This window comes from Xenopus laevis, chromosome 1L (assembly GCF_017654675.1).
Source record: "Xenopus laevis strain J_2021 chromosome 1L, Xenopus_laevis_v10.1, whole genome shotgun sequence".
In the NCBI taxonomy this organism is placed as follows: Eukaryota; Metazoa; Chordata; class Amphibia; order Anura; family Pipidae; genus Xenopus; species Xenopus laevis.
In genome coordinates, this window is record NC_054371.1 from 212,215,034 (window position 1) to 212,275,932 (window position 60,899).

The following is a 60,899-nucleotide window of genomic DNA, read 5'->3' on the forward strand; positions in this document are numbered from 1 at the left end:
ATAAACCTACCCTCCTACCCTACATAGACCCCCCTCCCTCCTGCTACCCCGGGCAAATGCCCCTAACTTTTTACTTACCCCTCGGTGCAGATTAGGGACATTTGCCCGGGGTAGCAGCTAGGCTAGAGGGAGGGGGGTCTATGTAGGGTAGGGTTTTTTTTTTAATAAGGGGTTTACTTCTCCTTTAACTTGGGGGGTGGCCACACATGTTTTTTTTAACTTCTTTTAGGTGGGAGAGCCCTGACCACCAATTTTTTTTTCTTTTACTTAATAGGGGGCCGTGGCCAAAAGTTTTTTATTTTTTTTATGCTTTGTTTTATTGGGGGAACAATAGCCACCAATGTTTTGTTTTTTTCTCGTTGTATTAGGGGGCCCCTGACCACCAATGTTTTTTTTTAACTGTTGACTGAGACTCCTATAGCCTACAGCAGGCTATAATGAGATTTGCTCTCTTGCTGCTCTTGGATTAAAATAAGCAAGCCAGACATAATCTTTTGCTCACGTCACTCCTCGTTGCCTCTTCTATCCTAATGCGTGTTCAGCAGCTAAAAACATGTGGAAGTATTAAACTACCAGGTGCTCAGTTTGGGATTTTGGGCTGGGTGGTTTTTATTATTTGGATGTTATGTATAATCAAAATACTCCAATCAGTGGTGGGCAACATGGGTGCCAGGAAAAAGTACCACAGTGCTGCTTTCAGTACACCACATATAGTCTACTGGTATGAATGTGTGTTGGTGGCGGTCAGACCCAGCCACAAAGGCTGCTGTAAGATGCCACATAGACAGTAACTTTTATTTGACCTATGGGTAGGTCTATAGGGCCTATGTTGAATGCCAGTCACCAGAAATATTTCCATTCCCATTTTTTATTTTTTGACCGTTTTTCCAAAATTTAAGTCTAAGATTTAATGTGTCTCTGGTGTTTCAGTCTGGCAGCTCAGTAATTCAGGTGCAGATTCTGAACTGTTACAATTTGCTCCATTAGATAATAAATTTCATCTGTGGGAACATCAGCAACGATTGTATCAATTCAAACGGTTGCTCAGGGATTCCGCTCAGCAGGGACAAAGATAAGAAATGTATCAACTAAATGTATCGATTTAGAACAGTTACAGAATCCCCCCTCACAGAGCTACTTCAGAAAGACATATGAAGGTCGCAGAAAGAAGCACAGTGTCGCAGAAAGTAGCACAGACCTCCATGCAGAGTAGCACAGCGAAGCTCAAGCTCATGGGCGCCATATTTGGTATATTCGGATATGTTCACTATATAAAAGACTGCCGACACTAAGGGGCAGTTTTATCAAGGGTCGAAGTGAATTCGAGGGAAATTTCTAAGTAAAAAAATTCGAAGTCATTTTTTGAAAACTTCGACCATCGAATAGGATACTACGACTTTGAATTTAGTTCGACTTCGTTTCGAAGTAAAAATCATTCGACTATTCGACCATTCGATAATCGAAGTACTGTCTCTTTAAAAAAACTTCGACTTCAATACTTCGCCAACTTTAACCTGCCGAAGTGCTATGTTAGCCTATGGGGACCTGCCAGAGCATATTTCTAAGTTTTTGGGTTTTGAAGGAAAATCGTATGATGGTACGATAAAATAGTTCGAATCGTACGATTCGAAGTATGATCGGAGTACGATCGGAATACGATCGTATGATGAATAAAATCCTCCGACTTCGAATTCGAATGTCGGAGGATTCTATTCGATGGTTGAATTTCGACTCTTGATAAATCTGCCCCAACGCTTTTTTTGCGCATGCACAATTGGAGCAATTTTGTATACATGTCTACTGCACATGTGCCCGAATGCTCCGTAAATAGCTGAAGGGAAGAAAAGGATCCGAAGTTGGTGCCCCGTGAGCTACGCAGCGCTACTCTGCATGGAGTGGTCTGTGTGACTTTCTGCTGCACTTGTGGACTATGCGGGGAGGAAGCACATAGGGGGGCGAATGGGGGCTAGTGAATGGGGACACTCTCTTAGAGAGGGGGTTTAGTCCTTTAAGCTTCAATATTAGAAAAATGGTCACAAATAGAAAGTAATTGAAAAAAAATCTTTATTTCAGGTGAATTATCTGAAAATAACAGAAATCAAAAAATATGTTGGAAGGTGAACAATCCCTTTAATAATTCAAAAACCATATAGAATAAACAATGAAGACCAAATGAAAGAGAACTTGTACTAAAAGTTAATGAAAAGCTGAACTTGCCGCGTAATACAGACCGGAGGAGCAGTGTCAGAATTCCTATCACAGTGAAAGAATGTGGAAAAATGATACAAGGCTGCTGCTGGATCATGTGCTTTATTTTTTACACCAGGGAAAAATGACACCTGTGCATACTGAGGTTTAGTTTATTCATGCGTCCACTATCTGGTGCAGGCAGGCTAGAACTAGAAACTGCAATGTTTATAGTTCCACACTGTGGCTGAACAGCCCAGCTCCTGCTAATTTAGGCATGACGTTAAATCCTGCTTCCATAGCCACAACTGTCTGACCCAGCCTTTGTGTCTGCAAATTCTGCCTGGTATTGGTGTCATTAGAAAAATGTTCTTCTTTCTCCTCTATCAACATATTAAGGACATTTAGGGGCAGATTTACTAAGCTCGGTGAATTTTCAAAGTTAAAAAAGTTTGAGTTTCAAAGTAAATTTTTGGGTACTTCGACATCGAATAGGCTATATTCGACCATTCGACTTCGATACAAAGTAAAAATCGTTCGAATATTCAACCATTCGATAAAAAGTACTTTCTCTTTAAAAAAAACTTTGACTTCATACTTCGCCAAATTAAAGCTTCCGAAGTGCAATGTTAGTCTATGTTGACCTTGCAGAGAAGTTTTGTTTGGTCGAATAAAAATCATTCGATCGATCGATAAAAATTGTTCAAATCGTTCGATTCGATTTCTATTCAATCGTTCGAACGCTAAATTCGGCGAATTACGAAGTTTTTTTACCTTCGAAATTCAACCCATAGTAAATCTGCCCCTTAGACATTTTGTGCGTACAGCAGTTATCGAATGCCCTCTCCTTTAATAAAACAGGGATTGTTTATCCATATGTTGCAATATATTCAAACTGACCAACTACATCAAAGTCACTTTTGATCTGGCTGGTCCTACACTTGCTTTCATTGAGAATTCTACTACTTGTATTATACTTAACAGAGGCTAAGTTTTACCTGCCAATTGCTTTCCAAGGGTAAAGCTACCAAATGGTTACTTTTTATTGGACACCTCAAGGATCTCCTGACTGTAGTTGGGAGTTACAACATGGAGCTGATCACTTGTTAGATTAGTTATGTGTTGTGTTTTATATTTAGCAACACGGACATCACTGTGATAACCAGATGAGAAGTGTAAGGGGTAGATATAATTTAAGAAATATATTTTCTGTAAATAGTTTTTACTATTATTCCAGGGTAAGGAAGCCCATTGAGGATGTTGTAAAGCAGGTTCTCCTTGATGGCACTCAAGAGGGAATTTTACTATGGTGCTATAAAAGGGTTTACACATAGTGGGCCAGTTCCTTTTTTGTCTGATGTAAAGAAGACTAGAGTAGTTGACAGCTGAAGTTACTTAGAGGGCTACCAATGCGAGTACTTAGGTTAGCTAGTGATAGGCCAGATCTGTTGAGCCCACTGTAGGTGATAAAGGATAGGAGTAGGCCATCTAGGAGAGCAGCTGAGGCTCCAAAATGGGATAAGGAAGTATAAACACTATGGTGGTACTTCGCCAAGCAGGGACCCAATGTGTAGGGAGTTAGGATTACGTAGGCCCTGTTGTCGGATATAGGGAATCCCTAACTAAAGCCATATCCTATGTCAAAAACCTGGGAGCTGTAGAGCCACCTGATCTGAAGGAAGAGTATCAGGAAGGAAGGAGGCAGGAGAGGGCCAAGCAGTCTGGGAATCCTTATACTGTATTTGATGACATTACAATTGGAAAATATTGCAACAAAAGAGACAGGAAAAGCTGTGCTAGTGAATGTAAATAAGCTAGCACAGCTAGATTGTGTGGACATCCAGTTCAACTACAAGTCTCCTTTAACAGAACAGAGGTGTATTTCCTAAAGGGTTCATTTGGCCAGCAACTACAAAAGTTATTAGCACCAGTGGTACACCACACTACACACTGCTCCTGTTTAAACTATAGCAAAAAGGGAACATTGTGCTTACCACAAAACAATTTTTAACCATTAGCCGGGGTGCAATGAGGGTGTGTCCACAAAATTCATAGAGACAAAGACAAGAGATCTTTTGCACTCACCCATGTCAACATTTTAGGACATTAATACATTTTGTTCATAAACCCACTAAAATCAGGGATTGTTTCTCTATATATTGCAGTATAGTTGGTGAACTGCATCAAAGTCATCCCTGGTCTGGCCAGTCTTACTCTCTTAATGTCCTTAAGATATTGATAGCTCCAATGTTTCTTGGCAAAAAAGATGTATGATATAATGAGGTATATTTATCAAAGAGTGAAGTTAATAGTGAAGTTCCGCCACTCTATATTCATTTCTATGGGATTTTTATAGGCGTATTTATCAAAGGGTGAACTTTCACTTTCACCCATTGATAAATATGCCTTTCAAAATCCCATAGAAATGAATTGAGAGCTGCGGAATTTCACTCTAGTGGCGGAACTTCACTCTTTGATAAATTTACCCCATAGCCTGGGGGCTAGGAGGCACAGTTTGCTGTAATAGAAGTTGTGGAGATCAATGCTCTTGCACAGGCATAGCTGCAGCAGATACCCCAGAGTATGTTCACATTCTGTACAAGGAGATACTGTATAAATGAACAGGGGCAACCGAATTATAACCACCCAGTTGTCCCAACTCTCTGAATCACACACTAGTCTTCTGCTTTCATGGGTTACAGAGCACTGTAGTTAAACAAGAACTTTCACAGGATAGTGGAAGCCAATACTTTATCCAAAAAATACCAACAGAAAAAGTGGGTGGTGGGCAGTTACCTGGGTAATGGGGCTGATACATACTGTATATATGTACTGACTGTGTGTTTACAATAAAGAGTACTTTTCACAAACAGCACATGATGCTCCACTTTTAACCAGGCCAAGAAGTGAGTTATCTGTGACCATGTATTTCTTAATTGACCAAGTTCTCATTATGAGGCTACACTAATTAATTTTTCTATAACTTCTTTGAAGGAAACATTCATGCTCTGCAGTCCTTTTATCCTGTCAGAATGAAAATCCTTGATCCCCAGCCAGAAAAACTAGGAACACAATTCAGTTTACTTTGGCATATGCCAAAGTAAAGGGTCACAGTCCACGTGAATTTCGAAAATTGGCATTTTGTACCTTGTACAGAACATCATAATCAAATTTTACTGGATTTTTATGCAGACCGCTTAGAGCAGGGTTTCTAGACCTTTTTTTTCTGGGGAACCCAGATCAGAGAAACGTGAATGTCAAATTCACTAGGGCATGCCCAAGTACCCAACGGTGACTCTTATTGCTAACTTGGAACCCAGGGCTGGTAAAGTGATATTCTGAGGCAATTTGTAATTGGTTTTTATTTTTTATTATATGTGGTTTTTGAGTTATTTAGCTTTTTATTCAGAGCCTCTCCAGTTTACAATTTCAGCAATCTGGTTGCTAGGGTGCAATTCCCCTAGCAATCATGCATTGATTTGCATAAGAGACTGGAATATGGCCTGAATGGAATGATGAGTAATAAAAAACAGCAATAACATTGCATTTGTTTGTTTATTTATAGTGACCCTCATTTGAAAGCTGGAAAGAGAAGAAGGTAAATAACGTTTCAAAAAATTTTTCTCAGAATTAGCTATTCTAAAACATACTAAAAATTAACTTAAGGTGAACACCCCCTTTAAGATTACATTTTGCATACATAAGTGAGAGCTGACATGCTCAAGTGTTTTCCAGCAACAGAACCATCTAGATCAGCAGCTGAAAAGTGACTACTGTATCTGCTGTGCTCTCAGTTTCTATATAGTTTCATAATAAATTGATTGATAAGCTTTATAGCACAACCTATAGCTAGCCTCATAGTAAAACAGAAATTCAAAGTTCTCACAAGCAGCAGGTTAGCGCCACCGTGTGTTGAGTGTGAAACTAGCAGTCCTCTGGGTGAACAATGTTGTTCCCATAGTATGACCTTGAAAGCAAGTAGAATAATATTACAACATTATACATAACTGAAGGCCTGTGGGTCACAGCTACAAGGTATTGAAGATTCTTTGTTAATGACAGACTCATTTTAATATAATACAGACCAAAAAATATGTATTTTGTCATCTATCTGGCCCACAACTAGAAAAGAGTTGAACAGCACTCACATGGGTCACAAAAAAGACCCTCCTACGCAGAATATTATTATAACTGATAAGTGGTGACATCACAAGTACTTGACTATTAGAGGCCACTGAATAATGTCACCTCCTATTCTTAGCAACTTTTCAGTTGGCCTTGATTATCTGCCTTTTCAGTTTTCAAATGCAGGACACTGACCCGAGCAGCCAAAAAAACTATGGGTAGGAGGCTATAACTTTTCTGTTGTTGTATTTCAAAGGCCCAGGCCTAGGATGGCAAAATATGAGAGGCTCTGTGTGTAGATGATCCGCACCTCTCACCCTTCCTATGATGTTTCCTACCCTGGTGGTGCAGATCTCTCTAGACGGTCGGCACTCGTCAGTGCAATGTAGAAAATTTAAGAGAATTGCACAACGCCCATGTATGTTGCAGGTGGGGAGCTTACCCCTTTTATTTAAAGTGACCACCTGTGCATCACCTTCCCCCCATGTGCACCGTTTACTTACTTTGCCACGATCAGAGGAGGGAGGGCAGCAGGTTAGGTGGGGATCAGGTCTGCGCTGGTGGGGCCCACAAGGTTATTTTTTTACAGTGCCCCCCCAGTCTGACCCTGAACTCCATAATGGTGAGCGGCAAAACAAAAACCAAAATCCACCAAAATGCCCTCTAAGCCCTTCAACCAGTGTATCCTGCCATAAGCCAACTAGAGAGGGGAACAGCAGATCAAGGCATGCTTTTGCATTTCTTCAGGCCAATCTCCCCTATATGTAGCTGTACTCAGGCTGGTGCTGTGCCCGTTAATGCTGCTAAACATGGGAGCAACAACTTTGCAATTGGTTTTCGTTATTTCTATATTTTCTATATTTATATGTATATATTTATCTACTTGTTTTGCTCCTTTCCACTGACCCCCATCTAGAAAAACAAATGCTCTGTAAGGCTACAAATGTATTTTATTGCTCATCTTTCTATTCTGGCCCTCTCCTATTCATATTCCAGTCTCTTATTCAAATCAATATATGGTTGCTAGGGCAATTAGGACCCTAGCAACCAGATTGCTGAACTTGAGAGCTGCTGCTAAATAAAAAGCTAAATAACTCAATAGCTACAAATAATAAAAATGAAAACCAATTGCAAATTGTCTCAGAATATCATTCTCTACCTCACCCTGAAAGTTGAACAACCCCTTTATTGATTCCAGCACAAACAGAATGTAACAAAATAACTGACTTGAGCACAACTCCTGCATGTAGAAAGGCAGGGTTTCGGTTGCTTTAAAAATAAAAAAGTCAGCTCTAATACATCCAGGCAAAGGTGCCCCCCAAAGGCTATATTAGAGCTGTCAATGAAAATCCCGACTCCAGTATGAAGTGTAATAAATACTGAGAATAAAGTGTTCGCAAGTAACTGGGGAACAAAGGAGAAGCCCTGCGACGTGTGATTGCGGCAGAATGTTCTGCATCGTTGTTGCCCCAGAAACTGGGTGGAGAGACAGGAGCGTTTGGGTTAAATGGGGCGCATTTGACGGCGCTCTGTCAGTCACTTGTCTGGGACTCAACTTATCGCCTGACGCCGCCGTTAGATTCCGGCTCACAGCTTATTGTCTTCTTTCTCCCGGCAACGGTGTGGGGCTGGGGTATGTGGTGCAGCATAAACACACGACTCATGACCTCTGGGCAGGTCTTTACTGAGGGTCAAAATAGGCCCTGACATTTCAATTACACAGAGGCCCAATCAGCCCCCACCAGCCCACAAAATACTGACTTTCTATGGCACCTTATAGCAGCCCCTCTGGCATTTGCCAAAACCCTTCCTCCAGCACTGGCGAGTTTATTACCAAACATAGGATTGTTGTCCTTCAGCAGGAAGATACCATGTAGCAGGGTAAAAAGAGGGAGAGCCTGAGTCGCTGTTAATTCGCAATCAAACATGCTGGATACTTGCTTTCTGATAGAGCTGCTTGGGGTTGTTCACCTTTGAATAAACTTTTAGTATGATATATAGAGAGGGATATTCTGAGATAATTTGCAATTGCTTTTCATTTTTTTTTTTTTATTATTTTTGGTTTTTGAGTTATTTAGCTTTTCATTCAGCAGCTCTGCAGTTTGCAATTTTAGTAGTCCAACTTACCCTAGCAACCATGCTCTGGTTTGAATAAGAGACTGGAATATGAAAAGGAGAGGAATAGAATAGAAAGTTGAGTAATAAAAAGTAGCCATAACAATACATTTGTAGTCTTACAGAGCATTTGTTTTTAGATGGGGTCAGTGACCCCCATTTGAAAGCTGCAAAGAGTCAGAGGAAGAAGGCAAATCATTAAAAAACTATAAAAAATAAATAATGATGAACAATTGAAAAGTTGCTTAGGGCTCTTACTCACTGGCGTTCTGACCTGCGCTCCCCTGCGTTCCGTTTTTTGGCGTTCAGCCGCAGGGGAGCGCAGGAATAGATGCATGTCATTATTTCAAATGGGGCTGTACTCACTCAGGCGCGTGTAGGCGCCGAACGCAGGAAAAATGCAGCATGTTGCGTCTCAAACTGCGTTCGGCGCCTACACGCGCCTGAGTGAGTACAGCCCCATTTGAAATAATGACATGCGTCTATTCCTGCGCTCCCCTGCGGCTGAACGTCAAAAAACCTAACGCAGGGGAGCCCAGGTCAGAACGCCAGTGAGTAAGAGCCCTTAGAATGGGCCATTCTATAACATACTAAAAGTTTACTTAAAAGTGAACCACCCCTTTAAGTGACACGGAATTGTGAAACAGGCATATAGTCTGTATGTGTTGCTGGGCTGCTCTGTACTCGCAGTCATGTGCTTGCTGCAGCAGAGATATCCCTACAGATGCAAATACATACCTCCCAACTGTCCCTTTTTCAGAGGGACAGTCCCTCTTTTGACACCTCAATCTGAGGTCCCTCATTTGTACTGGAAAGTCCCTCTTTTCTTTGCACTGCCAGAAAAAGAAACAAAGTTTCTAACTTAATTGGCTTTTGGCAGAGAGGCCAGTACAGCTAACAGGTGCAAATAAGATACTTTGTAACAATTTTGAGATAAGAAAATAAGTAATTTTAACAGTTTAGATAAGGAGAAATATTTTTAAATTCTTATAATGAACATGGTAATTACGGGGTGTGGCCACTAAAATGGGTGTGGTCAAAAAAATTGCTGCACTACATGCAGAACACATTTTTGTCCCTCTTTTTACTTCCAAAATGTTGGGAGGTATGCAAATAAATAGTAACATTTACTCATATAAGTGAAGGGAAATGTAGGAACTGCATTGAGAAACATGGGCTGGTATGAACAGAAGGGGCTGTATACCTGGGATGGGTATAGTAAGGCAAGGTGGTTTTAGGGGAAGGGACTGTATGTTAGTGTGTATAGGCTCTTGTGTATTATAAGGATATATAAGGGGAGGGAATATAAGGATGTCCCCATGCAGCCCACACGCTTGATTTAATTGCAAATAGAGGAATGCTGCTATTAATTAGGCCACTATTTGCCTTGCCTGCTCATATGGACTCAAAGAATGTATTAATCAGTGGCGCCTCTAGCAAATATTGTAAATAAGAGATCAGATCCCTGAGCTGACAGTCTCCGGAGCTGTTAGGAAATAACTCAGTGCTGCCCAATAACAGCAGCTGCACTTCTCTCCGCTGGCTGAATAGACGACCTCCGGACTGTAGGTGGCGCTCTACGTATATCGCGGTGGTGCAGAAGGAAGACGAGCTGTGTTTACTTTCATTTCTGGCTCCTCCGGGCAGCAGGTGGCGCTGACTTATTGGGTTTCGCCAATAACTTAATGTGTGACTGTGACAGGGGGCGGGTTAGAATTGTGATCGTTCGGGGCCCTGGGGGCTATTGCCGCTGGAGCACGGAGCTTGTTACAGCGCTATGTCTGATGGGTTTGAGCGGGCCCCTGGGGCCGGGAGGAGCAGAGGACGTGGGTCGGGAGGGGGGAGAGGTCGCGGGTGGGGAGTAGAAGCGGCGGAGGGAGGGAAAATACCGGCCTTCAGCGGGGCCTTGGGTGCTGGGGATGAGCCTGGGAGAGCCAAAGCCGTGGGGAGCCAACAACAGCAGCAACAACAGCAGCAGGAGCCACTAAGGCCGCCTCGCACTGGGCCGCCTGGAGGAGGAGGAGATGCAGGAGCAGGTAATTGTCTCTCTGTATGTGACGCAGAGGATCCTGGGAGTTGTGGTCCATCAATAGCTGAAGGCTGCAGGATGGACTTCACACACATTGCAGGAGGGAGGGGGATTCACAGTAATCTGGAGGAAGAGTTTTTTTTTATTGGTTTTAAAGTAGAACTAAATCTAAAATTAATGGTTATACCAATTTATTGGGTGCCCTCAGGGACTGTAATCGCTGACCTTGTACCCTGGGCTGGCACTTCTTTTCTTTTATACACTTGCATTGGCATTGTTAGTTTCTGCAGAGTGTGTCACAGCCATCTTCCCTGTGACCCGCCAATCCCCTCTGACTCTCAATACCTGTGACCCGCCCATCCCCCTGTAACCGCCCATCCCCAGTCACCCACCAATCCCCTCTGACTCTCAATACCTGTGGCCCGCCCATCCCCTGTTACCCTCAATACCCCGTGACCCACCAATCCCCTGTAACCGCCAATCCCCTGTGCCGTTCCACTGCAGTCATTGCAATCAAGTTCTTGACGGTTCTTGTGCCACCAGTGTTTTTATGTTTAGTTCTCCTTTAAGAATCCAGAATAAAAAAAAAGTCTGGACAAATTTGTTGGAACAGTGTAGAATTGTTGGAAGTTGGCATAAGGCTTATGGAGTTAATGACCATGTTTTATGTGATCTCCTCCAGTTCATAAACATGGAGTCCAATTGGGGTACATTGCGTTGCTCCAACTTCCTGATGTTAAAATAAAACACACATTTTGCTGTCGGGTGGCCTTTACAAAAACTGACATTTAGGTGCTTAAATGATTTTCTGGCGTAAATGAACATTTGACCTCCAATTTATGCCTTAAAGGGGTGGTTCACCTTTACGTTAACTTAAAGGGATCCTGTCATCAGAAAACATGTTTTTTCAAAAAGCATCAGTTAATAGTGCTACTCCAGCAGACTTCTGCACTGAAATCCATTTCTCAAAAGAGCAAACAGATTTTTTTTATATTCAAGTTTGAAATCTGACATGGGGCTAGACATTTTGTCAATTTCCCAGCTGCCCCTGGTCATGTGACTTGTGCCTGCACTTTAGGAGAGAAATGCTTTCTGGCAGGCTGCTGCTTTTCCTTCTCAATGTAACTGAATGTGTCTCAGTGGGACATGGGTTTTTACTATTGAGTGTTGTTCTTAGATCCACCAGGCAGTTGTTATCTGGTGTTAGGGAGCTGCTATCTGGTTACCTTCCCATTGTTCTTTTGTTTGGCTGCTGGGGGGGGAGGGGTGATATCAGTCCAACTTGCAGTACAGCAGTAAAGAGTGATTGAAGTTTATCAGAGCACAAGTCACATGACTTGGGGCAGCTGGGAAATTGACAAAATGTCTAGCCCCATGTCAGATTTCAAAATTGAATATAAAAATCTGTTTGCTCTTTTGAGAAATGGATTTCAGTGCAGAATTCTGCTGGAGCAGCACTATTAACTGATTCATTTTTTTTTCTTCCCATGACAGTATCCCTTTAAGTATGTTATAGAATTGCCAACTTTTCCAGTTGGTCTTCATTATTTTTTTTTTTAAATTCTTTGCCTCGTTCTTTTGACTCTTTCCAGCTTTCAAATGGGGGTCACTGACCCCATCTAAAAAACAAATGCTCTGTAATGCTACAAATTTGTTGTTATTGCTACTTTTTATTGTTATCGCTATTCTTCTTTCTGTTCAGGCCTCTCCTGTTCGTATTCTAGTCTCTGATTCAAACCAATGCATCATTCAAAATAGTGTAGGAGGGAGCACATAGTAAGCAGACTCTGCTGCAATATATTTTATTCGGATCACATGTTTCGGATCTGCATGGAGTGAAAAATGATCCATGCAGATCCGAAACATGTTGTGATCCGAATAAAATTTATTGCAGCAGAGTCTGCTTACTGTGTGCTCCATCCTACTTTATGTTGAATGATTACATGTTGGTCTACTGGTGTGGCCCTATTGGAAAGTGAGCACTTTACACAGGTGGAAGCAGTGGACTAAATCTATTGTATTATTCAAACCAATGCATGGTTGCTTGGGTAATTTGGACCATAGCAACCAGATTGCTGAAATTGCGAAATGGAGAGCTGCTGAATAAAAAGCTTAATAACTTGAAAACCACAAGTAATAAAAAATAAAAACCAATTGCTAATTGTGTACCACTAGCTACATCATACTAAAAGTTAATGCAAAAGTGAGCAACCCCCTTTAAAGCTACACTACAGAGATTACAATCCAGTGCCCCTGTGTTTATCCTGTCACTTTTTCTTGGCACCAGCCGTCATTGATTCCTCCTAATGTATATCTGCCAACCCTCCATCTGTCAGTATCCAATGTGTGCCCCTTGCTTCTGTCTTCCAGCATCTGCCCTCCGCTAACCCTTGGGTTTGATTAGTGTTTTGCTGCTTCCTAGAATAGTATGTTCTCATATTCAGTGTCTCGCTATTGGGAAATCAGTCATATGCCTTGCAAAGGGGAAGCTATGCCTAATGTTTAGCAATGAGAGAGTCTTTGTGCTTGTCTAGAACACTGTGGGCTGGATTAGTTAGGATATATATTGCCATATTTCTCTCATTAAAAATATTAACATTAAATTCAAATGTACAGAAGACTTATAATAGGCCAACATATATATATATATATATATATATATATATATATATATATATATATATATATATATATATATATATATATATATATATATATAGCCTATTTCATATATCCTATAATTCCAAAAAGCACTAGAATAAAGGGGAAGATGATTTCAATAACTACGGTTCCATAGTTTTACTTGGCAATAACATTGCAATGAGACATTTCTCAGGCAGAAAAAAAAAATACCCTCCTTTTATAAACATGCCATTTAGCTCTTTAGATTGGAATATTCTCGTGATCTAGGTGGCGAGCATGAATTTACACATAAGGACTTAAGATAACTGTTAGTATGATGTAGAGAATGATATTCTTAGACAATTTGCAGTTGGTTTTATTTTTTATTATTTGTGGTTTTTCAGTTATTTAGCTTTTTATTCAGCAGCTAGCTCTCCACTTTGCAATTTCAGCAACATGGTTGCTAGGATCCAAATTACCCTAGCAACCATGCACTGATTCGAATAAGAGACTGGCATATGAGAGGATCTGAATAGAAAGATGAGTAATCAAATGCAGCAATAACAATAAGGGGTCTATTTATCATGCTGTGTAAAAAGCGGAGTGAAGCATTCCCGGTGATGGTGCCCAGAGCAACCAATCAGCAACTCGATTTTTAGAAAAGAAAAGCAAAATCTGACTGGTTGCTATGAGCAACATCACCAGTAATGCTACACTCCCAGTCAAATTTTGCTGAGCATAGCTCCCATGCTCAGGGTCTGTGTATGCATCAGAAAGTTAAAGGGGTTGTTCACATTTGAGTTAACTGTTACTAAGATAAAGTAATTGGTGTTTTTTTGTTATTTAGCTTTTTATTCAACAGCTATCCAGTTTACAGTTTCTGCAGTCTTGTTGCTAGGGTTCAAGTTACCCTAACAACCATTCACTGATTTGAATAAGAGACTGGAATATGAATGGGAGAGGCCTGAATAGCAAGCTGAGCAATACAATATAGCAATTACAATACATTTGTAGCCTGTAGCATTTGTCTTGGGGTCAGCGACCCCCATTTGAAAGCTGGAAAGAGTCAGAAGATAACTAATTTAAAAACTGTAAAAAAGAAAAAATGAAGACCAAATTGAAAGTTGCTTAATGGGGTTGTTCACCTTCAAAACACTTTTTTTCAGTTGTCGTTTTCAGATTGTTCCCCATAAACAAATACTTTTTTTCACTTGCTTTCCATCTTTTATTTTTTACTGTTTTCCCAAAATGTAAGTTTAAATTTGAATGTTCCTGTCTCAGGTTTTTCATTCTGGCAGCTCAGTGATCGAGGAGCAGATTCTGAACTGTTACAATTTGCTACATTTAGTTGATACAATTAGTTGATACATTTCTTAGCAGTATCTGTGGAATATTAGGAACTATTGAATCAATTCTAATAGCTGCCTTTAAAGGAGAACTAAACCCCCAAACTAATGAAAACCCATACCCTCCATAGTCCCCACTCCTTGTTCCCCCCCGTACCCTAAAAATTAATATGGCTGAAAACACCATGTTTTATAGACTGAACTTATTGCAACAGCCTAAATTTTCAGCTTGTCAATAGCAGCAATGATCCAGGACTTCAAACTTGTCACAGGGGGTCACCATCTTGGAAAGTGTCTGTGACACTCACATGCTCAGTGGGCTCTGATTGGCTGTTGAGAAGCTAAGCTTAGGGCTCGTCACTAATTATCCAGCAGAAAATGAGGTTGGTCTGTAATATAAGCTGATGCTACAGGGCTGATTATTAAATTCTGATGCTAATTGCACTGGTTTCTGTGCTGCCATGTAGTAATTATCTGTATTAATTACTAATCAGCCTTATATTGTGACATTTCTATTCTATGTGTACTGTATATTGTGAGTGGGTCCCTAAGCTCAGTAAGTGACAGCAGCACAGAGCATGTGCAGTGAATCAGCAGAAAAGAAGATGGGGAGCTACTGGGGCATCTTTGGAGACACAGATCTTTACTGCTAAAGGGCTGTGGTTGCCTTGGGCTGGTACAGAAGCCCAAAACATAATGTACAACATTTCTAGACTATTTTTTTAGTTAAACTTTCCTTGTCCTTCAAAATTAGCCATTGTATATACTAAAAGTTAACTTAAATGTGAACCACAAAGCAATTTGTTTGTTTGCCTGCCTTTCTCCATGTGAAGCCTGTAAGAGACTGTTACATTGATTGGAAAATCCGGGCTGGTGACTTCATTCCGAAAATGTCAGACCACTCCACCCTCCCTTTTTTTTTATGTGTTCCGGTATTATTTGCATCAGTCAACCGATTGGCATAGCTGAGCACTTGGCATGCAGGACTTGCCAGTTGAAATGCACTGAGATTAGCCCTTTGTGTGGCATCTTTTGTCAACATTAAGTACTTGCAGGACCGGTGGCACAAACGAAAGTCTTTCAAACTTTCACTTTGGGAATTTAAAGAACTGTTTTAATCTGTAAAATTGATGTCTTGAATATAAAAATATGTTTGTATATAGATAGGTACAGTTATGGGATTTATTATTCAGAAAGCTCCAAGCTTGAAAAGAAGGCCATCTCCCGTAGACTCCATTTTCTCCATATAATAAAAATCTTAAAAATAATTATCTTTTTTTTCTCTGTAATAATAAAACAGTAGCTTGTACTTGATCCTTATTGCAGGCAAAACCAGCCTATTGTTTTTTTATTTAATGTTTTTACAGGATTTTCTTGTAGACTTAAGGTATGAAGATTCAAATTATGGATCTTTGGGAAAAGCCCAGGTCCTGAGCATTCTGGATAACCGGTCCCGTACTTGTATATAGATAATGTAATATGTACACTGCAGATATAATCAATGTACATTTTGGATATTAATTAAAAGTGATCTACACATTTCTCTACTTTGTATATCTGTTTTCTCTTGTGCATTCAAATGGGTGATTCACCTTTAAGTTAACTTTTAGTATGTTGTAGAATGACTACTTTTCAGTTGGCCTTCATTTTGGCTTTTTTTTTTTATAGTTTTTAAATTATTTGCCTTTTTCTGTTGACTCGTTCCAGATTTCAAATGGGTCATTGACCCCATATAAAAACAAATGCTCTTTAAGGCTACTGTTATTGCTACTTTTATTACTCCTCTTTCTATTCAAACCCTCTCCTGTTCATATTCCAGTCTCTTATTCAAATCAATGCATGGTTGCTAGGGGAATTGGAACCTTAGCACAGAGATTCCAGAAATTGCAAACGGGAGAGCGGCTGAATAAAAAGATAAATAACTCAAAAAACACAAATAATAAAAAATGAAAACAAATTGCAAATTCATTTTAGAATATGACTCTGTTCATACTAAAACTTAATTCAAAGGCCAACTGCCCCCTTTAAGGATATGGGTGTATTTCTTCACCCCCTGGGGCTCTGTTCCCATAAATTTGGACCTAAGCAACCAGATTGCAGAAACTGCAAACTGGAGAGCTGCTTAATAAAACGCTCAATAACTCAAAAAACACAAATAATAAAAAATGAAAACCAATTGCAAATTGTCTCAGAATATCACTCTCTACATCATACTTAACATGAATTTAAAGGCGAACAGACAATAAGCATTGTTGGTAAATCACTTTCTAAAGGGAATATAAAGCTTCACATCACTTTCCCATTGACTCAGTACATGTCTGTTTCTTATGTATATTCGTCCTACACAATGAGTTTTTCCCTTACTGACGTCCTTGGTACTCGCCTCCTAGTTTGTGTAGTTGTTTTGTTTGCCCTACTGTGTTGTGTCCTGGAATATAGTTGCTACTTCACAACTCAGCTGACCTTATTCATATTATCTTGGCTCTTTAGCACAGACAAGTCAGGAAAGGTCTTCACCACCGGCCCAGTTGTCTCCTCACACTTACTCAATGGCCGTATCCAAAGCACAGCCTGCAGATCCTGGGAGACTCCTCTCAAATCTGTCTGTGAATGCTGCCGAGTTCTACCCCTCAGGATATTCTGTAGAAGCCAATGTGAGTATCAAGCAAGGGACTTTTTTGGTGTTTGTCTTTTGTTTACTGCCTTCAAATGAATGAGAACAAAATCACCCAAAATCAGGTCTCAAAAAAGAAATACTCCATATCTCTCTCTCAATACGTCATTATTGCTGAGTTAAAGGGATTCTGTCATGATTTCGTTTTTATTTTTAAATAACACTGTTTACAGCGTAGATAAATCACTCTACCATGTAAAATTTCTTTCTTAACCCAACAAGTGTATTTTTTTTAGTTGTAATATTGGTGTGTAGGCGCCATCTCAGGTCATTTTGCCTGGTCATGTGCTTTCAGAAAGTTTTATTACTAAAAAGGAATTCAACTCCTTAACAAAAGATATATGCCCAGACACTCAAGGAGTAACGCTATAAATTTAATATTACATGGGCAACCCTTTTGAAATAAAAAAAATAAATAAATAACAAAAGTGGTATAAAGGTGATACCTTTATTGGCTAACTAATATAATCATAGCGAGCTTTCAGAACATTTAGTTCCTTTTTCAAGCCGATTACAATGAAGCTGTGGTCTTCTCTGATAGAAATATATATATATATATATATATATATATATATATATATATATATATACACAACATTCAGCTCATATGTCAAATGACCAACAAAAAGGAATATCAATCCATGTGTAAGGTGTCAAAGTCATTTAAGAGGGGATCTGCAAGAGACGAGCAGAGAAGGTACAAGATAATGTGGGTTAAAGAGGCTGAGTATAAATTAGGGCTGAATTATTGGAGTGTAAAATCCAAGGAATTCCATATGATCTCTAAGTCAACTTTACCTGCAGTTATAAATTTAATTCAAAGACGAAAAAGAAAAGAAACCTTGTTTGTGACTGTATGAAACTTCTTGCTTTCTATGCCTTATCTAGGATTTCTTCAGATATATGCTTCTCACACTTATAGTTACCACTTAAAATGTAACCTTATCAACTGTATAAACTTAATTGAAACACTGTTCATAATCTCAAGGATACTGGGGAATACTTGGTTACATCAATGTGTAATAGATACAAAATTACTTGTGTTTAATATAATTCAGGTATGGGACCTGTTCTCTAGAATGCTCGGGACCTGGGGTTTTCCGGATAACGGGTCTTAATGCCTTAAGTCTACTAGAAATTCATTTAAACATTAAATAAACCCAATAGGCTGGTTTTGCTTGCAATAAGGATTAATTGTATCTTAGTTGGGATCAAGTACAATGTACTGTTTTATTATTACAGAGAAAAAGGAACTCATTTTTAAGAATTTGGATTATTTGGATAAAATGGAGTCTATGGGAGACAGCCATTCCGTAATTCGGAGCATTCTGGATATCGGGTTTCCAGATAAGGGATCCTATACCTGTATATCGAAAAAAGAAACCAGCGTATTATGTATAAATATAAAGTACTGCGTGCTACAGTGCCCGTGTTTGTGTTCAAATTAATTAATCGCTGTCTTCTCAATTAGTTCATTATAGATTATTTATTCTAAAATCAATTCAGTCCGCCACCTTAATCAAGTGTTTTCAGAAAGAGCCAGCACTGCTGGAACTGCTTTCTGACAGGCTCTTGTTTCTCCTACTCAATGTAACTGAATGTGTCGCAGTGGGACCTGGATTTTACTATTGAGTGCTGTTCTTAGAGCTAACAGGGAGCTGTTATTTGGTTACCTTCCCATTGTTCTGCTGATGGGCTGCTGGGGGAGAAGGGAGGGTGGTGATATCACTCCAACTTGCATCACAACACTTAAGAGTGACTGAAGTTTATCAGAGAACAAATCACATGGCTGGGGGCAGCTGGGAAAGTGACAATATGTCTACCCCCATGTCAGATTTCAACATTAGATTTAAAAAAAAAAAAGCTGTTTGGTCTTTTGAAAAACGAATTTCAGTGCAGAAATCTGCTGGAGCAGCCCTATTAGATGATGTGTTTTGAAAAAAATGTCCCTTTAACAATCATTTACAAGCACCTCCGTTTTGAAATTTTGGAAGGGAGTGCGCCCCACTTTGGTGGTGGACCTCATTAGGATTGCCACCTTTTCCCTGTCCCAAAGGGGCAGTGTGTGTGACTTCACGGGGGCAGGTTGTGACATCACAGCGGCAGGGCAATTGGCCGACCCAGTACAGCTATTGGACCCGTTATCCAGAATGCTCTGGACCTGTAGTTTTCCATGTAAAGGATCTTTCTGTAATTTGGATCTTCATACCTTCAAGGGGAACTATCCGAAAATAAAAATGTAATATATGCTTCACCATACTGAAATTAGAAACTTTGTAAATACAATCAATTAAATATTCTGCATAATTTCTGAAATAATAAAGTTTATGTTCACTATCCCTCTCTCAGCATCTGTTTCTCTTCATTCTGTCTTCATGCAGGATTTGGGTCTCAGATGAATGATCCGATATATCTTTTAGGGGGGCTTCCTTTCCTAGCAGATGTACAGTATTAGGGATCCCTCAAATAACTGATTCCAGTATAAACAAAATCTAACAAAATAACTGCCTTTTGCAGTTATTAGTAGGGGCAGATTTATAAAGGGTCGAATTTTGAAGTGCAAAAAAACTTCGAAATTCGACCATCGAATAAGGTAGTTCGACATTTCGAAGTCGAAGGATTTTTAAAATCGTATGATGAAATCCTTCGAATCGAGTGATTCGAACGATTTAATCGTACGATCATACGATTTTACCAAAAACCCTTGATTTCTCAAAACTTGCCCAAACACTCAAGATGGGTTATAGGAGGTTCCCCATAGGCTAAACAGCAATTCGGCAGGTTTAAGATGGCGAAGTGTCGAAGTCAAACTTTTTTAAAGAGACAGTACTTTGATTTTTGAAGTCTAAGTTTTTGACTTCGAATTGAAGTCGAATTTGGCCTATTCGATGGTCGAAGTATCCAAAAATTACTTCAAAATTTTTGAAATTCAAAAATTCACTTCGACCCTTAGTAAATGTGCCCATGATGTCTGATGATTTTAATAGAGTGAGCTCAAATATATCTTCTAGGCAAAAAGAGCCCCCTGCAATATATAATGGATCTAACTGTCGATGAATATCTGAATATCTTGACACCCAACTCCTGAATGAAGAGCGAATGAAGAGAAACAGATGTTGAGACATGAAGGATAAGGATAAACATGATTTCAGAAACAGTAGAGAATATTTAATTGGTTATATTTAGAAAGTTTCTTATTTCATTATATTACATTTTTTTAAATTTTATATTAAATTTTGATTTTCCAGTTAACTTTTAAGTCTACTAGAAAATCACGTAAACATTAAATAAACCCAATAGGCTGGTTTTGCTTCCAATAAGGATTACCGTATATACCCGTGTATAAGCCGAGTTTTTCAGCATCCAAAATGTGCTGAAAAAGTCTACCTGGGCTTATACTCGGGTCAGCGGTACCCGACCGAGTAGCTGAGATTGCAGTCACTTTTAATCATTCCTATACCAACAGTACACTTGGGGAGAGACTGCAATATCCCACAATGCCCTCTGTTGGTTATATGAAAGAATAACAGTGACTGCAATATCACACAGCGCCATCTGTTGGTTGTATGAAAGATTAACAGTGACTGCAATATCACACAGCGCCATCTGTTGGTTGTATGAAAGAATAACAGTAACTGCAATATCACACAGCGCCATCTGTTGGTTGTATGAAAGAATAACAGTGACTGCAATATCACACAGCGCCCTCTGTTGGTTATATGAAAGATTAACAGTGACTGCAATATCACACAGCGCCCTCTGTTGGTTATATGAAAGAATAACAGTGACTGCAATATCACACAGCACCCTCTGTTGGTTATACGAAAGATTAACAGTGATGGCGATATCACACAGCACCCTCTGCACATGGTAGTGGGACAGTGGGACAATGCACACAGTAATCCGTTTGGCAATTCTCTGTCACCATCAACTTTGCAAAGAAGTCCGGTTGATCGCTGGGGGGGGGTCGCTTTGGCAGAATGTGCGCTGCTGGGAGACAGGGCTCTAGTTGTGTCTAGGCTTATACTAGAGTCAATAAGTTTTCCCAGTTTTCGTAGGTAAAATTAGGTACCTCGGCTTATACTCGGGTCGGCTTATACTCGAGTATATACGGTAATTATAATTTAGTTGGGATCAAGTACAAGGTACTGTTTTGTTATTACAGAGAAAAAGGAAATAATTTTTTAAAATTTTAAATTATTTGGATAAAATGGAGTCTGTGGGAGACAGCCTTTCTGTAATTTGGAGATTTCCGGATAATGGGTTTCTGGAAAACGGATCCCTTACCTGTAAGCCCAGCTGAGCCCTAAGGTGACAGATTGGCAGGATTCCTGGTGCTGGCTCACTGTGCTGCCGGATAAGCAACACACCTATAGGAGGGATATCACAACAAGGTTAGTGCTAGGTAGTATGCCTACATGCACATATAAGTGAATAATGTAAATAAACATAGCCGACAGAGTAAATATGGAAATGCAAATAGTCCCAGCGTACTGTATTGCAAATCTTGTAGATGACAAGGGAAATTGTATTATCTGCGGGATGGCAATTAGTATTCACTCGGGGGCACCAAACCAATGCTTGCTTTTTATCTCGGCCCATGTTTCCCTTCTATAAAACACACCAGCCTCTGGTTCTTTTTCATACCTCCATCTTCAGTCATTTCCCAGACAGTGGCATAGCTAGTTGGGAGCAGACAGGCCCATTCCAGACCACACACAGGGCTGCCATCAGGGGGGGGACAGGGGGTACAAGTGTACAGTGTAGGACTGGGATGCCAAGGGCCCACCAGAAAACCTTAGACTGTGGGCCCACTTTCCAAACTATTATTCCTCCTCTCCTCACTCAACCTCTTTATTCTCCTAGTCGTTTATATATTATTATTTCATTCTTCCATTATTAAGGATTTTTTCCCATAAAGAAATAAGGAATGACCATGAAATTGGCCACATAGTTAAAAGGAAAAGGGCCCACTGACACCTGGGCCCACCGGGAGTTTTCCTGGTATCCAGGCGGGCCAGTCCGACACTGCAAGTGTACCGGGCGCAGGCCTGAAGGGAGGCCTAGCAGTGCTGAACTATTCGAAAGAGCCGAGTCCCCCTTGACAGCGCCAAAACCGGCGCCGCCTCCTTCCGAAGTCCCGAACAACTGGAAGTTCCGCAAGCGGCGAAAAGACCCGAAGTCATGAAATTAGCGAAATTGAAGTCCTGAAGCGGCGAAAAGACCCAAAGTCACTAAAGGAGGCAAAGTTGAAGTACTGAAGCCACAAGTTCAATTCTACTTAACACCAATGTGTGTGTCTTTTTTTTTTTTTAATCCCCTGGCCACCAATGTATTATTTTAATACTCTATAGGCCCCTGGCACCAATGTTTTTTTTAAAAAAAATATTCTTTGGGGCCCCAGTTTTTTTTTTACTTGTAAGGGGGGCCCTGGTCCCCTATAGCTTAATATAACTTGTGTATGTGGGGGGGTTACCTTTTTTTGGCGCTGATGTCTGTGTGGTCTTTTAACTGTTATGTGAAGTGGGCAGGATCTGGGGTGGGGCTTGGGCCAGGGTGGGCGGGTCCCAGGGGGAATTAGGGAAACATCCGTTATCTGGAAAGCCACAGGTCCCTGGCATTCTGGATAATAGGTCCCATACCTTTATCACATTCCTTATCCTTTAAACTAAATATAACATTTCAAATATATTTCACGGATGAAAGGGGTTAATGCAATAACAAGCACAATGTTTGCCTTGGTATTTCATTTCAACCAATCAACATGTACTGTTTGCAGCAATTTATCCATGAAAGCTTACATCTGATAGGTTGCTATGTGTAACCCAATTTGTCATTGATTTAGTTGGTTGAATATATGTTTTTCATAAAATAAGGTATTCCTTCTTGTTTTGTAGAACTGTGTTGAAGAGAACGGCTGCTGTCCAGTGCTTCCTGAGGCGACACTTGCAGAGTACGTGCAAGACTTTTTAAACCATTTAACTGAGCAGCCTGGAAGTTTTGAGGCAGAAATCTTCCCCTTCTCCGATGTACTGATTAACTGTGTTACTACAGATGAGTTGTTACAAGAACTCGTTGAACTTATTTACCAGCAGGTAATGACTTATTATCTTGTAATCCATATCATTCCATATCTTAACCATTTATCGCAGTTTGTCTATAACTCGTATTTCTGTTTATGTCTAATATTTAAAGGGGACACAGTGGGGGTCATTTATCAACACTGGGCAATTTTGCCCATGGGCAGTTACCCATAGCAACCAATCGGTGATTAGCTTTTTAAAGCCAGCTGCAAGTAGAACAAGGAATGCAACAATTTGATTGGTTGCCATGGGATACTGCCCATGAGCAAATTTGCCCAGTGTTGATAAATGAGCCCCAGTGTTGATAAATGAGCCCCAGTGTTGTTTCATTCCCAAAGGGTTATTGAATCTTACAAATCAGACAGTTATTGGTTTAGAGGTGTCAGGATCACTTTATAAACCTAAAGGATATTATTTTTCATGCAATTCATAATTTTTTAGCCTATATCTGTTTGATATACAGTAGAACCCCCCCCCCCACACTATTTTACGTTTTTTCAGGGGACCAGGAAAATATTATGTAAAATTCAGGAAAATGTAAAATCAGGGAAATGTGTTAAAGTAACTTTTTCTTCAAGTACTGAAAGGATATAAGCACAGGAGTCAGTTTTACTTTGAGATACAATATTTACTGTGTTAATAACAAGGGTTAAGCATTTCAGTGTTAATGTTACACTATGGGGGGCATGTGCAAGACTGTCAGTCACATACACAACCTAAAGCAATAAGTGATTGGTGCAGGACTGTATAAGGGGCAGACTCATTGGAATTGACCATTTACAGGCAAAACCATGGCAAAATATATATCTGTTCGTATTTTAAACCTCTTTATTTCACAAATAATTCATAGAGGGGGGGAAAAAAGCAGTTTATGGGAACATCAGGGTAAAATTTTGCTTTAAAATCCGGGAAAACATTACTTAAACTTAAAGGAGAAGGAAAGGCTAAAATTAAGTAAGCTTTATCAGAAAGGTCTATATAAATACACCAGGAAACCCTCAAAGTAATACTACTCTGAGTTCTCTGTCAAAAGAAACACCACATTTCTTTCCTTCTATTGTGTACTCATGGGCTTCTGTATCAGACTTCCTGTTTTCATCTTAAACCTCCAGGGCTAGGGCTTGAGCATGCTCAGTTTGCACCTCTCTCTCCCCCCCCTCCCTTTTCTGCTGTAATCTGAGCCCAGAGCTATGAGTGAGAGGAGAGGGCTTCAGACAGGCAGTGATGTTACACCAAGCTAATATGGCAGCTGCTATCCTAAACCAACAGAGAGAGCTTCTAGAGCTGTTTACTCAGGTATGGTAAAGCATTCTACAGAATAAATAGTGTTATAGCTTGTACTATTGTGGATAATCTATTGGCAATAAAAGGTTTTGGTACCTTTCCTTCTCCTTTAAAAACAGGGAAACGGGGTCAGACTGGGGGGCCCGCCGGGACTTGCTGTCCAGGGCCCCTCTCCGGACCCCATGGCCCCCCTATCGCGATGCCGCACAAAGCTGCACATTCGCATAAGAAGCGCATGATGCGCACGCGGAGCTGCACGGAGCGCATATGCACACAGAGCCGCACAGAGTTGTGCGGCACCCGAAATTGGTTTTTATTTTAGGACCAGGAGATCAGGAGAGGGGGTCTGGCCAGGTGGCGGCCCATCTGTTTTTTTCCTGGTATCCCGCCAGCCAGTCCGACCCTGCAGGGAAATGCACCCATTGAAATGCATTGTAAATTGGTACAACCACAAATAAAAAATTGAAAATGGGGGTAAACTTACAATCAGGGCACTTAAAATCAAGGCTTCACTGTACATGTATAATTTATTCTAGAAACCAACAGCAACTGAAACTGTGTATGATGTTGCAGCATTGGGAATGCGTGTTTTATTGTAATTTTCTATCGATTAGGCCACTTCTGTTCCAAACTTCTCTTACACGGGAGCACGACTGTGCAATTACCTGTCAAATAATCTGCACATTAACCCACGGAACCAGAACTTCAGGCAATTATTACTGAAGAGGTATGTGAGAATGCATGCTTACAGATGTATATGACATACCATTATGCATAAGCATACGATCACTTTTCCCACCTGCAACTATCTTAACACTTGAACTGCCTTATCTTTAATATGTGCTATATATTGTATTTTGAAGAGACCTTGCTGTACAAGGTGCATTTATAGTCAGATGGGATACAAGGGGGGAAAGGGTGGTTTTAAAGAGGTTGTTCACATTTAAATTAAATTTTAGGATAATGTGGAGCAGGGTTCCCCAACTTTATTTACCAGTGAGCCACATTCAAATGTAAAAAGATTTGGGGAGCAACACAAGCATGAAAAAGTCCATTGGGGGGTAACAAATAAGTGCTGTGATTGGCTATTTGGTAGCCCCTATGTGGACTGGCAGCCTGCAGGAGGCTCTTCTTGGCACCATACTTAGTTTTATGCAATTAAACTTGTTTCCAAGACTATTTCAGGATACTGGGAGCAACATCCAAGGGGTTGGAGAGCAACACGTTGCTCTTCTTGGCACCATACTTAGTTTTATGCAATTAAAACTTGTTTCCAAGACTATTTCAGGATACTGGGAGCAACATCCAAGGGGTTGGTTGGGGATCACTGATGTAGAGAGTGGTATTCTGAGGCACAGGGGCTCATTTATAAACACTGGGCAACTTTGCTCCTTGGCAGTAGATCCATAGCAACCAATCCGATGTTTGCTTTCAGTGTTCACCATGCAGCTGACTGCAAAAAGCTAATAACTGTTTCTTATGGGTTACTGCCCTGGTGCAAATTTGCCCATGTTTATAAATGAACCCCAATATAGCAGTTAGTATTCATTTGTTTTTTAGTTATTTAACTTTTTATTCAGCAGCTCTCCAGTTTACACTTTCAACAATCTTGTTGCTAGGGTCCAAATTACCCTAGCAACCATGCATTGATTTAAATAAGAGACGGGAATATGAATAGGAGAGGCCCTTAATATAATGATGACTTCTAGTTATTGCTACTTTTTATTACTTTGTAGCCTTACAGAGCATTTGTTTTTACAGGGGGTCTCTACCCCAATTTGAAAGCTGGGAAGATTCAGAAGAAGCCAAGCACACTGACATAAGCTCTTTATTTTTCCTATTTTGCAGGTGTCAAAAAGAATTTGATAAAAGGGATCAGGCAGCAAAGGGTGATGGTGCCACCAGAAAGCAATTCCATGCCTTTGTACTCTTCCTGGGAGAGCTCTATCTCAATCTGGAGGTAACACTCTATGAAGTTACATGAACCTTGGGAAGGGAACATTTCAGTTTGCCCATTCATGCCATGTGCTTTGAAATAGAATGAATGATAGGTGTTGTACTACAGCTTTAAAATAGCCAAACAGAAGCTGGAACTTCGTGCCTGGCTGGGAACACATTTAGAGGCACATTTATTAGAGGCTGAATTTCGAATGTATGTGAGTTTTTAAAAACTCCCCTAAACTCCCATAAAATCGAAATTTATGTAAGAAATCTAATTTTTTAAATGGAATGGAATGGAATCGACCCGAAAACTTGAATCGAATTTAATAGGAATTTTGAAAACTCAATTCGAGTGTGTTCTAAAAAAAAACTCGAATGTCAGGAAGGCTGCAAACAACTTGAAATTGGTCCCTTGGCTTCTCCCATCGACATAAACAGCAAGTCGGCAGGTTTTAGATGGCGAATAGTTGAATTTGAGTTCTTAAAGAGCCAGAGTATGATATATCTCAAAAAGCAAATTCAATTTTTTTTTTTTTTTTTTAAAAACTTGAATTGAATTTATAGAACTCCCTAGTTGAATTTGACAGTTTTGACCATAAAAGATTTTGAATTTTGAAAAAAGTTATATAACTCCAAACCAGGAGTTATATAACTGATATGCGGACTATTTATCTGTGTAACATTTTAGCACTTTGGGGCCTCACTTGAGACCATTCCCATAATGCAATGGAAAAGGTAAGAATTCTATATACAGTATTTATAAATGCAAAGGCAGTGAAAGCACAATTACAAGTTTCTTGACACCCGAATCGTTAAGATTCCTAACTTGTGCGTTTCCAAAAAAAAAAAAAAATGGAAAACCCCAGGCCCTCCATTTGTCTTTCAAGAATCTTCTAAAATTGGATATGGCTGTAGATATATTCTCACTGGTCTGTACATATAATACATATCACTGTGTGTAGTTGTACTTCCATTTTCTTGTTCTTCACTCTAGATCAAGGGAGCAAAAGGCCAAGTAACTCGGGCTGCAATTCTGCAAAGTGGCCTCCAAGAACTACTGAATTCTCTGTTCTCTAATCCAGTGGATGATAACCTGATGTGTGCAGTCAAACTACTGAAGGTGCAGTTATCTTTTATTTGTTGGGCTACTGCGGGGGTCCCCAAACTTTGTCTCCTGTGAACCACATTCAGATGTAAAAAAAGAGAGAAGAGCAACGTAAGCATGCTAAAAGTTCCTGGGGCTGCTTAATATGGACTGTGATTGGCTATTGCTTGCCCCTATGTGGACTGGCGAGGAGCCTACAAGGTCGAATTTCGGATTCATGTGAGTTTTTAAAAACTCCCCTGAACTATCATAAATTTGAAATTCGACATGTAATCATAAAATCCAATTTTTTAAACTCAGATGAAAACTCAGACCTGAAAACTTGAATCAAATTCGAATGGAATTCGATTTGAGTTTTAAAAACTAGATTCAAGTTTTTTCTCAGAAAAAAAACTTGAATGTCAGGAAGGCTGCAAACAACTCAGAATTGATCCCTGGACGTCTTTTATTGACTTAAACAGCAATTCAGCAGGTTTTAGGTGGAGAATAGTCGTATTTGAGTTCTTAAAGGGCCAGAGTATGATAAATATCAAAAATCAAATTCAATTTTTTTTAAAAAAAAACTTGAATCGAATAATCTAGATTTGACAGTTTTGACCATAATCAATTTCGAAAAAGGCAAATAATGCAGAAACTATAAAAAATAATTAACGAAGACCAATTAGAAAGTTGCTTAGAATTGACCATTCTATACTAAAAGTTAACTTGAAGGTGAACCACCCATTTAATTGTTCTTCCTTCCCCAATGTCCATTATGATTTGCTATTGTTCCTCCTTGCTGGGCTGAATGGACGTGCATGCAAATACAGAGGGTTGGGAGGTCTGACTTTGACATCAAAGCTGCCCTGTGCTGCTGGTACATTGAGTGGAGTTACACAGGTATTGGATGCCTTATTTGGGAACCCCTTATCCAGAAAGCACTGAAATACATGAAGGTTATCTCCCATAGCGGAAAAGGCACTCACAGATCCCACAAAACTGAAAACTTTATTTTATGGCAAAAAAATAGATGAATACATAGCCTTACACGTTTTGTGCTGTCCGGTACTTAATCATAGGCTTGAACCATTTATCTCCCATATAGAAAACATTAAACACAAATAATGCTGCAAATCGGGGGAAAGCCCCTATTGTTTATTGTGTCAAACAAAAGAAACACAACCAGGGTGCCACCCCCCCCCCCTTATACTGCTGTAGCACTGGTAACTAAGGAGAGGGTGTGTGTGTGTGTTGTACCCATTCTCACATAGTGCTCATTTTAAGCAAATAATGAAAGTTTTTAGACTGATTTCCTTTTTTTAATTGTAAGCTCTTGTGAGCAAGGCCCTCTCATTCCACTTTTATTCTGTAACCCTTGTTCGTTTACTTGTGAGACCCCTGTTTGTTATTAATTAAAAAGGGGAACTATCGCGAAAATGAAAATTTAATATAAGCTTCCTCATACTGAAGTAAGAAACTTTATGAATACAATCGATTAAATATTCTTCATTGTTTCTGAAATAATCAAGGTTTATGTTCACTATTCCTCTCTCAGCATCTGTTTCTCTTCATTCTGTCTTCATGCAGCAGTTGGGTGTCAAATGAATGATCCAATATATCTCATAGGGGATAGGCTTCCTTTCCTAGCAGATGTATTAGACTTCACTCAAATTACTGATTCCAGTACAAATAAAATCTAACAAAATAAATGCCTTTTGCACAAATTCTGCATGTAGAGAGACATGATGTCTGGTTATTTTAATAGAGTGAGCTCTAATACATCTTCTAGGCAAAAGGAGCCCCCCTATAAGATATATTGGATCTAACTGTCCATGATTATCTGACGCCCAACTGTTTCATGAAGCCAGAATGAAGAGAAACAGATGCTGAGAGAGGAATAGTGAAGATAAACTTGATTATTTTAGAAACGGTACAGAATTTTTAATTGATTGTATTTAGAAAGTTTCTTATTTCAATATGCTGAAGCTAATGTTAAATTTTAATTTTCGCAATAGTTCTCCTTTAATGTAAAGTCGCGTGTACCGTAACTTGCTGACACTGTACATATATAAATGATGATGTGTTTCCATTAGTGTAGACTCATGTTATAATTTAGATGCATCTCTCTCCCTCTCTTGCAGTTAACAGGGTCCATTTTAGAAGATGCTTGGAAAGAAAAAGGGTTGTCGTGTATGGACCAAGTGATGCAGAGGATGAAGAATGTGGTTCTGGATGCAAACTGTAGCAGGTTGGAAAGGGCAAATTTCTCATCACATTATATTCAAAAACTAGGGTTGGTGTTCGGGAAATTGCCTCCTGAGATGTCTGAAGCTCCATGTTTTGTCCTCCCCACTAGAGATGTAAAGCAGATGCTCTTGAAACTGGTGGAATTGCGTTCAAGTAACTGGGGCAGGGTCCATGCTGCTTCCACCTTCAAAGAAGCCACTCCAGAAAATGATCCCAACTATTTCATGGTAGGATTTCAACTGTTGCCATAATCCAGCCTGAGCCATGCTGGGAGTCTTTTAATTCTCAAACTCTCTGTTGGAATTCTGATTTGTTAAACTGTTTGAGGGCATTTTGAGCTGAATTTGGGCTTTCCTTTGAATACATCCATAACATTTGTTTTCTAACATGCAGGCAACTCCCAAGTAGAGCAAACACCAGCAGATATGCATTAGTTTTGTTCAACCAAGGGGTAAGGATAGTTGATTCAAAGAGAACAGCATAACTAGAAGATGATGGCTCATATTTTTAGAGGTTTTCATTATTCATGTATTCCACTTTAATAGCTTGCTTAGACTTTTACTTATGCTAATTGTCATACAATGTCAACTGAGGAATCTGCTTTTTTTTCCCCCTAAACTGTCCCTATACCCTCACAACCTCAGAGTAAAGGGCTGCCATCAAAATATTGTTCTCTTTTATCTTCTTCAGTGAGGCCTCATAAATCCTTAAAATCAGCATAAATAGAATGCAAAATTGCTGAGTGCTTTTCTAAAGGGTCATGATTTTTATGTTTTTTATTTCTAAATGACACTGTTTACATTGCAAATAATTATATATATATATATATATATATATATATATATATATATATATATATATATTTACTTTTTTTATGTATTTATTTTGTAAAATTGGTGTGTAGGCAGCCATATCCGGGTATTGTGCCTGGTTATGTGTTTTCAGAAAGAGCCAGCACTTCATGATGGAACTGCTTTCAGATAGATAATAGTTTCTCTTGCTCAATGTAACTGGTGTCACAGTGGGACCTGTTTTTTTACTATTGAGTGCTGTTCTTATATCTACCAGGGAGCTGTTATCTGGTTTCCCATTGTTCTGTTGATAGGCTGCTGGGGGTGGTAAAGGGAGGGGGTGATATCGCTCCAACTTGCAGTGCAGCAGTAAAGAGTGACTGAAGTCACATGACTGAGGGCACCTGAGAAACCGACATGTCTAGCCCCATGTCAGATTTCAAAATTAGATATTAAAAAAAAATCTGTTTGCTCTTTTGAAAAACTGATTTCATTGCAAAAGTCTGCTGGAGCAGCACTATTAACTGATGAGATTTTCACGTGACGCAATTGTATGACATTTGGAAAACTGACCAACAGGTGGCGCTGTCACAAAACTCATTTTATTAGCTGTTGACATGTTTCTTAATATGTTGGAATCTTGAAATAAAGAAACTCTCTATAGGCTTTTAGTAAAAACGAATACAAAATGTCTCTCTTGGAACCTGCCGCCATGCTTTCCCATTCTCTCTGTGATTTACAGAATGAACCAACATTTTACACATCTGAAGGAGTCCCCTTTACTGCAGCAGATCCAGGTAAGATAACACAGGGTTTCATCTTTGCCCCATTAGAATTCAGTTTAGATTATGTCAAGGTGAATATGCAGATGCTTCCTGGTGGCTAAGAAGTTAGTGGGAACTCTAACCTTTACTACAATAGTGGGGAGTGCCAACATCCACAATTTAAAGGGGAACTAAAGTGTAAAATAGAATAAGGCTAGAAATGCTGTGTTTTGTATACTAAACAAAAACATGAAACCAGAAGCCTAATCAAACAAATGATTTATGCTTTCAAAGTTGGACACAGGGGGTCACCATCTTGTAACTTTGTTAAACATCTTTGCAAGACCAAGACTGTGCACATGCTCAATGTGGTCTGGGCTGCTGTTTAGAGATCGTCATAAATTATCACAAATTATTAAAGTCAAATAATATCTGCCAGAAGCCGATACAGCAAGACTGATTAATAATCAGAATATACAGACTGCACTGGGTCCTGTGTTGTCATGTGATCTAATGTGGATTTTATAGTTTTTGTATTGTTTAATACAAACTTTCTCCAACTCTGCAGAACCAAATCGAATCCCAGTTTATCTGTTTAAATCTGGCTCCATGATCTTTGTCCCTGCAGCTGGTGATGAAAACATTAAAGAGGATGTAAAGGCAAAAATAAAATCCCATTTTTACTTTATTAACTGAAAAAGAAACCTATCCCCAATATACTTCAATTAAAAAATCTGTACAGTTTTTATAAGAAACCTGACTGTATTTAGGGAAACAATCGTACTTTCAAACCTTACTTCCCTGACCTCGAGCAGCTTTGTTTGTTTCCCTGTAGAGAAGCCGGCGACTGTGTAGAGATTCATATCCGCAGCAGTCAGAGCAAGTAAATGAAGGGGCAATTTTACTGCCTACAGTCCGGTATCTTAATTTAATTAAAGAATATTGGAGATTGGTTTCTTTTTCTTTAAAGAAAGTAAAAATGGGATTTTATTTTTTTGCTTTTACATCCCTTTACAGCTAATCACTGTGCCTTGGTTTTTTTGTGTTGGTTCTGACAAACCACAAAGGCCGCGGCCTAGAGCAGTAAAATCCGAGGGGCAGAATGCCGCATCTCCACTGGGGACTGGGTGGGAGACTTTGAATTTCCCGCCTGCCCAGTCCCCAATTACTCTGGGCCAGAAGAAGCCAAGTGGGGGAACTGCGAGCGGCAAATTGGTGAGGGGGGTGTGAGCAGTGAACATGTGAGTTTGCGAAAGGGGGTGTTAGAGGTGAAGTATTTTTAAATCCAGCCCTAGGTTCTTCCAATCTATGAATATGGAGTAAGAAGTAACTGGTGCCCATAAAGCCCAATAATGTGACTCCCTCATCCCTTCCTTCAGATTACCAGGAAAAGTACCAGGAGCTTATGGACCGGGAAGATTTCTTTCGGGATTATGATGAAAATGGAACAGACTTTTCCGGTGGAGGAGACCCGTATGTTGACTTTTTTTTTTTTTCTCTCTCTCTTCCCACTCCACTCTGTAATATATCTTTTATATTGGGTATTATCCACCCCCTCTGAGGCAAATTGGAGAGGCTTCAAATGGGTTTTATGCCTTTCTCTGGATCAACTGGCAGTTAGGCAGGTTATATACAGACTTAAGGTTGAACTTGATGGGTGTGTGTCATTTTTCAACCTAACTTACTGTGTATTACAAAAAGTCTCTTATGAACAAATGTGTGTAGTGACGGATCCGAAGAAAATTCACTGGCACACAGGTACTGCTAGCAGGGTAAACCCTTGCTGATTTATTAAATGGTTTGCAGCCAGGGATTATCCTAATTGAAGGCCAGGGTGTGTGAGTGCAACTCGATTATTTTCCAAATGTGTGTAGTGCCCTTTTAAAGGAGACCTGTCACCCTATAAAATAATTTCAAATTATTTTTTATCATGTTAGTTGAGCAAAATAAAACTTACACTACATTTTATTATTTAAATGTTGTTTCCTTCAGTCTTGAAATTAAACAATAACAGCACGAAGCCAGGAGCCATTTTGTGGACACTGTATCACCCCAAAATCATGTGTATGCACCCGAATGGTGGGCCTAATGCCCATACACATTGTCCTACACAATTATAGAGTGTGAGGAGGGCAGTGAATGTGGGAGGGCTATGACATCCAGGAATTACTGAATGGAAAGTGAAAGTAAGTGGCTGCCCCACCTTTATGCCTGAGGCATAGAGGCGGGGCAGATATTTGATTGACAGCTCAGATATTTAAACGCCTTTAGAACAAGTATGGATGCTTTAATGAAAAAAACAATATGGGTTCCATGTTTAATTTGCAAATGACTTTTATTATACAGCTTTTCATGTGTAGGTGACAGGTCCACTTTAAGAAATATATGCAATATTCCAGTAGTTTTAGGACTACTTGGACGTTCAGATTTTAATTACTGTGTGTGGTATGACGATGTCCCTTTAACTGATTCCCTACTTATTAGGGATGCACTGAATACAGGATTCAGTTCTAGATTCAGCCTTTTTCAGTATGATTCGTATTCTGGCGAATCCTTGTGGTTGGCCAAACTGAATCTAAATCCTAATTTGCATATGTAAATTATGGGCGGGATGGGAAATCACGTGACCCAAAACAAAGAAGCAAAACAATGTTCTCCACCTTTTCCCTTTCCCACCCCCTAATTTGCATATGTAAATTAGGATTCTGTTCGGTATTCGGCCGAGTTTTTCTCGAAGGATTAAGCCGAATCCCAAATAGTGAATTCGGTGCATCCCTACTGCTAATCTCTCTGATCCCTGGTCAGTAATTAGTATTTGCACTTAATGTTTTATATATGTAAAGGTCTAGCGCCTTTTTATCTCAGTGTATACATTTTAATGGCGGTTGCTTATTTCAGGTACTTTGAAGATTATGATGATGACGATGATGAGATGGATCCTGAAATGGAAGAGGCCTATGAGAAGTTCTGCTTGGAGTCAGAACGTAAGAAGAAACAGTGAAGCTTTAGGCATGCCTTAGTCACCCTGTAGGCCAGGGACATCATCCTCTCCGCCATGTTGTAGTGTTGAACTACAGCTCCCCCCCCTCCCCAGTGGCAGGCGAAAGAAGCTGCACGCTGTGGGCCATAATAGCCGAAAGCCCCACGGGGGGGCATCTCTGGTATGATGTTTAGCAAACAGGGGCAACATCTCATTATTAAACCAAATTTCTAAGGATAAAGCATTCAGTTTGTGCAAACGCTCTCTGTTCAACCGAATGCCGCCCGTTGTAAACGGATAACCCTGTAAGTTACAATGAAAGTTTGTGTATATATTAGTTTATTTTATGTACAGATAAAGAGAAGAAAAAAAAAGTGAGATGCGTTTTTGGCTGCAATAAAAATTTCATTTCAAGGATGTTTTGTGTTGAGAGAAACCTATGCTAACCAGCTAACTATAACCAGCTAACTATAACCAGCTAACTAACCGGAGTCCATTCAACTAATCCCATGCATTTCACAGAAGCAGCCTGGGTTTGCTCAACAGTTTGCTGGTGACTTGGTTTATTCATCTGATTTATTTAGGGATGCACGGAATCCAGGATTCGGTTCGGGATTCGGCCTTTTTCAGCAGGATTCGTTTTCGGCCAAATCCTTCTGCCCGGGCGAACAGAATCTTAATTTGCATATGCAAATTATAGGGGGAGGGAAATCACGTGACTTTTTGTCACAAAACAAGGAAGTAAAAATGTTTCCCCCCTTCCCACCCCTAATTTGCGTACGCAAATTAGGATTCGGTTCGGTATTCAGCCGAATTTTCACAGCGATTAAGGGTTTCGGCCGAATCCAAAATAGTGGATTCGGTGCATCCCTAGATTTATTAGAGCAGCTACAGGATAAGTGCATGAGGCAAGAGTTTCCAATATAAACATAAGAAATATGTGGTTATGTATTTAAGGGAGCTGGGTTCTGCTACTAGGACTGCTTATAGGGGGATCTTTCCTTAAAGGGGTGGTTCGCCTTTATACAATGACTCATTCTAAGCAACTTTTCACTTGGTCATCATTATTTATTTATTTTATACTTTTTTTTAATGTATTTGCCTTTGTCTTCTGACTCCTTCCTGCTTTCAAATGGGGGTCACTGACCCCATCTAAAAAAAAAACGAATGCTCTGTAAGGCTACAAATGCATTGCTAATTTGTATTACTCATCTTTCTATTCAGGCCCTCTCCTATTCATATTCCAGTCTCTTATTCAAATCAGTGCATGATTGCTAGGGGAATTTGGACCCCATTGCTGAAATTGCAAACTGCAGAGCTGCTGAATAAAAAGCTAAATAACTCAAAAACCACAAATAATAAAAAAAAATTGAAAACCAATTGCAAATTGTCGGATCTGAAAGGTAAACAACCCAGTTTAAATTAACCTTTCCAATGGTGTAATTTGTCTGGTATTTTATTTTAATATTATGTGGTTGGGGAATCTGAATGATTTAATGGTTTGTTCTGCCACTCTGTAGTTTGGAAGTGAACTGGTTGCTAAGGTCCCACTGTCTATAGTTACATGGAAGTAGTTTGAATGACAGACTGGAGGATGAATTGGAGAGGGTAAAAAATAACTATATATTAAGACCTTTCTCAAAGATGGTTGTTCTGTGTTTGCAGACCATTCCTTCTCTGTATACTTCCATTGGTGCATGTTAGAGCAAATAGACTTATTTCTTACCTTAGGGAGGACAGGCAAACCTTTTCTATATAGTTCAGTATTTTCTATACAACCAGTAGGTGGCGCTATCATCCAAGGAGAATGCCTCTGTGCTCTTTTATTAAGACCTATAAAGGTGGATAACCAATATGGCAGCTCCCAATCACATACTTGCCAACTTGCTCTGAGATTTCTGGGACACTGCTGGAGGGATTTTTACCCAAAAGCGGGAGGGTTTTCAGATGGAGTGGGGAATAGTGGGTGTGACTGGGGCAGACATTCATGTATAAAAGGTAGAGAAGGAGGTGCTCTGCAGACATAAAATATGTTGAAGGACAAAGTGTGAGTTTAAAGTTAATTCTGTAGCATTTTCTAACTTTTATTATAGTTTTTATTATAGTTAAAATTCTACTTTTATTTGCAAAACAAGGCATGTCCTTGGGAAAAATGCTATAATTGGCTATTCATATATAAGATGCAGCTATAATGCCCCCAAATCCATAAGAATATTTGCTTTATTGTCCTTGATCCTACCATAAAAAAACATGGAATATTTGCTTTATTGTCCTTGATCCTACTATAAAAATCCATTGGAATATTTGCTTTATTGTCCTTGATCCTACCATAAAAATCCATTGGAATATTTGCTTTATTGTCCTTGATCCTACCATAAAAATCCATTGGAATATTTGCTTTATTGTCCTTGATCCTACCATAAAAGATGCTGGAAGAGCTACTCTAGATCGGAGGCTGTTGCTGGCAAAATTGTGTATTAAAATAAATTGCAAATTTGCATTGAAGTCGTGGTTCACCTTTAAAAGTTAACTTAACGTATGTTGTAGAATGGCTAACTCTAAGCAACTTTTCAATTGGTCTTCATTTTGTACTGTTATAGAATTGTTGCTTTCTTCTGAGGGGTCACTGAACCCCTTCTAAAAGTCTTTATATGTTCTGTAAGGCTACTAACTGATTCAGGCCCTCTCCTATTCATATTCCAGAGTCTTTACATTCAAACCAATGCCTGGTTGCTTAGGTAATTTTGGCCCTAGCAACCAGATTGCAGAAATTGCAAACTGGATAGTTGCTGAATAATAATCTAAACTCAAAACCCACAAATAATAAAATGAAAACCTAATTGCAAATTGTCTTGTGATATTTTTCTCTACATCCTACTTAAAGGTGTGGTTCACCTTTAAGTAAACTTTTAGTATGTAATACTAAACAACTTTTCAATTGGCCTTCATTATTTATTTGTTATAGTTTTATAATTATTTGCCTTTTTCTTCTGACTCTTTCCAGCATTCAAATGGGGGTCACTGACCCCATCTTAAAAACAAATGCTCTGTAAGGCTACACATGTATTGTTTTTGCTACTTATTACTCATCTTTCTCTGGTACTCTTTTGTTCATATTCCAGTCTCATATTCAAATGTATTCATGGTTGCTAGGTTTATTTGGACCCTAGCTACCAGATTGTTTATAATGCAAATTATAGAGCTGCTGAATAAAAAGCTAAATAACTAAAAACCTTAAATAATAATAAAATGAAAACCAATTACAAATTCAAATTCAACAAATATCACTCTCTACATCATACTAAAAGTTATCTCAACGGTGAACAACCCCTTTAAAATTCATTTAAAGATGTAAAATCCCTAATAAATCCTGCAGGTTTGTTTGAGGTTAATGTCGCCTTTAAATTAATTTGCAATACTATGTAAAAAGACATAAAACACGGCTATAATTTCCAGTAGGGATGCATCGGATCCGGTTCGGGATTCGGCCTTTTTCAGCAGGATTCAGATTCGTCCGAATCCTTCTGCCTGTCCAATCCTAATTTGCAATTGCAAATTAGGGGTGTGGAGGGAAATTACATGACTTTTTGTCACAAAACAACATGTTTTCCCCTTCCCACCCCTTATTTGCATATGCAAATTAGGATTTGGTTCGGTATTCAGCTGAATCTTTCGCGAAGGATTCGGGGGTTCGGCCGAATCCAAATAGTGCCTAATTTCCAGTGGATATTGAAACCCTTATTGTTAATGTTAAAACAAATGAATGAGCAGAGAAGGGTCGTCTGATGTTTTTCTGGTCCTTTTTAAGCAGAACAACATCACTAGACTTTTCCTTTTCTTGCAGAAGTTCTCAGAAGAACATTTATTTTGAAGGTTTTCCTTTCCTTTAAGAATTGAGCTTTGCTCTTCTGGGTTAATTAATTGCACTTTTCTAATGTGATCACTTTTTTGTTTTGGCTACAGGATTTTATCCTGGGCTGTATTTGTGTTTATTGTGACATGATTGTTGCTCTGTAACATACAGATACTGTATATCAGACTCTTCTGCCATCCCAGAATTCGTTTATTCGTTTCTCGTTACTGTTTCATGGCTGTAATGAGACGTTTTACCGATGGGTGTGATAACGGGGATGGACTTAAAGGAGCAGTTTGCTTTCCATTTAAAATGATGCATGATGTAGAGAGACAGTATTCTGAGACAATTTGCAATTGGTTTTCATTTTTTATTATTTGTGGCTTTTGGGTTATTTAGCTTTTTATCTGGTTACTAGGATCAAAACTATCCTAGCAACCATGCTTTGATTTGAATAAGAGACTGGAATATGAATAGGAGAGGCCTGAATAGAAAGAGGAGTAATAACAATAAATGTGTATCCTTACAGAGCATTTATTTTTTAGATGGAGTCGGTGATCCCCATTTGAATTGGTAACTGGTAAGAGCAGGTCTGGATTTTTGGGCAGACCACATAGGCCTAGGGTGGCAAAATGCTGGGGGCGGGATGCTGTCCGTAGCTAAACCTGTCCCCACCTGCTACTCTGAACCCGCTTGCCACCGCATCTCAACCCATTCTCCCAGTGCCGGCAGTTGGGAGAAATGCGAAGGAGGTGAGCGGGTGGTGGGGGATGAGCGCAGTCTGGGCGGGGAGGTGTGGCCTAGGGGTAAACATTTAGAAATCCGGCCCAGAAGAAGAAGGCAAATAATTCAAAAATTATTTAAAAAAAATAAATAATAATGAAGACCAATTGAAAAGTTGCTTAGAACTGGCCACTCTATAATATACTAAAAGTTAATTTAAAAGTGAGCCACCCCTTTAATTAGGGAGTCCGGCATCAAAGTGTGTCCTTAATCTTTCAGATCTTTTATTCCCCCCACCCCTTACATGTAAAAGTCCCCCAGTCACTGAGTCACAATAAGATTCAGTTTGTCCTTTTGGTTTTATAGAATAAGTTTTGTGTGATTTTTATGGGCTCCGGTTCTGGGATTCACAACAATCAAGCGAAAATGAAACAAAAAGCAACGTCTAAACAATAAGTATTTACACAAGTGATTGTAAAGGTTTTGGGTTGGTAGAATTAATGGCTAATGGGGAACATGTTCTGATATGTGTTGGTCAGTCCATTGCCTCTCACAGACACACGGACTGATCCATCATTTGTACACTCATGGTTGTGAATGTTATTTGTTTTGTTTTTTTGTTTGTATAAATGCTGAGAAATAAAAGAATTTTTCTTTAAGTTGTTCCTCTCTAATGTAAGTTCTAACAAGGATGGAATAGTGATACGTACACTGCTGGGAAGAATATATATATATACTGTATATATATATGTGTGTGTGTGTGTCATTTGCTGTGTGTTCCCAATGTTCTCTAAGGGGTTATTTATCAAAGGTCAAATTTTAGAGCTTTGGGATCTTTTTTAGACCTTGAATCAACTCACAACTCAAATGATTTCTAATTTAAAGGAGAAGGAAAGCTACGGAGGCAGTTTATTGCCAATAAATTAGCTGCAATAGTGCAAGATAGAAGGCTATATTTATTCTGTAGAATGCTATACCATACCTGAGTAAACAGCTTTAGAATCTCTCTCTGTTTAGGATAGCAGCTGCCATATTAGCTTGGTGTGACATCACTTCCTGCCTGAGTCTCTCCCTGCTCACTCATAGCTCTGGGCTCAGATTACAGCAGGGAGGGAGAGAGGTGCAAACTGAGCATGCTCAAGCCCTAGCCCTGGAGGTTTAAGCTGAAAACAGGAAGTCTGATACAGAAGCCCATGAGTACACAATAGAAGGAAAGAAATGTGGTGTTTCTTTTGACAGAGGACTCAGAGCAGCATTACTTTGAGGGTTTACTGGTGTTTTTATATAGACCTTTCTGATAAAGCTTACTTAGTTTTAACCTTTCCTTCTCCTTTAAGAAAAAAACTCCAATTTAAAAAAAAAAAAACTCAAATCCGTGTAGTTGGGGTGAAAAAATTCAAATTGGGGCCAACTACTCCATTGATAGAACTAAGAACTTGTTTAGCTGCAGTGGTTTTCAAACTGTGATGCACTTCGGGGCAGATTTATCAATGGTCGAAGTGAAAATTTCTAATTTCAATTTTTGCGTACTTCGACTAGGGAATAGTCGAAATTTAGATCTGAATTTGAAAAAAGTTAGAATTTCGAAATGTATCATGTACTGTTCTCTTTAAAAATTTGACTTCGAACATTCGCTATCTAAAACCTGCCAAATTGCTGGTTTTGAAGCTCTAAAACCTATTTGGAGTCAATTGGTGGACTTTTTTTTTTTTTTTTTGGAAAAACTTTGAATCAGATTCGATCGAATGTGCTGTTACTTCAAATGGTACGAATTAGATCGAAAACTGACTTATTTGGCCAAAAAAAAACCTTCGATTTATTTTCGGTTGGTCTTTTTGAATTTGAATTTCAGTCTTTCAAATTCGAAATTTGACCCTTGATAAATCTGCCTATTAGGCTCCCAAAGAATACATGCAAGGAATGCACTTTTTTGTTCCGTACATGCTAACAGAACCCTTTAAAATAAGGAGACAAATCTGCAGAATTGAGCAGGTCTCTGTACACTGCATTTTTGTGGGATGAACGGGACCCATGAATATAATGTTATGAAAAAGGAATAGGAAACCGAGTGGATTATTCATAAACACCTGGGAGACCTTTGGGTACTTCCCCCAAATGGAACTGATAGTATTACACAATATATTTCCTTTGTCATACTCAAGAGCCATGAATATCCCGTGATGTCATCAGTTATAATCGGAGCTTAGTGATGTCATTTCTGTCACATGACTCTCTGAAACTTGTGTATTATAATCAATAAAGTACACTGTTGCAAAATATATAGTGAATAAAGTTCCCCTTCTTGTAAAATATAAGGATATTATAAGTTACCGAGGAGTTTCATGACCATATAAAAACACGAGGCCGAAGGCCGAGTGTTTTTATACAGGTCATGTAACTCTGAGGTTACTTATAACCTCAGAGTTACATGTCGCCGATGCCCTTTAAAGTCTATGGGCGTCAAAAAATTTTTGTTGCGTGTCTTTTTTTTTTTTTGCCATCTATGGGCGTCATTTCCGCGGCGAAACAAGGCGAAAAAATTCGCCCATCCCTAGACCTGTAAAAAATAAAAATGGTCGTAGAATTCCTCTGTAACTTATAATATCCTTATAATTTACAATAGGGGGTACTTTATTCACTATATACATTTATCTACACTTCCAGGGCCTCTCTGGCTAAGCCTGAACCAGCCCTCTGTCCCCTTTAACAAATTTTCACAGTCCCTTTAAAGGGGTTGTTCGCTTTCGAGTTCACTTTTAGTATGACGTAGAGCGTGATATTCTGAGACAATTTGCAATTGGTTTTCATTTTTTATTATTTGTGGTTTTTAAGTTATTTAGTTTTTTTTTATTCAGCAGCTCCAATTTGCAGTTGCAGCAATCTGGTTGCTAGAGTCCAAATTCCCCTAGCAACCATGTATTGATTTGAATAAGAAACTGGAATATGAATATGAGAGGACCGTACAAAAAAGATGAGCAATAAAGGGTAGCAGTAGTAATAATGTAGCCTTGCAGACCATTTGCTTTTTAGATGGGGTCAGCGACGCCCATTTGAAAGCTGGAAAGGGTCAGGAGAAAAAGGCAACTAATTCTAAAACTATAAAAAATAAATAATGAAAACCAATGGAAAATGTCCTTAGAATTTGCCATTCTATTACATACTTAGGGGCCGATTCACTAAGGGTCGAATATCGAGGGTTAATTAACCCTCGATATTCGACTAGGAATTAAAATCCTTTGACTTTGAATATCGAAGTCGAAGGATTTAGCGCAGATAGTTCGATCGAACAATCGAAGGATAATTCCTTCGATCGAACGATTAAATCCTTCGAATCGAACGATTCGAAGGATTTAAATCCAACGATTGAAGGAATATCCTTCGATCAAAAAAAGTTAGCCAAGTCTATGGGGACCTTCCCCATAGGCTAACATTGACTTCGGTAGCTTTTAGATGGCGAACTAGGGGGTCGAAGTTTTTTTTAAAGAGACAGTACTTCGACTATCGAATGGTCGAATAGTCGAACGATTTTTACTACGAATCCTTCGATTCGACGTCGAAGGCTGAAGTAGCCCATTCGATGGTCGAAGTAGCCCAAAAAAAACTTCTAAATTCAAAGTTTTTTTTACTTCGAATCCTTCACTCGAAGTTAGTGAATCGGCCCCTTAAAGTTTACTTAAAGGTGAACCACCCCTTTAAAGACACATATAGTATAACTAAAACTTCTCCTAACTTTGTAGGAAATAATGAATAACATATGGTGCAGGTTTCATTTGGGGCTTAAAATTAATATTATCTTTAAACTGGCTGTTTTATTGGAGCTCCCTTTAGATCTGCCACTGTCTCTGTTTCAAATGAGGAGTGGGCTTGTCTTGATGGTCCCTGCCAGTAGGAGGGGGACAGCCAATCACAGCCCTGCATTCACCTAAGCAAAGACAGGCTTCAGTTTCCTATCAGGTCCTGCTAGCTTCTGATTGGTTCCTGTCCTACAGTGCTGAGTGCTGCCGGCTCCCCTGCACAGCCTGGGAAAGGAGGCAGCGGGAAGTGGAACAGATGTGCAGATATTTCAATAAATCCACATGAAACACTACTTTTTTGGAGCACATTCCTTCTATATTTAAAACAGTATAAAGTACTGGTACATTCTTGTTTTTCACACAATATGTCTCCGTTATATCACCAAATGCAGGGCTCCTATCAGTAATTATGGGGCTCATATTAAGTAAACTGGGCTCTGCTTCCAGGAAGCCAGTCAGGTGGCACCTTCAGTGATGGGCCCTGCCAACAAGCAGAATGGGGCCCCAATAGTAAAAAAAAAAATGCCCTGTGCACATATTATTACAAATGAGTGAGAAATCAAGTGTTGTATTCAGTTGTTACAGTCACAGGAGGTTTGACTTTGGTTTGGCCAGGCACTTGCAAATCCTGGGAAAAGGTCTGGCATTTGGGCAAATCTTGGTTTTTACAACCGGAAGTCATGTTATTGCTTTCCATTCCGTATGAGCTCGGCTTCATGATCTTTGAGAAATTTTATTCCCCCCTTAAAAATGTGGAAGTAATTTATGCCCTTTGTATAAATTACTACAGCAACTGATCTACCCTGGCCATGCCCCATTATTTCCAAATACTCACCATGACCCGCCCAGATCCTGCCCACTCTTCAGTAAGCACCACCCACTGCCACACCCTCAACTCACACGTTCCCATCTCATGGGGCCTCTTATTGTAGTACTCCCTGTAACCCCTAGATGGCAGCCCTGACCAAAGGACACAAATTATCTACTGGAAGTGGACAGAATTTGCCAATGAATTCTGTACATTCATCAGCAGTAATTCAGTTACTCCGCTGCCACCTTCTCTCATTCTTTTCAGCAGTACAGTAAGGCAGAGATGCCAAAAATCAAGAAGTAGACAGGAGGGGAGCTGCTGCCATGGGGCAAAGTGGGAATCTTGCCTCGGATGGCAGCTCCGCACACGTTACTAGGGGTGGCGAAAAAATCCTTTCCTGATAAATTTAAGAGCTGAAATGTTGGTTATTAAAGGGACAGTTCAGTGTAAAAATAAAAACTAGGTAAATAGATAGGCTGTGCTAAATAAATAATGTTTCTAATATAGTTAGTTAGCCAAAAATGTAATGTATAAAGGCTGCAGTGATTGGATGTCTAATATAATAGCCAGAACACTACTTCCTGCTTTTCAGCTCTCTAACTCTGAGTTAGTCAGTGACTTGAAGGGTGGCCACATGGGACATAACTGTTCAGTGAGTTTGTAATTGATCTTCAGCATTCAGCTCAGATTCAAAAGCAACAGATATGACCCATGTGCCCCCCCCCCTCAAGTCTCTGATTGGTTGCTGCCTGGTAACCAGGGTAACCAAGAGATATGAAAAGCAGGAAGTAGTGTTCTGGCTATTATGTCAGACATCCAGTCACTCCAGCCTTTATACATTACATTTTTGCATAACTAACTATATTAGATACATTTTTTATTTTGCACAGCCTATTTATAACAATTCCTTTAAAGGGGGTTGGTTCACCTTCATGTTAACTTTTAGTATGTTATAGAATGACTAATTCTAAGCAACTTGGTCTTCATTTTTTCTTTTTTTATAGTTTTTGAATTATTTGTCTTGTTCTTCTTCTGACTCTTTCCAGCTTTCAAATGGGGGTCACTGACCCCATCTAAAAACAAATGCTCTTTAAGGCTACACATGTATTGTTATTTTTTATTATTCATCTTTCTATTTAGGCCTCTCCTATTCATATTCCAGTCTCTTGTATGGTTGCTAGGGTAATTTGGACTCTAGCAACCAGATTGCTAACCTTGCAAACTGGAGAGCTGCTGAATAAAAAGTTAAATAACTCAAAACCCACAAATAATAAAATGAAAACCAATTGCAAATTGTCTCAGAATATCACTCTCTACATCATACTAAAAGTTAAAAGAGAAGGAAAGCTACTGAAGCAGTTTATTGCCAATAAATTAGCCACAATAGTGCAAGCTATAAGACTATATTTATTCTGCATAATGTTTGACCATACCTGAGTAAACAGCTCTAGAAACTCTCTGTTTGTTTAGGATAGTAGCTGCCATATTAGCTTGGTGTGACATCACTTCCTGCCTGAGTTTCCCTGCTCACTCATAGCTCTGGGCTCAGATTACAGCAGGGATGGGGGAGAGAGAGCAAACTGAGCATGCTCAAGCCCTAGCCCTGGGGGTTTAAGCTTAAGGCAGTAAGTCTGATACAGAAGCCCATGTGTACACAATAGAAGGAAAGAAATGCTGTGTTTCTTTTGACAGAGGACTCAGAACAGCATTACTTTGAGGGTTTACTGGTATATTTATATAGACCTTTCTGATAAAGCTTACTTCATTTTAGCCTTTCCTTCTCCTTTAATTTAAAGGTGAACAACCCGTTTTGTAGCAAAAGTTCGGTTTTTGGAGTGCAGAGAGTGTAATTGTATCTCTGTACTAGCGCTGCATTGGGAAGACCATCTTCTGGGTCCCAGAATCACCCCTGAGCATGGGATTTACTTTGTGAGTGGCCCGACCTTAGAATGTCTGCTTGGAGGGGAGTGCAGATTTCTTAGTGTCTTTTTTGGTTGGTTTTCGGTTTTTACGTTTCAAGTTTTTCCCCCGGTGTTTCTTTCTTCCCTTTTTTTTCTTCTTACTGCCCCAGGAGTTGTTCTTTTTCTTCTTTCCCTTTCCTTTCTGTTTTTCTATCCATTCATTGAGAAGGACATTATTGGGATTGACACAGAGAGCTTTATGTTTTGTGTATAACCTGCATGGAGAAGACACAAAATAAATGAAACCTCATCTGCAGCGGTTGTCTGGATGTTACTTAAGTTAATTCCTTTCTGTAATTTGGAACTTTCTGGATAACGGGTTTCCGGATAACCGATCCTACACCTGGACCAGTGAATTCTTTCCTCTTCAGTTATTAGTGAATGCTGTGGGGTGGGTTTATTGTCCTATGAGTTTTGGAAAGTATGAAACGCCATGGGAATCCCACTCCTAACTTTATTCTGGGTAGGGATGCACCGAATCCACTAATTTGGATTCGGCCGAATCCCCGAATCCATCTTGGAAGATTTTGCCGAAAACTGAACCGAATCAGAATCCTAATTTGCATATGCAAATTAGGGTCGGGAAAAATTGGTTTACTTTTTTTGTAACAAAAGTCACCAGAAATCCCGCCCTCCCCACAATTTGCATATGCAAATTTGGATTTGGTTCGGCCAGGCACAAGGATTCGGCAAAATCCGAACGCTGCTGAAAAAGGCCGAATCCCGAACCGAATCCTGGATTCAGTGTATCGCTAATTCCTATTTCCTTATTGTAACCCAGTACCGGAGGCAGAATCATGTGATCTATTATATATAAAACAAACTCATACTCACACCACAGCTCTGATATTACATATGCCGTTGTTTTGCTGGATCTCAAATTTTCGCACTCTTTGTAAGAGACCCTGAGAAACCTTATCTGAGTGTTCAGTGCAACAACTGATGGAGCCTGAAAAGAATTCTGGGAGAAAAAGACCACAATAAGTTAAACAGGTGGTTCACCTTTAAGTTAACTTTTAGAATGGCCAATTCTAAGCAACTTTTCAGTTGGTCTTCATTTGTTTTTATATAATTTTTGAATTATTTTCCTTCTTCTTCTGACTCCAGCTTTCAAAGGGGGTCACTGACCCCATCTAAAAGTAATGCTCTGTAAGGCTACAAATGTATTGTTATTGCTACTTTTTATTACTCATTTTTCTATTCAGGCCTCCCCTATTCATATTCCAGTCTCTTAATCAAATCAGTGCATGGTTGCTAGGTTAATTTGAACCCTAGCAACCAAATTGCTGAAATTGCAAACTGGAGGGCTGCTGAATAAAAAACGAAATAACTCAAAAACCACAAATAATAAAAAATGAAAACCAGTTGCAAATTGTCTCAGAATATCACTCTCAACATCATATTAAAATGTAATTTAAAGGTGAGTAACCCCTTTAACGAAGTATATAAACCAATTTTTGGGTCAAACCTTGTTCTATGACTGAATGTGATCATTTCTGAGAGAGAGTGTGAGAGATGAGCTCTCCGGTTAAACTAGTTTTGCCGCATATTCCTTTCAGTCTACAAGTCTTTGTGCTTCCAGGTGTAGATTCTTTTCAATGGCTACAGTTTCCAGTAAGTCGACTAAAAACTCTCCTTTATATAACCTACTGTATATGGAAATTTAACATGACTTTCATCTCACTGAAATAGGGAATTTTCTAAATATAATCAGTGACTTTTCATGCAGGGGTCGGAGTCATAGTTTTATTGACAGATCTAATACATTGGTGAGTGCTCCCTTTGCCTAAACAATGTATGAGAACTGTCTTTCAAAATAACCAACTCTGACACAAAGCTGCAAGTAGAGAGACAGACGCTAAGAGGGGACAGTAAAGAGTAACTTGATTCTTATATCCATGAAATGAAGCTTGTATTAAATGCTCAATACTATGGTGTAAATTTACTTGTAGCGCTATAGTAAACTGCTTTATGTGAAGACAGTTTCAGCTACTTTCCTTTGTGGGCTGGGACCACAGATGAGCTCTCTTTCTCATGGGTAAGCCCTCGCAGCGGGGTGGAGGCAGGGTGTAGTGTAACTGTAACAATGCACAAGAGATTGGGCGCCTGTAGTTTTATTTGCTTAAACAATAAACGGAGTTTATTAACCAAAACCAGAGTTCGCCATGGAGCATGAAACATAGAGTAAAACAGAGATCAATCAAGGTAATACAATATACTCACTGTATGAATATAGAACAACTCTCTGAGGAGTAAGGAGTACATGTAGAGAACAATGCAGCTTGTTGGAAGGTATTTCCCCAATCTTCAGGATTACCTTAAGTGGAACTCAGAAACTCTTACTTCCCTGAGTTTAACACTTAGGACCTACTATGGGGTCAGTAATACCGGGGATCTTAATCCCTCTAATCTCCTCGGCGGAGCTTTGAGCTGCTCAACTAAATACCCTATCTATCACTCCTAGAGCGATCTATTAAAGGGTATAACTATCACTTCACTAAACTCAGGATGAGTTCCACCACTCCTAACCTCTGTGACCTAACAGAGGAAAGGTTCAGCAGCAATGGCCTCTACCTCATGGCTTTCAAGCCCTTTTATATTATACCACAGTGCCTCTAGCATCCACTGTGTGAACTTCAGTGATGACATAAGCACAAGGTCCCCATAAGGATCCACTGAGGTGTCCATATTACTAGGGATGTGCCTGTCTGTAATGGGTAAGGGTGTCTAAGATTTTCACATCCCTACATACTAAACAATGAAAATGCAGCCATCGCAACACTTCACCAGGCGTAAATTCGATAGGACAACGCTAATTTATTAAAATGCGAAGTTGCGTCCAGGAAGCGTTACTTTGGCAATCAAAGTGAATATGCACTAGCGTTCAATTCCGTCTAGCGTAACTTCGTTAGAGGTCTTTGCTCAGGTTCATTTGCATACGGCGGGAAATTTAAAGTGGAATGGACGTATATGTTGCAGCAAATGCATTTATTACACAAGGGAACCATAATATATACAATAAAGTTGTTATAATGCCCTACACATGAGCCCAGTGTATAGTTTATGTGCCATATGTTAGAAAATGTATGGGGGAACCCTATTACCCCAAAAAAATTTTAAGGACTTTTGCAGCCTATCACTCTGAAAAAAGGAAAACACGTCAGTGGCTTTTGGACTTTTTCCACAAAAAATATGATGTAAGTAACAGAAGATTGAGGAAGTCCTTTGCACTTTATTGCACTTTGCCTGGTCTGAGCTGGCGACGGCAAGTCTGGGGAAAGAGGTAACGTTCAGTAAAATCCGCATCTTAGTGAATTTGCAGAGTAACGACCATTTGCCAGATCAAAAATTCGCCTGGCGAATGACCAATAGAGTCTGTCTTTTTCACTAGCGAAGTTACGCCTGCACCAGTTAGTAAATTGGCAAAGTGCCTAAAAACGGTAACAGTGGCAAATCGTTGTGAGCGTTAGTCACTTCGCCCTTTAGTAAATTTACCCCTATATATATATATGCTCCCAAGGCTCCATTCTAGTACATGTTTAGGACCTGTTATCCAGAATGCACTGGACCTGGGTGTTTCCGGATAATGGATATTTCCATAATTTGGATTTTCATACCTTAAATCTACTAGAAAATCATTAAATAAACCCAATAGGCTGGTTTTGCCTCCAATAAGGATTCATTATATCTTAGTTGGGATCAAGGATACAAGCTACTGTTTTATTATTACAGAGAAATCATTTTATAAGTTTTGGATTATTTGGTTAAAACAGAATATTTGGGAGATGGCCTTCCCGTAGTTCGAAACTTTCTAGAAAACGGATAACTGATCCTATACCTGTATAGCACTTCCTCAGACAATGGAACATCTGTTATACACACACAACGTATTGATTGCTTCTGCCAGACTTCTACAAAGTGTAACATTTAAAACGATCTTTTATTTCAAGTCTACGTTATTTGTGACATATCCTAATGCTGTCGGCCTTCCCGACCCGAACTGCTTCTTACATTCTTCCTACGTTTGTTTTGCTCTGCTAATGATGCTTTTCTCTGTTACGTCAGGCAATATTTATGAGCAAAAGGCAATGTTTATTCTCTCAGTCACCCTCGATAGGAAAAGCTACTGCAAGTTTCACTTTCGATTTCTGGAAGTTGGTGGCAAGTCCTGAGATTACCAGGAAATGCAACTTGGACCAAATGGCACCCCAATTACAGACGGAAGCTTTATGTTGTTGTAAATGGATGAATAGTAAATAAACCAGTATAAGGGGATAGAAACGCAGTCTTACAACTGCCTAAATCCTTATGCACCATGACTACCCAGGTCTTCTGCATAGCACTAAGCACCCATTTGTGGCTGGAGGAATATGACAGTTGGCACAGGACAAATGATCTTTTTCTGCCAACAGGCGCTTCCTTTTTATGGACAGGGAAATGCAAATATAACTGAGAGTCCCGGGCGGTCACTGCCTGTTCAGGTTTCTCCAAGACTCATGTCACACGTAGTTACTGCCACATATTGGCTAGAAGCTGTGTGAGAGGCTTCAAATGTTTTTTTTCCGCCTTCCTCTGGATCAACTGGCAGTTAGGCAGGTTATACAAGGTTGAACTTGATGGATGTGTGTCTTTTTTCAACCTACTGTAACTTACTATGTTTCCTTTGAGGTAAGTGCTCTTGTAGGAAGCCATGAAACCTATCCATGAACAAGTGGTAGGTAGCAACAAATCTAACTACGTGGCATAAACCTACTGCTCCTCAGCTGATTGGCTGAAAGAAACAAACATAACAATGGATGGAATGATGACCCAGCTGGGCACGGGCTTGGGATTCATGGCACATTTTTGGAGGGACAGTCCCTCTTTTGACAGCTCAACCCGCAGTCCCTCATTTGTACTGGAAAGTCCCTCTTTTCTCTGCACTGAACAGCCAGAAAAAGAAACAAAGTTTCTCACTTAATTGGCTTTTAACAGAGAGCCCAGAACAGCTAACAAGTGCAAATAAGATACTTTGTAACAATTTTGAGACACAAAAAAACAGTTTAGATAAGGAGAAATATTTTCAAACTTCCATAACCTGCCAAATTTTGTAAAATGAACATGGTAATTAGGGGGTGTGGCCACAGAAAGGGGCGTGGCCAAACATTTTGTTGCGATACGTGTGAAAAAAACATTTTGTCCCTCTTTTTACTTCCAAAATGTTGGGAGGTATGAAGTATCAAGACCAGGGACATATTGTATTAATATGTGGGCCAATAATTTCTCAGGAACTATTGCCAAATTTATGGCCAGAAACCAACAAAAGGAGTAAGTGCTATGACACAAACTCCTTTTTTGGATGACACCATTGTATATTAGATGGGCTACTGAAAAATGAGTTCTTCTCTGTCTTTCATCTCTATTCCAATAGCCAATAGCCTTGAAGGAGTTGTGCCTTACCTTCAGAAATCGGCACCAAACCCAAGAACAATGCAGCGCTGAGCCAAGCCAGTGGTTTCATATCCACGTCTGTCGCAAGGTAAGATGCCTCCTGCACTGTCGGCTCGATCACACACAGACGTGTCTTGTGGATATTCTCCGCCCAAGTCACGTGTAGATCAAGGTAGAGCCCATCACCCCAGGCAGATGTCTTTTCTTTCACTTATAAAGAGCAGTGGGGTGAGATTTGGAACCTGAACTAGTAGAACTTGGATTTCAACCTTAAACTGTAAACAACGTTATGCTAATTAGTTATGATAAATGGGCTGAAGAAACTTCCACCGTGGATGGATAAGTGCAACCAAACGTATCACAGTCAAGCTTAGCTGTTGTTTTTACCCTTGGATGCAAGCAATGGTACGTGGGACAGTGGAATTTATCATAAGGGCTCATTTACCACTTCAGTTGCAGCCACGCAAGTTGGCTGCAGTCAGTTGCACCAAAAAATTCCATTCATTAAAGGAACAGTTCAGTGTAAAAACAAAAACTGGGTAAATAGATAGGCTGTGCAAAATAAAAAAATGTTTATGATATAGTTAGTTAGGCAAAAATGTATTGTATAAAGGCTGGAGTGACTGGATGTGTAACATAATAGCCAGAACACTACTTCCTGCTTTTCAGCTCTCTAACTCTGAGTTAGTCAGTGACTATAAGGGGGGCCACATGGGACATAACTGTTCAGTGAGTTTGTAATTGATCCTCAGCATTCAGCTCAGATTCAAAAGCAACAGATATGATCCATGTGGCCCCCTCCCCCTCAAGTCTCTGATTGGTTACTGCCTGGTAACCAATCAGTGGAAACCAAGAGAGCTGCAAACAGGAAGTAGTGTTCTGGCTATTATGTTACACATCCAGTCACTCCAATCTTTATAGTCTCTTATTCAAATCAATGCATGGTTGCTAGGGGAATTTGGATTGCTGAAACTGCAAACTGGAGAGCTGCTGAATAAAAAGCTAAATAGCTCAAAAACCACAAATAATAAAAAACTATTTAAAATTGTCTCAGAATATCATTCTCTGTGCTCACAGGTCCTGGACTGACTACAACTGGCTAAGGATTGCTCTTGGATTGCAAACTGCCATTGGAACCTGCATATTGGTGCGTGAAATGCAGTTTAACAGCCAGGCCTGCATGACTGTCTATAACCAAAGAACTTTTCCCATAAGGACAGCATATCTAGTTGCCAGGCTTAATCCTTTTTGGAATATCTATGACTCCGCACAAAGTTTGGCTTAAAGGGCATGTAAAGGCAAAAAAATAAGAAACCTATCTCCGATATACTTTAATTTAAAAATGTGTACAGCTTTTATAAGAAACCTGACTGTATGCAGTGAAATTCTCCCTTCATTTACTGCTGTGGATAGGAATTGTCAGACGGTCCCTAACTGCTGAGCAGGGAAACAATCATACTTATGAACAGCAGGGGGAGCCCCCGCCTTACTGCCCAGCCATGCAGAACTCAAGCAGCTTTGTTTGTTTCCCTGTAGAGCAGTCGGTGACTGTGTAGAGATTTGTATTGGATTTTATTTTTGCCTTGACATCCCCTTTACTGTTTTCAACTCCAGCTGCAGGGACCAAGATCATGGAGCCAGATTTAAACAGATAAACTGGGATTCTATTTGGAGGATTATTTTGCTGCAGCCACTGGTTCTGCAGAGTTGGAGAAAGTTTGTATTAAACAATACAAAAACTATAAAATCCACATTAGATTACATGACAACACAGGACCCAGTGCAGTCTGTATATTCTGATTATTAATCTTGCTGTATCGGCTCCTTTGACTTGTGCTGTTTTGATAATGTATGACGATCCCTAAGCAGCCCAGACCACACTGAGCATGTGCACAGTCTTGGTCTTGCAAAGTTACAAGATGGTGACCCCCTGTGTCCAACTTTGAAAGCATAAATCATTTGTTTGATTAGGCTTGTGGTGCAGTAAGTTCATGTTTATGTTTAGTATAGAAAATACAGCCTTTCTAGCCTTATTCTATTTTAGACTTTACTTCCCCTTTAACGAAAATGTTTAAATGTGAAACCGTCATAATTATAAAGAACTTTGGAACCAGCCTCGGGCACACTGAGTATCCAAGCAACGAACACGCATTGTATGAAGCTACTATGAGGAAGGTAATTATGGAGCGCCTGTTAAACTGATAAACACATGCACAGTAATTAGAGGACATAAAAATAGTTGCAAATGATCTGCGACTGCTCTAATTATTTTGGCAAATACAACCCTGTGCTGTTATAGCTGGGGGAGGGGAAGAATAAAATTCATTTCAGCTGGATGGGAGATTGTCTCTGAGACTGCTTTCTATAGTGCGTGTGACATTGAAAAATTATACCTATATTACCTGCTGCACTTCCATTAACCTAATATTTCTTGCAGAACTACAAATCCCATCATTCAGCAGTTTATCACATGCTAGGCCCAAATTCATATGCCACAGGGAAGCCAAACAAGCAAATTCATTTTTAAAACTCTCCAGTGTTTTATTTTTTAAAATGAATAATAAACATGTTTTTGCAGAATTCACCAGAACCCGTGAAATTATAACAATAATAAATACAATATATATATATAGATATATGATCAGGGTTAAACAGAGATATGTCGAATTACTATTAGATGGAGCAGAAATAAATTTGATATTGAAGCCATTTAACTGGTTCTTTTTTTCCTCCCCCAAGTATTTCTTACTCTAGAACAGACTAATAGGAAGTGAGTGGTGCAGCAGAAATGGCTTCCCAAGCAGAATGGAACCAGCTGGAATATTGAGCAGTGAGATTCTCAGCAACGTTAATCTTTAGAGAAATGACCTGTAACTGCAGAAAAGGGAATAATTCTTCCCAAACCACAAATGATATTACCCAGAATTAGGGATGCACTGAATCCAGGATTCGGTTTGGGATTCGGCCAGGATCCGGCCTTTTTCAGCAGGTTTCGGAATCGGCCGAATCCTTCTGCCTGACCAAACCGAATCTGCATATGCAAATTGGGTGCGGGAGGGAAATCTTGTGACTTTTTGTCACAAAACATGGAAGTAAACAATGTTTTCCCCTTCCTAGCCCTAATTTGCATATACAAATTAGGATTCGGTATTTGGCCAAATCTTTCGCGAAGGATTCGGGGGTTCGGCCAAATCCAAATTAGTGGATTCGGTGCATCCCTACCCAGAATAAAGTTAGGAGTGGGATTCCCATGGCGCTTCATACTTTCCAAAACTCATAGGACAATAAACACACCCCACAGCATTCACTAATAACTGAAGAGGAAAGAATTCACTGGTCCAGGTGTAGGATCGGTGATCCGGAAACCCGTTATCCAGAAAGTTCCAAATTACAGAAAGTTTGTCTCCCATAGACAAATAATTAGAATTTTGAAAAATTATTTCCCTTTTCTCTGTAATAATAAAACAGTAACTTGTACTTGATCCCAACTAAGATATAATTAATCCTTATTGGAAGCAAAACAATCCTATTGGGTTTATTTAATGTTTATGTAATTTGCTAGTAGACTTAAGGTATAATGATCCAAATCCGTTATCTGGAAAACCCCAGGTTCCAAGCATTCTGGATAACAGGTCCCATATCTGTATACAGTATCTCATACTGGCAAAGTACTCATGATAGAAGCATGTGCAAATCATTATCTAAAAATCCATTATTGGTCAGTTTGGTCAGTATAACATCCCATTAACCGCTAGTCTTAACTGGAAGTTACTGGTAGTTCTCCATAATTATTAGAGGGCCCTGCAGGTGGATAGCCTTACGTCTATAGATATCATTAGTGGATACCAGGGTTCCATATGATTTTTGGGATGTGTATGATGGAACGAAGAATCTAGCAGAATGGATACTGGTCATTTAACAGTTGGAAGCTTGGTTAGTTTGACTCAAGAAAATAATAACTGTGTATATATATATATATATATATATATATATATATATATATATATATATATATATATATATATATATATATATATATATATATAGACAAATACAAGATTCCTCTGCACTCAACCCATTATCAATATATTTAAGACAGAGACATTTTGTGCATACTGCTACTGAAAAATGCCTTACCCTTTAAACAAAACAGGGATTGTTTGTCCATATATTGCAATATATTTAAGCTGGCCAACTACGTCAAAGTCATCCCATATCTGGCCAGTCCTATGCTCAATTTTCATTTGATTCATTAAGAATTCTATGGTTTTATTATACATTTTATAAAAGGGACGAATACGTTTTACCTGCAACTTACTAGCTGCTTTCAAAGTAAAACTCCCAAACTTGGCTGCCCTTTTATTAGACACCAGTGGGATCACCTGACTATAGTTGGAGGGGGTGGGAGCTACAACATGGAGCTGGTCACTGCTCTTGTAGAACTATAACAAACAAGGGAAAGTTGTGCTCACCACTAGTTTTTAAAATCATTAGGCGGGGGTGCAATGAGGCTGTGACCACAAAATACATATAGACAAATACAAGATTCCTCTGCACTCAACCCATTATCAATATATTTAAGACAGAGACATTTTGTGCATACTGCTACTGAAAAATGCCTTACCCTTTAAACAATATATATATATATATATATATTAGATAAAGATAGAATAGCAGGTTTCTGACTTGTTCCCAACTGGTACCTGGCACCCAGCCTGTCAATACAGACCATCATATTTCTAACTTTCCTTTTTCAATGGGATATTATTATATTTTAACCATTTCAATGTACTAAATTCCTTTTTTGTGTCCACTCCACCACTAACACAAGGACTGGATGTGAGTGATACACAAAGCACAACCATCAAAATATTGAAGTTAATGGTGACTCTTTTGGCACTCACATATATGGAAAGCATTCTGCTGTCTAAACTAACAGGGCTGTCTGTGAATTGCAGTTCAACATCTATCAAGACATGGACTTAGAGACTTGAGAGTTATAAAGCGAAGGAGCCAACAACGTAGAAGTGTAGGGTGTGTGCTCCTTGTTTCTACAGCTCTCTCTGTAAAAGCTGCTAAAAAAATAAAAAGACAAAGAATTTTGGATGAAACCAGTATCTTCTTCAACGTGATCCTAAATGAAGTCCTTCAAGTCCCTGATGCCTTATGTTAATCCAAACTATCCTTAACTACTGGGTTATTGCATGGTGTAGGCATCGGCGGTGGCTTTCCCCAATGTGGCTGTAGCATCAGTGCAGGAGGCATAAAAAACAAAAGCAATAGAGAACATCACTCCACCTACAGACACAGTTCAATAAGTGATGCATAAAAGTCTACTGTGAGTTTTATTTGCATGAAGATATGAAACGTGATTTGGAAACTTGGGACTATTGCTTTGGAGAAACCTGGAAATATGTCTGTTAGGTGACCATACACAGGCCAATGTTGTGGTTATTTGATGGATTTGGTCATCAATGTATCAATCTAGCTACTTGGGCAATCTAAACTGATGTTCCATGTACAGAAAGACTGATCCAGTTAGGTCATGTCTCTATCAATGTCAACTGTTCTGCCAAAATTCACCATCAATGGTCAACTGGTAAAGCTAGAATGTGCCATTTCAGCATGAGATGACTTACCTTCAGATACAACATAAGATACAAAGATGTGGTTCCATGTAAGGGAGTCTATGAAGTATTTCAGTATGATTAGAATGTCATGTCAGAGGTAAGGATGAAGCAGCAGCAGTCAGAGGGGAATCTTGTTATCCCAGAGCAGGTAACCCTGAATATGAGCCATGAATGGGGAACTATTTAAAGGGGAACTATCGTGAAAATGAAAATTTAATATAAGCTTCCTCATACTGAAGTAAGAAACATTCTAAATACAATCAATTAAATATTCTGCATCATTTCTGAATAATCAAGTTTATAGTCACTATTCCTCTCTCGGCATCTGTTTCTCTTCATTCATTCATGCAGCAGTTGGGTGTCACACGAATGATCCAATATATCTTATAGGGGGGCTCCTTTCCTAGCAGATGAATTAAAGCTCACTCAAATAACTGATTCCAGTACAAATAAAATCTAACAAAATAACTGCCTTTTGCACAAATTCTGCATGTAGAGAGACACAATGTCTGGTGATTTTAATAGAGTGAGCTCTAATACATCTTGTAGGCAAAAGATCTCAGTATGCTGAAGCTTATATTAAATTTTTGTGATAGTTCCCTTTTAAGGCTTCAACACCTGTACCCAGTGTTATATGAGTATAAATGTGAGGTGCCTGCTTGAGGGAAACTGGCGGAAATGTGAGGGAATATTTCTGTAAACACTCAGATTTCAAGGCATCCGTTAGCATTATACATCGATGTGTATCCCATGCTTTGTAGTCATGAGTTGTCTGGTTCCAGTGAGACACATGATTAGGGAGCACACGCTGGGCAAAGAGGCAGTGATCACCACATAGAGCCAGTAAGGCAGCGGGGCCGTATTTCCAAATGGACAGATCCACAGGCCGTGGCGTATTCCGTCTCGAACGTGGTGGGAAGTCCACGATATAAACAGCATCCACGGAAGGAAACACCAGGAGTCCTTAAGTCTTAGGAGCTGCATGAGGAACTTGAGCGCAAGGGCCACCACCGGAATGAGAGTGGAGCAATGGAGAGGAGGACGACGCTGAAGGTTTGTAGCAGCCTAGGGAAAGGAGGGGACAACATGACACATGGACATTGAATTTCGATTTTTTTTTTTAACTCACATGAATTTTGATTTTACTCTAAATTTGATTGTGGGTTATTTATTATTAAGATCGAATATCCAAAGCGTAAAAAATAATTTTTCTGACCCGAAAACTTGAATCAAATTCGAATTCGATGTATTAAAGCTCACTCAAATAACGGATTCCAATACAAACAAAATATAACAAAATAACTGCCTTTTGCACAAATTCTGCATGTAGAGAGACATGATGTCTGGTGATTATAATAGAGTGAGCTCGAATACATCTTCTTAGCAAAAAGAGCCCCCCTATAAGATATATTGGATCTAACTGTCAATGACTATCTGACACCCAACTCCTGAATGAAGACAGAATGATGAGAAACAGATGCTGAGAGAGGAATTGTGAAGATGAACTTGATTATTTCAGAAACAGTACAGAATTTTTAATTGATTGTACTTTTTTCCAATAACTTTCCGTTTTTTAATTTTTACCTTTTTTTCCCAAAATCTAAGTTTAAAGTTGAATGTCCCTGTCTCTGGAGTTTGTCTGGCAGCTCAGTAATTCATGTGCAGATTCTGAACTGTTACATTTTGCTCCATTAGTTGATACATTTCTCAGCAGCATCTCTGGAGTATTAGCAACTATTGTATCAATTCTAACAACTGCCTTTAATGAATTTTCTGCTCAGTAGGGACAAACAGTAGAAATGTATCAACTAAATGTAACAATCTAGAACAGTTTACAGGGTCGGCGACCCCCCCCTTCCAGAGCTGCTTTAGAAGGTGAAAAATTACACTTTAATATTACTAAAACAGTCACATATAGAATATAGAAAGTGATTGGAAAAAGTCTTTATTTCTGGTAAACTATCGGAAACCAACTGAACTGGTAAAAGTGTTCGAAGATGAACAAACCCATAAATCTTGGTGTTTGGACTATTCCTTCAATCATCGAATAGAAGAAAACCAGTGATATTTTATTTAACATCAAATCTTAAGGTGGCCATAGACGTTAAGTTTCTTCTACCAATTTTCGGGCGATCCGACAAGTTAGCGGTTAGTGGGGCACCCAACAGTGGCGCATCTAACGATTTGTATCCATTGCCCAATTGTTTGCAAGGGCCAAGCAGACAGCTACCCGCAGTTTCCTGCCTTCAACTAGACATAGATATCGCTTGAAACTGCAGTTTTTGTTGTACAAATTGTACATTTATAAGATCATTTCAGGTCCTACGATCATGAAAAGATCTTTTAAAAATCTATGGCCACCTTTAGTCTGTGCAGGGGAAGAGGAATTTAAGGGAAAGCTTTGCACACTGTAACAATGTTGACATGACCACAGTACCATAAGGATCATTAAATACCTGCTACCACTTTCTGTTTCCTAAAGAGGAGACCCACTTGGGGGAACAGTAATTGGGGTGGTTATAAGAGCTACAGAGAATCGGGTCCTTTATAAACTACTCAGCACCTTCCTCCAGAAATTCATATAATACAATAGGGCCACAATATACTACAGGAATTTCCCACTGGTTCCGTAGTCTTGTTTGTATAATGTCAATGGGTCACCAACTATGAAAAGCTTGTCTATGTGATCTGTAGCACCCAATTTGCTAGTTATTATCAGCATGTCTGTGTTCTCAGGCTAGGAAGTAATGTAAGCCCCCATACAGCATTGCCTGGGTACCTGTAAGTAGGCACAAGAGCACACCACAAACCAGAGAAAGCCCCACAGCAACAAGGTGTAATTTAGGATCTGTAAAACTACTCCATATATTTAAATTCACAGGCCAGGAATGTAGATACGATATACGTTTTGTGACTATGACATCAGCAGCACATGTTCCGCAGAAGAAAACCGAGCCTCCTCTAATTGGAGGAACAAGACTGCAAGTGAAAAGCCAAAGGTCCCAACAATGACATTTAAATGATGCTGAAACTGCAAAATGCATGACATATTTATATATAGAGAGCGAGAGAGAGAGACGGCACTATATGTATATTGTGCCTGGGTGAAAATACGGTACAATGTAGAACGAGGATCACACTCACAGGACTTAATGCAAAAAATCTGGTGTTTATTGGAGCAAAAAGCTCTTTTTATTGAAGCAAAAAGCTTTCTGCTCCAATAAACATCAGAATTTTTGTATTAAGTCCTGTGAGTGCGATCCTCGTTCTACATTGTACCGTATTTTTCTGGCTATTGCACCCAGGCACGATATACCTATTATATATATCTATATATATCTATCCCACAGTACCCGCACTCAGGCCAATATGATCCAGTGGTGCACAATCAAATGTATTGTAATAGATGTGAATGGTGGATCAGCACTCACTTGTAGTAATTGTGATGAAGAAAATGTTTTTTTTCATGCGAATATACATCTTTATCCGACCTTTCCCATCCTTGAGAGAGATAGATAGATTATATATATATATATATATATATATATACATACACACATATACACACACACACACACATATTCATTACACATACATACATAAACCTGTCTCCTGCATCCGTTGGGGTCTGCTCATTCATATCAGGGCTTAGAGACTTATATACAATGGTTCCTCTGCCCATGGCTGTTAAAAACTGAACCCAGAATTCTGCTGTCAGCAATATGGACCAACAAACAAGTCCATTGTGTTACTGTGCTGTTGGGCCAGAGAGAAACTCGCCAGCAAGAGGACAACCTTGAATAAAATCAGCTGCAATGGCAGTGACACTGGCAAACACTCTGTTTAATAGTGATAGAAGCTGGCACCCTTCATATAGGTGCTGCTGGGATATTCTGGAGCCAGGGCCAGATCAATATGTGTTCAGCATACGGCAGATGCATCACATGGGATAATGTAGGCTCGTGTAGAAATAAGAGATTAAACTGTGCAACAATTATTAGATATTATCATCTACAACTGCATCTCATCAACAGCCAAAGTCTATCAAGCAGATAGTGGGTGTTGCATATCAGACACCCTCAAACTGGGGCCCATCTTTTCTGCATCGCTAAGTCCCCCCCCCACTTCTGCTCTAGCTCTGGCCTTGATGAATGAAATGCAAATGCATTTATGGTCGTGACTCCTCCGCTTGTTATTCAGTGAGTATGTTCCCTGTGCTGCACATAATCAAGGCTATAAAATAACAGTTATAATAGCAGCCGTTTGTCTCCTCCTCTCTTGGGAAGCTATTCCGTGTGCACGCTGGAATAAAGACTCATTTTAAAAGCTTGATATGTATTCCTGTCCCCCACACACAAAAACTAGAAGTTTTTACACTGCCATGATTATTTATTTAAAGGTCAAGTAAAGCATGGGATGAAGAAA

General features: G+C 39.4%; 3 protein-coding genes across 3 annotated transcripts in view; 1 reads left to right on the forward strand and 2 right to left on the reverse strand.

The window, feature by feature from the left end:
• The first annotated feature begins 10,106 nt into the window (after positions 1-10,106).
• On the forward strand, positions 10,107-34,689 carry paip1.L (poly(A) binding protein interacting protein 1 L homeolog). The gene is made up of 11 exons (XM_018266207.2): positions 10,107-10,463; positions 16,915-17,078; positions 22,996-23,193; positions 25,080-25,192; positions 26,314-26,425; positions 27,401-27,526; positions 29,632-29,738; positions 29,847-29,964; positions 31,271-31,325; positions 32,672-32,765; positions 34,191-34,689. The coding sequence occupies exons 1-11, from the start codon at positions 10,205-10,207 to the stop codon at positions 34,291-34,293; spliced, it is 1,449 nt and encodes a 482-aa protein (XP_018121696.1). The 5' UTR covers positions 10,107-10,204; the 3' UTR covers positions 34,294-34,689.
• Positions 34,690-45,174: 10,485 nt separating this feature from the next.
• Positions 45,175-51,439, reverse strand: LOC108718397 (C-C motif chemokine 28). Its single transcript, XM_018266218.2, has 3 exons — positions 50,854-51,439; positions 46,249-46,375; positions 45,175-45,629 (listed from the first exon to the last, which is right to left on the reverse strand). The coding sequence occupies exons 1-3, from the start codon at positions 50,912-50,914 to the stop codon at positions 45,398-45,400; spliced, it is 420 nt and encodes a 139-aa protein (XP_018121707.1). The 5' UTR covers positions 50,915-51,439; the 3' UTR covers positions 45,175-45,397.
• A 4,726-nt stretch (positions 51,440-56,165) lies between these two features.
• The window catches only part of tmem267.L (transmembrane protein 267 L homeolog), an 11,408-nt gene continuing 6,674 nt past the window's right edge, over positions 56,166-60,899 (reverse strand). The window contains 1 exon segment of the mRNA NM_001093148.1: positions 56,166-57,539. Within this exon segment, the coding sequence (NP_001086617.1) occupies positions 57,204-57,539 (336 nt within the window). The 3' untranslated portion in view covers positions 56,166-57,203.

Excerpts from the sequence above, each read along its gene's own strand:
- paip1.L (XM_018266207.2), top strand. The coding sequence starts at position 10,205 with ATGTCTGATGGGTTTGAGCGGGCCCCTGGGGCCGGGAGGAGCAGAGGA. Across the intron at positions 27,527-29,631 it reads GTGCAGTCAAACTACTGAAG|TTAACAGGGTCCATTTTAGA; the intron begins GTGCAGTTATCT and ends CCTCTCTTGCAG. Across the intron at positions 29,739-29,846 it reads CTGGATGCAAACTGTAGCAG|AGATGTAAAGCAGATGCTCT; the intron begins GTTGGAAAGGGC and ends CCTCCCCACTAG.
- LOC108718397 (XM_018266218.2), bottom strand. The coding sequence starts at position 50,914 with ATGAAACCACTGGCTTGGCTCAGCGCTGCATTGTTCTTGGGTTTGGTG. Across the intron at positions 46,376-50,853 it reads TTTGGTGCCGATTTCTGAAG|AATTCTTTTCAGGCTCCATC; the intron begins GTAAGGCACAAC and ends TTTTTCTCCCAG. Across the intron at positions 45,630-46,248 it reads TGTAATATCAGAGCTGTGGT|GTTATACACAAAACATAAAG; the intron begins GTGAGTATGAGT and ends TTCTCCATGCAG.